Genomic DNA, 58,188 nt, shown 5'->3' with positions numbered 1-58,188 from the left:
TATAATTTGCAATGTTATACGTGCTCTCGGGGTGCTATAATTATAACTGCTAAAACTAGCGGCGAAAAAACTGCCTACGCTCGCAAGCTCTTTAATGCGAGGGCTCTGGGACGGTGAACTTGTATGGCGTGCGAGCCCTCGCGCGCCCTCGCAAATCGCTGTCAATTGCATGGCGGGTCGAGCTAACAAGTACATTGTTTGCGTATAGTAAAACCAACGCTGTAACGCGTATGCCATGCATAACATTGAGAGATTTTCGCGCCAAATTTTCAAATCCCGCTCGAAAGCTTTGCCAAGAAGCTTTCATAGCTCTCATTAGCTTTTAGAGCTTTTAAGCGTTTCAAGTGGCATGTAAGCTCTGCGTGAAGCGTTTTCTATCCAGAAGAAATATTTTATTTGGAAATAGTAATCAACTCCAATTTTTGTTCCTTTATTTGGATTTTACCTATATTATGTCATTTATTAAAATTCTTTTAAATATGAAGAGCAACTCAATAACTATGCCAAGATAAGTATCACGATTTAAGAATAAAAAGCTACCACGTGTGAATATAATAGGATTTCGATTTTTGAGCATTCAAAATATTGATAATCGTTAACAAATATTCGTTGTATAACAATTATACTTAACATTATTTTTCATACTTCAATCATTATTAAAAATTAAAAAGCTTCGTGAAATACAATAGAATCGTGCTAAATCAATCTAAAATGATTCCGACTGTGAAATGAAAAACGCAAATTTAATGAAATTTATACATCTTTTATTAGAGGCAATATTATTTTCATCACACTCACACACCATTTACGTATCAATCCTATACACACACACGCGCAAAGGCAACTCTTTTACACACAATTTAATTTTCGAAGTAATGTTTTCCATCGTCTGTTACACATTTATAGCACTATGGGCCTTAACTATACTAAACCACCTGCTCTCTTCTAATCCTCACTAACACACCTATGCTATGCATTCCTACTGCACCAAAAGCATCGCCCCCATGCGAAGGTATAATAAATATTGCCGTTGACTAAATCTGCGCACTATAACACTGCCCTAAACTGTGCGAAGCGTAGCGATCGTTTGGAAGAGATGGTGAGGCCACTTTTCCACCTCATTTCTCTCATCAATTTACAGCAAGCGTGCGGATCATATTCTATGCGGATTGATGATCCACTGTGCTATGGTTACGGGCTATGTATGAGATCGTGCGATCTATGTTGTGTCCGTTGTGTTTTATTTTTAAATCATATTGCTTTCAGCTGGAACCTGTTAAGGCTAATGGAGTGAACGGTCGTCAGTCTAAATTTAACCTGCCCTTTCCGCACGCGGCCACTGGAACCGATTGAAACGAATAGTCGAGTGACATTTACGACGTTACCCGTCAGACGAAGATCTTCTCAATCACCTTCACCATGTGTTTTGAAGGAGCAAACTCGAATCGTTTCCAAAATTAGAGCACCATGAAATAGAGCTAAAAAAAAACCGATCCAAACGTGCACATTTTTCCCACTTGTATTAGGCAAAACGTTGAGACACTCCACCCTCCATAGTTAATGAATCATAATACGGACGCTCGCTTTCGCTGGGGTTTCCAATATGCCTATTTTTATCTTTCCGGCCCCTAAGGAGCGCACGCTGGGAAGTAGAAAAGCTTTAAATGCGCTGACCCTAAACACGGTTTAAAATACTCACGCAAAAATACTATCGCAAACCTATGTACAAACGCTCTATCGTAAATGTATATATGTATGACCAGCCTGAAGAATGCAGGAAAATAAACTAGCTTAACAAACAAAACTCAATACACACAACGGTAAGCAAGCGACGAACGTGCCAAGCTTTCCTTAATTAATCTATTTCCGGCTGCCGCAGTTGATCATTGTGCAAACGGATCACCCTGCAAAGCACCGGACCTAACTGACCTGTAATATACCAAGCACCCTCAGTCGTAAAAGTCTTTCCCGCGTGCGTCCCAGCCGCTGTTCCTAGTCGCCTAATGAGGTAATGCGGGGGGTAATGGAGCGAGCACTAAGGGACACACAGCCGCGGGGAGAGAACATAATACCGGTCGGGTTTGTTGCTAAACATCTTTCTTAACTAACTAACTCTTAGCAAGTACGCATGTCTGTATATATATTAAGTATGCATGTAAGTGGTTTAGCGTTCGCTTTCTTGGGTTTGACGACAACGATGTAAAGCTTGATGGTTGGTAAATCATCCCGCAGGTTCAGCACCTTCCGCTGTCCCGTTCGGGGGCCGGCTCCGCACACGATCAGATCACTAACCGGTGGATGTGGTTGGTGTCGAACACAAAGTCACCGCCGCTGTTCGCACTTCGGTTGATTGCGATGATGCTTCCGCTTCCGTTTTTGGCTTTGCGCGTTAGCTGACGCTTTGGCTGCGGGTGGGGCAAGAAATGGAAAGGAGAATGTTGAGTAAAGATGCTTGAAATTGCACTGTGCTGATTGCTTACCTGTCCATTTTTGTTGATCATCTTGCCCTGCTCGATCAGGCGCTGCGGCACCAACCACAAGCTGTCGGACATGGTGATCAGCACGTTCGTCAGGTGGCAGCACTGGGCGGCCATGCGTACCTGCGCACCGATATCGTTCTTATCGGGTGGATGTACGAATCTGTAAACGAGAAAGCGAATGAGTTACAATTTATTGGAAATTTATTGGCTTAAGGCAATAGTGCTATACTAACTAAAGCGAACAATAATTCGGGAGTAAGTAAAAGACGAAAAAGTGGAGGAAGGATAATATGATATGTAAAAGAAGCGAAGACGGGTTCGGAAGACGGGAAGGGATATGTTGAAATCGAACTAATCTAAGGCACTGTTAAAAGACGAAAGAGATCTAAAAAATGGGAGAGCAAAACGTGTACGGCATATAGGTATGTGGAGATGAAAACGATAATGTAAGGTGCGACAAGGAGAAGAGAAAGAGCATCGATGCCAGCCACAAAAGTAGCCTGAGCTACCGAGAGGCGGTGTTCCAGCTTAGCTAGGCCTAATAGAGCGCTTCTATCGTCATACTAAGGGCATTCAAGTCTTGTAAATCGTTTCTGGATCCTCTCAATCCTTTGGATCAGAGATACTTGGACTGCAGACCAGATGATACAGACATATTTCAATACGGAACGGACTCAGTAACAATAAAGAGACTTAAGGCAGAAAGGAAATAAAACGAAATGAAATGATGACATAGTCCATAGACGCAATATAAATGAGAGACTCAAATCAAATAAGATGCCAAGATCCTTAGACACACACACAGAGACTGTATACGTGAGAGATACAAGAATGAACAGACAGAACATTTTTCAGGACACAGGACTGAGCCGTTAGAAGCTCGCCATGTAGAGAATTTACAGAACCAGGATAAAAGGACAAGACAATCAGCTGTAGAGAATACAAAACCAAAAACTTTAACGTGATCCGCGCATACCAGGAAGCCGTTTACAAGAAGGATAGCAGTACAGTCATCAAGGATTTGTTTTTGTTTTGCAAGATCTTCTCAATAATCCGGTCGAACGCTGCTTACCTCGGTGGAAAGAACGAAGGCGCAATGATGGTGGCCACGTTCTGTTGCGTCATCTTGTTGAGGTCCTGCAGCTCCACCACCCGCCGGAAGAAGCTGAGCAGTTCGCGTAGTGTGTTGCGGTTTTCGTGCGGCAGCAGCTGACAGAGGACCGCCAGCGCCTTGTACTGATCATGCGGAGGTAGAACTGAAGAATAAGAAACCTTTTTAGTACAAAGTAGTTCTCACAAAACAAGATTCGTTAGATCTTACCGTTCGTTTGATAGAAAAGATGCACCAGATCGTTGGCGAGCAGTGGCTGGGGAAGCTCCCGTAGCCAGCGCTTCAGCAGCGCACTGAGATCGTGCACTCCCGCCTTCTTGATCAGTGGGTCAATCTTTTCCGGCTTGCAGTAAAAGTTGTGCTCGATCTCGTTGTACAGGGCTTCGGTCTGGAGATGATCAAAAAACCGAAAAGAAGGAATTATTAACAAATTCCTTGGAAGTCACGCCATGGGCAGGTCGTCTCACTTACCTTCTGCTTGTGGCCAGGTACCCGCAAAATGCCTTCCTCCCGGGCACCGCGTACCGCCAGCTCGGCCAGTATGGCCTGCAGCACGAGCGGCACGAGCGTCGTATCCTCGCCCGTCACCTGCTGGTCCCGGCGCACCAGCGCATTGAGCGACACGCCGAACACGTTGCCCTCCTCCTTGCGCTTTCGCTTGAACGGTTTCCGCTTGTCGAGCGTGACGTGGTTTTTGTCGAACAGTGAGGCCAGCTCGAGCCAGAGCAGCGGCTGCAGCCGCTTCTGCTCGCCCTCCGATATCTGGTCGATGTCGAGGCAGGGTTCGCGGGCCGCCTCCGGCCGCTGCTCCCACTGGTCCGCGGCCGACGGGGACGTCTGCTTGATCATGCTCTCGAAGCTGACCGGTTCGTACGACGAACGAAGCGGCGAGTTCTCGACCGAGCTGCAGAGCAGACTGTTGCGCGGCGGCGAGCTGGGCGGGCTCTGCTCCGATGATGAGTTGCCGGAGTCGTCGTTGTCCCGCCGGACCGCCACGGCCGACCCGTTGTACAGGTTCGTGTGGCTGCGCGTGCCCGAAATGTGCTGACCGGCGTGGGGTCTGGAAGGAAAGGAAGGGTGTGTTTTAGAGATGTGTTCGTTGTTTTAAGTCACTCGTTCGCTGTCTTACCCGATCGTACAGGATGGATCCGAGCCGGACCGAATCCTCGGTATGTGAATCGTTCCCAGTCTTTGGAAGTTGAGCAGCTCGATGCCTTCTGCAATTGTAAGAAAGAGAAAAACGAATGATTAGAAGAGAATTTCTATCAAACTAACTAATTTGTATCGTACCGTTGTGTATGGGGATGTCGCATCGGATGTGTGATCCACGGAACAGCTCCGCCGAACCGCGCAACGGGGCGCTCGGTGTGCGCCGCAGGTGTTGCTTGCCACGGATCGGTGTCGGACGCACCACACCATTCCCATCGAACACGGACACGAAGCTCGGTATGTGTGGATGGTGGTGGTGCCCGTTGCCCGGCGGCGTGTTCCACGCATCGTCACCCGGCAGCGAGTCCAGCGAGTCCGGTGTGGCACTGCGCGACCGCGTACCGGTGCTGGAAGAATCTTGATCCCGAAATACGTCCCGTATGTCCGGCTTCTTCGTCGATCGGTTGCGCGTGCGGCCGCGTACCGTGCGGTTGAGCGCCTTCACGCGCTGCTTGACCGCTTCCGCGTGCATACTCGAGAGACCAGAGATGACCGGAGCTAGTTCTGTCGCTGACAGCTCGCGACCCTGTGGAGGAGGAGGGAAGAAAAAGGGTAAAAGCGATTAGAGAAATGGCAAAGGATGTTGTTGTTGTGAATAAGATCAATTGAATGCAATTAAGAAATTGATGTAAATAAAGAATTCCCTGCAAACTAACGCAAAACTTCAAGAACAGGACATTGCGGGGTTTCCATGGTTTAGAGGTTGTTTCCAAAAGTTTTTTGGGTAGTTTCCATTTTTTCGATCGTTCCGACGATTCCGACTCCTCCTTTGGAGGGTTCATCCTTTGAAAAAAATCATTAGACGAATTCAACAAATTACGGGAAACAATCAAAATAAATATGGGAAACACTGTATTGAATAGACATATTGAAAGGGTGTTTATTAGCTAAAAGTAGTGTTTTTTTTTACAAATATAACATTGAGCGTAAGTAAAGAGATACAGTACCCTTTACAGATATGGTGCTTGCTGTTCGAGTTGCTGTTTAAGTTATTGAAGAAATGATAACTAATGATAAGTTTAAATGCAATAAGTGAAGCCAATGAAAATAAAGCGTATAATATCTTCGAGTGGTTTAATCGAGGCTCTAGCGAGCAATCTGTAGCCAGAAAGGTACAGACATAAAAGAGATAAAAAATAATCTTCAGATTTTTTTATTGTATTGACCAACATAAGGCTTTTCTGGTTGTAATAATCAAAACAACAACCGTCCCAACAAAGTGATCATGAGACAATTGTAGTCTTTCATAGAATAGTTAAGCGAGTTTTAACAGATGCAATCCTCAGCACGTTGCATCAGATAACTTTCATTGCTTTTTCGATGTTTTTCTTCAGTTCTATATCCACATACAAATATCTTTGAAAAGTTATTTCTTCTATCAATACTTAGTACTTATTTGATATATTTTTGACATAAGATATCCTCGATTTTGCTGTGGTTCACATTAGAAAAATAAATGTTCCCACAAGGCCAAAATTGATAATTCCTATCCTGGACACTTATTTAAGAATTCATCCGGGAAAAAAACATCAACGTTTTAGTCTTCTCTTTCAGGAGTTTTCTTCAATTCTATTATCATACATGAATTTAATTATGCCTACAAGACACGCCAACACAGTCAATGCTGTCAGTTCAAAATCAGTTCTTGACGCTTGTCTGTCCATAACTAAGGTCTGCTTACGCATCTCAAAATCACCCCAGAACAAACGTCACAGGAACGACATCTCCTATACGTCATAGCCGCTTGCTTGTCCCACTTGAGTTCCAAAGCCGGAACACCAAAACAGTCTTTTATCCAATTCCCAAGAATCAATCTTCCGAACCGGGACGCGAGTGTGCGCATTTCAATAACGTAATCAATCAAACTCAATCTTCTGTCCGCAGACTGCCGCCGACGCGGGAAAAGATTGCATTTCGGAAGCGCTTCATCCCGGCATCCCGCTCCCGCGTTGGAACAAACGCCAAAACACGCTAGTAATTAAATGTTACGGATCAATCTGCGAAAAAGAACGGGCCCCTCTGTCCCGTCCGATTGATCCGGCGTTGATTGATATCGTACGGGCGAGAGGATTTTGGAGGTGGCAGAGTATGCAGCGTAGCTCGCCGTTGCTTCCCACGAGAACGTTGGTTTAATGAAGAGCTTTTGCTGTGGCGTTTTAAGACATTAGATCAGCAAAATTTCAATTCAATTCCTGCCCTTGCGCACGATCGGGGCTGCGATGGCGATTAATTAATAACTATGAATGATGAAAATGAACTTTGCTACAGCTAAACCCATTAGGTAATGAAACCCAAACGCCGTGTAGCTGAAACCAGCCCTCTCCCCGGACATCACTTACCTCTTCGAATGCTTTGGTTAGCTGTGGAAATCCTGCCGAATTGAGCCATTCTGCTTCCAGTTCTCCATCTGCAATGGGTACGAAAGAAAACCAAAAACAAAGATTAACTTCTTGTGCCGGTAAAACCGTTTTGCTTCCATCTTAATTACGAGCATCGTTGTCCATGCCCTTTGCTTGACCTTGCGCTTGCACCTGAATGTCTCGTGCGCGCAGGGGCAACCCGAGAACCTGAGGTTGGATTTTCTCACTTCCCCATGCAACGTTGGATCTTCCGCTCGCTCTTCCACGGCTTCTGGGTGTTAATTTTCATACCTTCTTCGTACCCATCCTCCCGGGGGCGATGGAAAGAACCACTGCTCGGCGTTTGTTTTCTTTACGTTAAAGGGGGTTTTTGTTGTAGCTTTTTTGTATTAACTGAACCTTTAGCCCTCGCTTTGATGCCGCTGCTGTACAAATACGTGGCAGTTCCCGTCCGTGGCAGCAATTAGCCCGTGCACTGTACGCGGAAGTCAATCATTAGTCAACCGGTGTGTGTGTCGGTCGGTATGTGCAGTAAGCCGCCACTTCTTTTGCTTTATAGAGAGCCATTTAAACACACCGCTCTTCCTGTTTACATATCGATCCACCTATGAGACCATTTATGAGGCTCGGAGGGTCACATGCAAGAACAGCAAAAAGGAAAGGCGAACGCGAAAACGTCACTCTTGTGGCGATCTGCCTGTTGCTTTCTGCAGTGGGCGCTATTTTCGGCGCATGAAGTCGTCTCGTCGAGGTTAACCTCGGAATGAGCTCCATGATCGCGAATCGCCCACCGGTCGCACAGGGACATGGCCTTAGCAGAGTTCTAGGTTACCCGAGGGCCGACCATTGCTTTCCCCCCTTTTTTGTCTTGTCTCTTCTCTCCTCAACCCACACAGCTGGGCTGTGACCGCAAGGTGACCGAAGGACGAGCACATGAACACTGCACCAACGTTTGAGCGTGTGTGTGTTGAGCTCTGTGGTATCTCTCCCGTTTGCCAACGGTTAGACACTGCCACCAGGCTGGATAAAAAAAGGGATTCACCGGGGCTGTTGTTTAATGTTATGCAAGCAAACTGTAACCGCGCAAGGTTTGTTTGCATTTGGCCGCTTGGCAAGGGGTTGGTACCAACCGAAAAGGGTTTTGTAGTGTCCACACACAGCTTAAGCTTTTTGCTAGCCCTCGTACGCTGTGCTCCCGTGTGTCTGTGTGACGGTTTGTTTACTTTCGGTGCTTGGATGACACTCGGCTGTCCGGCCTGTCCGATAGTCCGACGACCCAACCAAGTTAGTACGAAAAAAACAGGCCATAAATGACACCAGCCAGGTTATGGGCGCTTTATGCAACAGCCATTTTCATTTCGCTGCCCTACTTGCTTGTAGCGGACGTTTCCCGCGCGCGTTTTGCGCGTAGAAATTTGTTCAAATATGATAAACTGCATGTCGTTACCGTAATCGGGGTGCAGGTATGTGTGTGTGCGCGTGTGATACAACTGCTGAACGTTGTTGATATGGAAAAACGTAGCCGCAGTGGCGATGTTGTGATGATTTAATAATTTCGTATTGCGACATCGCGCTGTTGTGTGGGGCGTTTAAATCTTTTGTTCAGTTCAATTCAATTTATTCAATACAATTTCATCAGTTCAATTAATTTGGGATGATTAAATAGTTTAAATTTTGATACTTTATTCTGTGAATGATTATTAAGCATTTCAAAGAATTATGTAAGAAAGAGTTTCAAAGAGCTATGGTAAATATTGTAATTATCATTTATTAAAAAATAGTTAAATTTGAAGGTAACAAAGATGGTCCTTTTTCCAATGAAAGTGACGTCTTCCCTTGCTCATGATCAAGATCACGATCGCCAATTACGAGCCAATATGTCAACAACAAAAAAACCGTCCACCACCCAAACACAGAAAAAAAAAACAAACCAGAACACATGTTGTGCCCCCCCTTTTTGTCGAGCGAGACCTGTTCGCACCACTAACCCATAAAAGTGGCATAGGCATAGTGCGAGCATAAATTAATAATTAATTAACAAGCGCTCCGGCGCAAGATGGTCTGAGCGAAACGTGAACGGGCCGTGAGCGTGTGATGACTTTTTCCACGCTCAGTCCATCGCAAAAAAAAAAAAACAAGAAAAAGTAGGAAAAAATATGAGGCAAAATGATCCCGCTCATTGAGTTTCCCTCATTGCTCCACGGTTGAGCGATGCGTTGCGAGGTGGCGACTGGTGTATTGTGCTTTAAATTTGGCCCAGGCTTGCGGCAGCACCCACACGATTATAATGATGATTATTTATCTTCATCTGGAATTTGCCTTTAGTTTAGTGCGAGTTTTCCGTAGTGAGATCGTAGTGAGAGTTTGTTTTTCATCCCTTGTCTGGTTGGTGCCGCTGTTTCACATCCTCTATCTGGAGTTTTGTTTTGTTTTGACATCCATAATTTACTGCACAAGCGGCTCAATAAATGCAACGAGGTTTTGTTTCTTAACGATTTCATTTCACTCTAAATTAAAAAGCCCCTGCCGAACACTATCTGGCTGAGTTTAAGTTTATATCGCGTCTCAAGCGATAGTGTATGCGTGTACGCGCACCATCCAGCGACATCAATCGCCTCACAAAAGCTCGCGTGTCAGACGAGCCAAACATTGGTACAAAACAGCTCCATCTGCTTTCCCGGCACGGGATGGGAAAGAGTGTCTAGTGTGACGTTCGCTTGCTGCACTGCTTCCGGCACGTTCGGTTACCGGGAAGGGCAAAAGATGCCATGGGAATCATATTGTCTCACAGAGGTTGTAATCAGTCGTGTGGGTAAGTGATTTGAATAATGTCATTAAACATAATATTTGCACGGGAAAGTATAGTGAATTTAATAAACGAAATAATTAATAGTGCAACCTATTACTTATGCAACTCTAATCGAATCCGGCTTGAGCGTTGCAAAATTGCATTCAAAAGGTCTGCGGCATAGCATTCCATTATTTTCAGTTGGAACGTGGCGTTTTAGCTATTCAGCACGAAGTGAAGCTAACGCCCGATAAGAGTACGCAGCGGTTTATTTGTGTAAGAATGTAACACGATGCCATGCGATGTCTTTTGTGCGTTGCATACCTCAACGGTAACGGGCACAGCGATGAGCATTTTGTAAGCTTTTTATCAATATGGCTATAAAACTTGTAAAAGCTACGATAGTTTAGGAAATAATTTTGACACACATTTAGCCCTCCGTTTCATCCCACCATTTGAGTAATTTCTGTGAGTTATGTTTACTTTTATGATAAAAGAGCATTTTAAATTTTTCTACACATGCAGCTGTGTGTGCCCGAAATCCCTTTACACCAAAAATATCCTATACGCGTGTGCCAAAATCACAGTTCCGGAACTTGTGGGAGCCCCAAACCGAAATTGATGCCGTTTGTCGGTAGTACAACGCACTCGCATCCAAGTTACACCAATCTACGGTCCATCGAGAGAGCAATGGGGTAATGTACGATGGGCTGAAATGACTTCCGAGTGAGGTAATTTAACCGGCACAATTGAACATTACCGGAGGCCCAACTACAGGGCCACGCCGGGGTGCTTAAATTTTGCCAAACTCCCCATGCGTCCATCCCCTTTCGGAAGCCTACGCACGTGTGCTTGGGTTCGGGTTAGCTCATCGAATGCCCTAGCTCTCTCTCTCTCTCTCTCTCTCTTTCTCTCTCGCTCTGTACGCACCAAAATTGAACCATCAAACGGGAACGAGTAACTGCACTGTTCCGAAATCGAAGCTAACTTCCCGAACCTATATGGCACACACACACAAGCGTGCCACGCTCGCACACCCTGCTCCAATGATCCGTGGCTGGCCGGACATGGAACCGGGTAAAGGTAAAACGGTACGCCAAGTGGGCCGCGTAGGGTGCCCGGGTGCCACGTGATATGATTTGCATTCGTAGCGATATTCGAGGCAACGGCTTTTCGAGTACGAACCCTACATCCCCTGAGCATACAACGGAGGAGGTGCAGAAATGACTTTCCCGTACGTGGTTTCAATAACAATTGCAAAATGATCTTGATTTGTGTGAAATCGATCTCACACCCACCAAACCGAATGATTTGCGTGTTTACGGGTATGAAAAACTGTAAGTTTAAGGTGTGAGAGGTTTTTTTTAGGTGTGGGTTTATATTATTTGGTTTGGTACGCACAATGTTTCAAGGCCTATGTAATTAGATGCCGAAAGGCTGTAGATGCAGAACGTAATGGACGTCATCTCAAGTGTTCTTTACTCAGTTGTTGAAGTGAACGAACGATTTATTTCCTCACAACATTCAGCAGACAACACCCAAAGGGCGGTAAGTGTAACAAAACAAATACATGATTCAATAATATTTATTAATTCAATTTTTTTGACTCTATGAATCCTGAATTTGTATTTAAAAAAAAAACTGTTCGATCATACTTAGTTAACTCCGCATTAATTTATTATTTAGCTTGTTTGATTGTTGGTGAAAAAGTATTTGAACTGATTGTCCAAACAAATCAATACAATATTGTTTTAAGGATCATATCAACCTTATGCTATGAGGTTTTTCGCAAATAGTTATGCAGTTTGTTTTTATGCAGTTTTTTCTCAGAATATCTGGTATTTATTCTGAATTCTTACGCTCCTTTGCCTTTTTAGGCACAAAACCCTAAATTAGCAGTAACATGACTGGACTCTCCATGGGTCATTTTATTGCACGTTTGAAAACTAGCAGCCGGTAGTCTTTTGATAAATACAGGGGTTTTCAGAGATAATCTTAGTTCTGGGACACTTTCATGGCTCTTTCTACGGGATATGAATTTTATATGATGGACATTAGACTCCAAAGCACCTTTTTTGGACAAATACAATAGGATTTTTCAAAGTGCCTGTCCAACAAGGACAGAAGTAAGAGTTTCCATAAGATTACCATAAGAGAGAGAGTCAAGAAAGTGTGTCATAACTATTAGAACTCCTAAAAACCCCTGTAAGGAGTTGCAAAATTTAAAATATTTGCCATAATTTACTAACCACTAGAAACTATTACAATGATATGAATAAGCAAGAGTTTTTGTTTAGCTTTGTATCAAAACAATTTTGATTAATCCACACATCATTTAGTACATTTATTAATTTGAACAAAAATGATGGATTGAAGCAATCTTCTTTAAAACACAAAGCTAATCACTACTCCACATGGCCATTTATAATTTCTATATTTAATATTTATATACTATATAAGTATAATTTTGCAATGAGAAAAGCCATTACTGCACTCAATAATATAAACCATTTCGCTTCTGGGAGGGACGAAACGGCACAACCACAGTCACCTCGACCTTAATCGTTCGCTGGGATGCCGATGGGGGTACTGGCAAGGTCGGCATTGCCTGGCCAGGCTGCCCACCCTGGTGACATTTCGCATCCGAACGATCGCAACCAGCACACACACACACACACACTTCCCTCGGCAATTCGTAATCAATTCGTAATTGTTAAGCACCGTCCCCCGCGACCCAGGCGAACGATTCATCATGGACAGCCCGTGCGGTGCGTTCATCAGCGAGTCAACAATTAGTCGATAAAAATAAATAACTGCACAAAACAAAACTGCAGCACAAGACGCGACGAGGCACTCTACTTCTCAATTGCTCCATTGCTGCCCAGATTGTCACTCACGTTTTCTCGCCTCCTTCTTGAGCGCGGCCCATGTGGTGCAACGACGCCGGCAGCGGCGGGCCACACCATCACAACCCGTTCACCTCGCAGCTGAGGCAGAGCGCAGCAGCACTAGTACCGTGCCGCCAGTACGAGCTGCTAATGATATGGGTCACCGCGAAAGGAGCATTTCAATTGTGCCAAAGGTTGAGGCAAAACTGCAGCCCGGACTCCTGTTGTTGCGCAGGACGGGGCTTCGTATGCAGGCCGTAAATCCGATAATGATGGCCAGGATTTGGCGTTTCGGGGAGGGCGCTATTTGCCGCGCAATTATCGTCGTGCTTCAGGCGCCCGCTCGACTCGGCGACAAAAATGATGACAACCACTTCATTTATGGGCCGTGCCGACAATTGTTATGTTGTCTTTTTGGACATTTTAACGACCCGAAAGTGCAATGCTGCCTTGTAGGTCAGGTCGTGGTGGATTTTTATTTCGTTGCATCTTTAAAGCACCTTTTTAACAGCAGGTGATGGTAGGAGGGGGGCGGGGCAATAATTGGTGTCATAAGTGTGGGTAATAATTATTTTTGTTTTTCTTGGAATGATATTTAACCCACTGCAAGCGTTTTGATTGATTTTTTTCCTCTCCAAGTCGCGTATGTTTTTCGTCCACTGATTGCGTTTCGTAACGGCATCAAGGATTTAATTTCAAAATAATACAAAAAACGATTAAACGCTATTGGAATGATGCTTCAGGCGAGCCTAAATTCCCATTGCATTTCTGCAACAATGTTAAGGTATGGGAATGCAAAACAATTCCAACGCCTGCGCTGCTGCACACTTCTCGCCATTACCAATTTCCGATAATGACCGCTGCAACGTGGTTGACTCATTAGCCGGATCGAGTGGTGCTCTGCCTCTGGCAAAAGATTGGCATATTTATGCTTCGGCACGTACTAGGGCCCTCCGTCCGCGGTTGTGCACCGTGTCCGTGTCAAAGGACCACGCAGAGCAATCCCACTGCCACCATCGTACAGGCGCGTACCAGTGGGCTGTAACATATGTTTGTGTACGAAAACTATAACTCATTTTCTTGGCCTCCAACGCCTTTCCGCCATGCGATACAATGTGGCGGCGGCTCATTGCGCTGTGTTCGTCAGAATGGAACCTCGGGGACGGAGATGCAAACGGTCAGTGTGTGACAGCGCCGTCACTGTTCCACTTTCGGGTGCGCATGCGCTTGTGCATTATGCATTGTGAAACTCTGCCTCTGTTCGTGCGGTATGCGATCGGTGCAGAGAACATAAAATCCCAACACTAAACATACCCCGTAGTGGTAGAGAAATGCTACACAGGGTAGAACACTGGCGTGTGTGGAAAGTGTTGCGCGAGGTGCGTACTGCGTGCCACTTTTGATGCATTCCAACTGAACCCCAATCGAGGATCGGGTTGCCGGTGCAATTTAAAAGGCACTGTGCGGCAAAATTGCGCATAAAGACTCATGCTTCCCCGTCTGGGAGTCGACATCGTGGAAGCAAAACGATGCTTTATTCGAGTACATTAAGCAACAGAAAACAAAACACGCCCTGTTTTTTCGCCCGTGTGTATGTGCGTCCTCATCGGAGCACAAAAGGGACGGCTTTCTTTCAGAGAGAGAGAGAGAGAGGGAGACGCCTTTGCAAAGATAGACTAATGGGTGCACTAATGGGACGCGTGTGGTGATGGGTGCACTTTGCAAGAATAGCCTCCAGGACAGGGAGAAAAGCGGCCTTTTCTTTTGCAATCAATTGCTGTCCCGACACAAAAAAGGGGAAGTCCGGTGGTATGTGGTATGATAAGTGAGTTCTTTAATGAAGCCATTTTGTTGCTGAAGGAATTTTATCTCTTCTAAACGAAAAGAGTTATGGGCAGCCCGACGGGTAAAGAACAAAGCAGAGCCCGCCTTGCGAAGCGACGGAAGAAAGTGAAGCAATTTTGCCGATGTTATTTGAATACAATTGAAACATATACATTTTTACTGCTACAATGCAACATGCTCGCACAACATTCCATTAGCACTACGCTCCCTCTGCTCACACGACGAGCTCGCAGCAAGAACACACAATCTAAGCATCTAAGATTAATGTTTGTTAACCGGGCCCAGTGCCCAAAACCCCGTGACGGTTGAGATTACGCACGTAGCCCGTCTAGCCTGGCCGTTTGTGCGCGCGTCTCTTGGCCTTACGTGAAGTGTACACGGGCCCGACCGTACACGGTTATGAAACATGGTCACGTTCGGAATGGTCAGTTCGTCGTCTGCCGCGCTGCAGGGTGACGCCGCACGCCGCATAAGAATTAGAATTTATTTCTGTTAGCGAAATGACCGCACAGTGGAACGAACAGAGAGACAGAGAGAGAGGGAGGTCAAGCACCCGCACCGAACCGGGCATGACATTTGGCGAAACGCTGCTTTCAACACACACACACACACCCAACCGATTGTTGGAAAGAGACTTTTCAACGCCAAGTCGGTAACGGTTGATTTGAAAATATCATCACCCCGACGATCACATTTTTAACGAATTATGATTTTTGATTGGAGAGTCGCGTTGCCTTTCCCAAAACCAGGGCACTGTGGGGGGAAGTTCGTCGCCTGTGTGTTCATTCCAGAGCGGTGAGTGATTATTATTATTCGCAAGCCCACCAGCCGGCCCGAAACCCTTACGCAATGTGCAATAATTCACGAACTTGCGCGGGCGCAATAACATCCGACCCGTGCTTGCGTTCCTTCCCTTCTACCTTTTCACTACAAAAAAAGAAAGAAAAACAGTTTTCGCCGCAAAAGAATGCCCCCCTACAAAAGGCACACCTACCGATGGGTCGACGCGCCATCATCATCTTTGCGCGCGTGTCAATCAGTGCGCGCGAATCAAAAGAAATACCTTTAATGCATCGCACAAGATCGGCAGATCTGTAGCCTCTTTTCTTCTTCTTTTGCTTAGGTGCAAATTGCTGGAGGGTCAGATCTACCCGCCCGCGTCGCTCCCGACCTATCCCACCGCTTAGATAACCTCCGTTCTGGAGGTGTGTACGCTGCTGGAGTGTCCATCCAAGTGCGCGCACACAAATCGGCTGGGAATGTCGATTCGATTCGCAAGAAGAAGACCGTTGCGGCAACTGTTGCGCAACAATTAATAAGCACCGAAGGCACCACGGGCGATTCGTGAATGCTTACCTTTTTTATGGCTCAGAGGAGAGCAAAAAGACGAAAGACTCAAAGTGACGAACCCGGCGCATCGGCGATAAAAACAATGCCCAAAAAAAAAACAATTGGTGCTACTATTGATCGTACGATCCCGCATGAGGCACTAGTCCTCCGGTTTGCGAATCTCACATACGTCACCGTCCACTGCGTCGACTGATGCACGATGCACAACAACGGGGTTTTTAATGCACATACATGTGTACTTGCGTTTAATTAACGGCTCGTTTGAACAACAGACGGCCGCCTAGTTACTTCTGCTCGAAGTTTCCTCCCTCCGATTGCGCCACGACAGAACAATCGATCGCCTATTGTTGGCTGGGCACTCGTCCGTTTCGGCAGGAATCGATGCGGTAATCGTGAGCTGCAGCGCACTCTCCGATGCAGAACGGATGATGCTTTTCCGCTCGAGACGTGCTCGATGACGCGAACAGTTAGCGCGGTCTGACCTCTTCAAATGAGTTGCCCTCCTCCCGGGGTGGGTCATATGAAAAAGGGGAACGCAACATAAAGTGTGTGTGTGTGTGTGTGTGTGTGTGTGTGTGTGTATATGTGTTTGTAAATTAATATTCTTTAGGGTCAAATTAGCGAACGATTAGCCACAGCAGTTTGTACCGTGTCCCCTTACATGGAAACAACGAGCGAACTCCGGACACGTTCGTTCAGCAAGTTGTGCGATAATTTAGTGTTCCGTAGTGGAGGACGAAGACATCCACCCTCCGCCTATTTTGCCATCGCGTCCGAGATGGAGTCATTTGAGGCGCGCGAAGAAGGGAATGAGGAAATTGAGTTTGTTTATTCTGCTTCACCGCCGTCTGATTGCATACATTGCGCGTACCGGGGGTTTGTACAGATTGTTTGCGCAACTGGCTGTCCAGCGGAAACTTCAGCATATCTTTTGCAACAAGCAAAAGGTGTGGCCCGCGCGTAAGGGTTTCTCTGTATGATTATTCCCACTTTGTTCCCACTTCGTGTCCCTTTCTCTCTCGCCCGTTTTCTCGCGCGGGATGGATGATTCCCTCGGGTCGTAAGATTCGAGAAGATTTGTGGTTTTGTTTCTCTTTCTTGCTTACTTACTTCCCTCTTATCCGAGCGGAATCGATGTATCTCGTAGACTCGATGTCTGTGATAGCCTGGTAAACAGTCGATCGGGAGAGAAAAAAAACGGGGAAATATGAACAAAAAAACAAAACGCCACCCGTGTCTCGATCGACGCGTCGATTGCGTCAGTGAGCTTCCAACCTATCCAAGAGTGGTCGCGCGCAGAGGGTCTTTCATATTTGAACGGTTGCGCCCGTTGCATCGATCGTGAAGAAGATCGTGGTCACACACGGTCGATCGACAACGCGGAGGACACGGGCGACACATATTTGCCCGCTTGCCACCAATTGACCGGCTCGACGCGGCTCGACGCTCGATGATGTAACGGATGCATTAAAATTTTAACCTCAAAAGCCTTCAAACCGAGCCGATCATCCTGCCGATCGGCGACCGCACGGAGCAGCGTGCAGTGCGGTAGGTTAGCAGGTTATTTAGCCCAAAGCCGGCGACCCAACCGGGCCATCATCGGATGCAGTGGAATGGCGTGCATGTGTGTTGCCGCCGGTGGCGCGATGGCCTCGTTTAATCATCGACCCATCGAATCGCGTTCGAGTGGCTCGTTTATCCCTTTTAGCGCTGTGTGAAGAGGCGCTGTGCCGCTGTTGGGACGGTGCTGAAGATGATCCACCGGTGTTGTCGTGGCCGTTTGGTCGCATCTTAATAAATCGCACGGTTTAGCCAGGCGAGTGGGCTGGTGCGAAATGCCGCACGAGGGCTTCTGCTGCTGGTGCTGCTGGTGCCTTGGGGCTATAAATTGATCGCACGGATTTAACTCAATTTGTGCGCGCTGTTGTTGGGAAGGTGATTGGGCCCCTTCTTAGCCTTGAAGGCGTCGAGTGTGGCTGAACTTTCGAGCGTGGCTTTCTTTTTTCTCGCTGTTCTTGTGAAATTCGATCGGGCCGCAATCGGGGATTAGGAAATGCTTAGATTGATGGCCGAGCGAGTTAGGGTGCATAATGAATCGAACGAATAAATGTTTGATTGGTCAATGACTTAAATCTCGCTGCTTTAGGTGTACAGATGTTATTCAACTTGTTTTTATTGTCTTTGCGGGGCTTATTATCAGCATTAATATAGCTCAAAATTCTTCAAATGAAATCAAATCAGCTCACAAAGGCGTACCATAATTTATCATCAATTTCTCTCATTAATATCATAATTTCCAATCACAACATATGACTGCCAATCGAGCTACTCTCCCGTGCCTTACGAAACCACATAATTGCATGTATGTTTCATCATGTTCCAAGCACACGACACTCTACTTTCTACGGTTTGTTTGCCCCCATCGTACGATTGTTCGGGAGTTCCTTACCCTCGCCGGTCATGCATCCAAAACCACACGGCCACACTAATTGTCGCCATGGCGCGTATCGATTTCAACAGCGATCATTAGCCAAATGAATTGGCGGTAGGAAAATTGTAGTGCTTGTGCACGGCGCAACGACGCCTAATGACAATTCCTTACCGGCTCGGGGCTAGCTACCGACAACAGCAACCACCCACTATCGTACCGAGCCCGAAGTAAATAGTTGAAATTAAGCTTAATGGAGGACCTTCCAGTACGCTTCACTGACTGTCACAGTACACAACCATTGAACGGAGCACAAATAGCGAAGTTCCCCTTTACTTTTGCTATTTGTTTAATTTCTACCAAAAATTACCCGCTATCGGTGCATGATTGGCTAGCTTTATGTAGAGAGAGAGAGAGCTAGAAAGAGACCAATAATTGGTGCATATTTTCTTCAAATAATTCATTTCCGGAATTGCATCTTTCCCGTGCGCCCGACGGTACGCATACATTCACCAGAACCGATTATCGTTTGACTCGCAGGCAGATATCGACGCGATCAGCGTAAGTGGAGTGCTTTTCTTCCGCGGAACCGCAATTGAACTGCGTGCACTCGAAAAATGCACCATCGGCGACGGAAAACCAGTAGGGCTGCGAGCGGTAAAACAGACAAACCACAGGGCAATGTACACTATCACCGTCATCGACGGATACGCGGCACGTGGTAAACCTCGGGTGCACTCGCTTGATGGTGCCACCGGGGGTTATGATGACGATGATGATGATGACGGCACAGTAAGCGGGCAAACAGTGGAACCACGGGTGGAAAGCCGGAGCATTTTTCTAACGACGCTGCAGTTTGTGTTTCATTTGCAGCAGCAGCAGCAGCGGCCTGCTCCGTTATGCTGCCACATTGCACGTGGTCGCGTGATTTGCAAATGCAATGCGAGCTGTCTGTATCACCACAATGCAGTTGCAGTGAAGGGTCGGTTGCTTCTGTTTTGAGTGATTTTTTTTCACCTTATCTAGCAAAAAACCAAAAATGAAAAAGAAGGCCCACTTTTTAGAACGATCGCTTTCGGGCGTTTATTGTCGTTTACCGCTCCGGGGCTTACGCGATTCCCGTTACTGAAGGGGGGAGAGAGAGACATGGAGAACTATTTTCACTAACGGTGCATCACCCGATTGTGAAAGCACTGCTTGCAGCCTATTAAGCATATTAATTGGAAGCCGTAGGTTGGTTTTGCTGCATGTGCAGTTCCCGCTTTAGGTTTGCATGGCTGCAGATTCAAAACACAATCGCTTTGTTTTGCGAAATAATATCACTCACAAATAAAGGTTTATGAAATGACTCACGAAAAATTGCTGCCGGTTGATTTGAAAAGAAGAGTAAAGCGTAAACAGAGGGAGAAGAGTGTGCATTTCTTAGCCAATTAAGCAGTACACTATATGACGCGCAATGTGAGTGAGGCTTCACAATAAAACGCATCGTCTTTGCGATGGATGAAACGATCGTATGACCGTAGATTTGTGTTGATACATAAAAATGAAAACTTCAGAAGTTAAATCCACTTCAAAGGCAGTCACGTTTTCTAGCACGCTCTATTTAACGATAAAGTAGCTGCTGAAGTGTCCATGTGTACCCAGAAGTACCCAATTTAATAAACGTGGGCAACCAACAACAATCTTAAGAACAACGCAAATAACACTAATTAAAATCGATATAGCTTCTTGTGATCGTTTACGTCGGTTGCTTTCCGAGTAAAGTATCTTATCGCTCCTTTACTTTAATCATTTCCAATTTCTCCTATCATTGCCTTAACGCATGATCGCATTTTTCGTGACCTTAGCTAGGTCGTTTAATTTAAAACCGCTGAGCCAATTGTATTCATCCAAATAAACGAGCTCGACACGCTTGATTGGCATTAGGTTCGCTAGCGTTATTGGTTATCTATATAGCAAATAAAAGTTTGTTTACACCCCCTCAACCCCCCCCCCCCCCCTCCATGTTTCCACCACGGAGGGCTCAATCGATGCCACGGAAAGACAACAATGCACAGTTGTCGCGTGGAACAACTTGTTGACAACCGAGATCGCACAAAAAGATGTCAATCAAAACACGCATCGGCAGTCGTACCATTCAACAACATGCGAACGGCGTGTGAAGATAAAGGTTATCAAAATACAGCGAAAAATGACGCGATTTCATTATCGCACCAGATGTGTTCGGCTTTTGTGGAAAGCTTAAGTATGCGCCCAGCACTGTAGCCTTGATTTGTGTGTGTGTTTAAATTAAACAAAATGCAATTACAATCGTATCACGTGGTGTAAGTGAGTTGCATTTGCGATAACCGCCTGCTTGCTTACATGTATTTGCAATGAAAACGAACCAATCTTGAGCGATTGAAATCGATAAAAAGAGTGTAAACATTTGCTTCTGCTACCATTACAACGCAAGGTCACGGAAGGAAAACAACGCCTTTTCTGTTGCTGTAGATTGCAATCCACTTACCGGCATAATGGGCGATGGGTTCGGTCGGTGCCTGCAGCTTGTACTCGGAAAGATACTCGTCCAGATCGTCCACCTCCTGGGGCACCACGCCCCGGTGATGGCTGCCGGCCGGTGGCGACGGGGGAGCCGACGAAGGCTGCTGGCCCTGGTGACCGGCGCCGCCGCCGGTTCCGATGCGCGATAGCATTATCAGCGGGTTCGTTTCGTTTCACTTGACCCCTCTTCCCACTCTTCACTCGCTGTCACTCCTTTCCTCACTACCCTTTATCACTCGCACTCACTCACGATACACACAATTCAGTGATGTGCACTTCACGGTGTTAAACTGAAACATACACTTCCCTTCATCGGCCACTGTGATCAGCTGCAAAGATTTGCAAGGATGGGTTCGGGCCCGCTACACCATCCGGGTGCCGGTTGAGGGACGGCCACTCAACTGCACTTTACTGCACGCTGCAGGTGAAACAGATCACAGCACCACATCGACACCTTTCGGGGCGCGATATCGACACTTCCTGATTTCGGTTGATTGATTACTTTTACTGCTGCTGTTGCTGTGGGGTATTTGTTTTGCTATAAAGAAACCGTGAAACACAAACGCTATTAAAAGAAACAATTAACACTTCACGCTGGAGATGGTGGAGGTGGTAAACATGGGAAAATTACTAGCAAAAGAATCAATGTTTTGCAAAACCGAACACCACGGGAGAAAAGCTACAAAAAAGGCAACAACCCCCCAACTGTCCTTATGTCTTGTTGGCCTTTTTTTCCTCTCTTCTCTATCTTCATAAGACATTTCGTAACAAATCTTTACGAATGGACACATGTATCAACAGTCGCACATTAATATCTCTCACTCGGCACGCTTGTGGCTGTGTTTGATTTGTTTACATCTGCCTCTGTTTTCCCTCCTGTTTCTCGCTCTCGTACACTCTTTTTCACTATTAATTTTCACTTCGCTTCCTGTTCCGGCATCGGGCCACTCTCGGTGTGTGTTAGAAACGAAACAGAGGGGAAAAAATACAAGAGGGAAATGATCCATCTCCGACAGAGGTGGAAAATCGTTTGCTACTGGTGCGGCCGCTCTCACGGGACGGAGCTGATGCTCTGTGTGCTCACGATGGTGGTGATTTGTCGGAAATGGTTATATCGCAGCTAATTGCCCCAGGGCCCACCGCTATCGGCCAACAACAGGCCTCGCTTTGGGACCACCGGTGACCATGTGAAGTGCCTTCGGGCTGGTGATTATGGCACCGCGAGTGTCGGCAGACAGCGTGGTGGTGAGGGAACGAGACGGTGGTTCGTTTGGAGCATGCTGCAAATGAGAAAGAGAACACAATTTTGTGATTAATTAAAAGCTTTTTCATCGAAGAGTAATAAAAATTATGTAAAGTCGTTTTGAACATACATTATTGTTAAAAGACTGTTAATGCATTAAACATATTTAATTCCTAATTACCTCAAAATTGAGTTTTAGTGCTCTAATTTTGATTGATAAAAATAGATTTTTGGTAAGACATTCCTACAAATACTATCTTTTCATTCAATGAAAGAGGTTAATATGCTCTTCTCAAAATAACGATCAACAAGACAAAGGCATTAACGCTAACCGAACGGGATACTTTCCACCGAAAAAACGAATCGTCCCTCTATCGTATGATTTACGCTCGTTTGCTGGGAGCAAAACTCAAGAGACTCGCCCAATGTAAGTTCCACGAAACTAAGAAATAATCCCATCATCAATCATTCCGCACACGTTGACGATTAACGTTTTGCTAGAGAAAAGCACTGTTGTTCTAGAGGGCATCGAGGGTTAGTAAAGATGCCGACGGTCTTACCCAGCAAAGCCTAGATTCCTAGATCTACTTTCCAGGAACGGACTTCCACCCGCGGCGGCTGCGCTCGGAACAAATGATAATTATCCCGACAGACGGGAAGCCCTCCCCCACCCCTCGCGAAAGGATCCGTTCGTGACTGTGTGATTAGACGAGAAGCGGAACAACACAATCACTCACTCGTGGCCGCGCTGCCCTTGGATCTTCTTCCACGGCAAGTGCGCGCACGAAAGAGGAAGAAAATAGTTCAAAAAATTAACCGTCATTCCCGTTTTTGGGACTGGGTGTGGCTGTGGATACACATTTCGTGGGTGATCCATTGGAGAAGGGAAGCAACAGAAAAAACGACCAACCGACCGCTCCCATCGCATTCAAACCGCGAGCCGTTCGTTCGCAATTATATAATTTACTCGTAAAGCTGAGCGCTCGCGCCCGCGATCGGTGGCCGTCCGGACAGTGAGATGATGCTTGCGTCATGTGGTGTTGTTGATTTGCCTAATTTCATGACGAATTTTCTCAAATGGGGGTGAAAGGTGCCCGAACGAAAAGGGTGATGGTTGTCTCTGTTGCTGATCAGTTACCAATTGCACGGGCCAAAGGGTTTTTATTCCGTTTTGTGCGAGCTTCAAAGAGACTTCATGACTGGAGAGTTTGTGCGGTTTAACGGAACAACATGACTTTGGGAAATGTCAGTTACTATTAAACAGAGAGTGACACCTTGCTTTTGTTCAATTTTATTTATTATCTTTATCCATTGAATCAGTCTCATTTGCTTAATCGATTACGCTTTGCGTTTATACACTCCAGCGGACGCGTGTTTTGAAGCGCAAACGATCGCAACGTGCGCCATCATCCGACAAACGTACAATAAGAAACGCTGCTCTGCGATACGCAAACAAATCGTTAGGGCGAACTCGCGGACGACCTGTCAGCAGGATAAATATCCCTAAAGTGGAACTCCCTTCGTTTCCTTCGCTTCATAAACACACACACGCACGCTTGACTCAATGTCAGTGATTCAGCGGAAAAGTGCGCAATTTCCTGCGGAACACCCTCGACGTCGAGGCAAAGTTCTTCCCCAAACTCGTTCTCGCCGGCCCGCTCGTAAATCAAAGCCTAACACCGTAGCACTCGAGCAAGAAAGTAGAATAACAAAGCGAAACGCTGCACCGACAGCACCATTGCCTCAGCCAAAAGCCGTGCCAGAAATTACGCCGCCATTACGGCAACCACCAAGCGCACAGGCGTATTGAGGTTGAGGTTCTTGCTTGCTCTTGACAAGTGTTTCCATCCACTTGATGGGCAAATGGTCAGTTTGCCCAAAAACATTTGTCCCCCGGGGTGGCGCGTGTAGGAAACGCGAAACTTGGGCTTGGTGGTTTTGCGTGAAAATTTCAATTAAACGCCCTCGAATGTCGTGCAAGGGTGGACTAGGTGGTACACCTTTGGCCAGAATTCGAACGCACAGCGATCTTGAGCGGTCAACGGTGAAGGTTACGGGCAACAATGGCAGTGTGCGGTTCATGCGGCTCAATTGAGACCCTTTCCAGGGCTCAGAAACGCGCGGTGAAGCGCTTGCAATACCGCCCACTGGCACTTTACGCTGTGCGCGATCACTCGATCACTGTCCCGCGCGATCGAACGCGATTGATTGCCGTGCAATCCGTATCCGCCTGCGACGCGTCTCCGTCACAATTACCAGGCACAATTATTGTGCCCCGTTCTTGCGCTTTATCGAATGTCGATTGTGGCCCGAAGATCTTTGGAGTAGGATGCATGCAACGTGCAGGTGTGGAAGGAAAGAAGCCGCCGTTCCCAATTGACGACAATCCAGGAAGATTGTGCTGGACACTATCTCGGATTAAAAACATCGTCAACAACGGTGGTTGAGTTCTTGAACGGTCGGAATCCATTTGCCACCTCTTAAAGGTCTGCAAGTTGCACAATCATGCCTTTTGATTGAATGACAGGTGATGGTGGGTAATAGCCAAAGAGAAATCATACGCTATAACAAAAATACAGCAAACCGCTTCGAATCATTACACAAAGATTGTATTGGATCTGAAGCTGAGATGTTGTTATGTCCGATGGTCACTTTGTGCCTTTTGCCATGCGAGCAAATCGATCAGATAATGAACCAATAATGTAACGGATACTGCTACCTCATGATGGCAAGCAACAGCGAAATGATGCCATTTGTTGTAACAATGTCCTTGTTAATCGAACCTTACTGTGTATAGAATACAGTTTACACAGTACAGAAGTTGTTGGAAAGCATTTAAACAGTAAATTTACTGCCATTCAATACCCAAACCGTATTCTAGCGGCTTTCAAGTACAGCCACACACACTCACACACACAGGGTTCATTAAAAAGGCAACAGCTATCATTTGTCGAAGAAATTGCGAAACCGAAACCACTTCAGTAGCTAAGCGTTACGGTGGTGAAATGCCACCGTACAGGACACACGGTAGGAAATCCATTTCATTAGCCAGATGGGTAGTGCGCAACAACATCACCTTACAGTCGCATGCCGTCCGATGGTCGGAACGGGCATGCACACCGGGTCGGAAAGATATGTGCCACGGTACATGTGCGCCTCTCCCGCCCATTGGTACATGTATCTATTAAACTATTATTACATTCACTCCCGCTAGCGGCGACCGCTTATGACAACGCTCAGCGTGTCGAAACCGACCGCATCGTGCGCTTGGGTAAACCGAAACCACACAGAACCACACAAAACCGACACAAACCCGGTCCGCAGGAACTTTGAGCCACCCGAGGAACACGGATCGAATTATGCAGCTGAGAGGAAAACGGTCTTGACAGCGTACGGTCAGGTACAGTGTGTGGTCAGGCGAAGGTGATAGCTTGCAGACCTGCTCGGGCTCGCTTTAAATGACCAATGCAAGACGCCCCCTCGGACGTTAATAGAGTCCGATTCCGGTTTGAGTTGTTGAAGGCGGCTTGTGTGCAGCAGTGTTTGACATCTCCCCGAAGACACCGCACACCGGAAATTATGGCCACGCGTTTTTAGAAGCCAATATATTCCCGCATTTTGCTTCCAAAACCACTCTGAAGTCTCCCAGGCTTCACTAGGGGCAACCAACAAGTCGTTAACCCGGAGGGCTACTGTTGGGTGACTTCTCTCTATCCACCACTAGATTTATTGTTATATTCTACCGCATGAAAAGGTTCGAAGCAACTGTGTGCTGGCAGTGAAAGTGATTGTGACAAGTTTCTCCCCCAATGGTGTGAGGGTGTGAGCAAGACCAGACCACACCAGCCGAACAGGAAGCACTATTGAACACCAAGCCATGGTTTACACACAGGATTACAGGTTTGCGGCAGCAAAACAACGCATCAAAACACTCGTTCGCCAACCAGGTACGGGTTGCGCATCTTCGCATTGTAGAAAGCAAAAGTGAACCCACGAGTTGACCTCTGGACACGGCTCCTTCGCCGCATGCCCGGTTAATGCGCAGTATCTGCTGACGGAAAGACCAGATGGTGAGGACGCTTTCCAGGCGCGCACAGGTCTGCGCACAGTGCGCCATTAATTTCTCTTAGATTCCGGCCCGCGGCCCCGAGGGAACCAACGCCAACCCAGGCTCTGCGCTGTCGAGATCGGTGATTAAATTCTCGTTTTGGATCGAACAGGTTGACCTCCAGGACAAGGCGCAGTCGCGGTGCGCTCTGTCGCAGGAAAGGGAAAGATATCGGCAGCGACGGCATGATCGGTGGAAAGAAAGAGACACCCTCTTGGTATGGGCGACCTCGCGAGCCTACGCCTAAAGATGGCTTATACAAACCGCTCCAAGACTTCCAAGTGATATCTCCTCGATGACGGTGAATACTTCATTATTGAACCGTCTCCCCCCTCACAGCTTGGACCACCACCCTCTACAACCTGGCATGCGAACAGGTTTCTCACTCTTTGGGGCGGGTTCGACTTCTCTGCTGAAGTCACGAACAGACAGTGTGCCGGGTGGAGTAGTAGCAGGCGGCACTTTGCAAAACTGGAGAGCAACTACTCTCTGGCGCTCACAATCATACACACACACACACACACACACACACACACACACACACACACACACACATACGCTTCAAGACCTTGCCAACGCGCCCGGCAAAGAAGTGTGGTAACAATTTTGAATTACAACCTCGGCATGCCCGAGGGCAAGTTCGTTGGGAATAGGCTGATACGTCCAATTTCTCGAGGACGCTGCGCCCCAAGCGTGGTCTGGATGATGAGCGGCAGCAGCAGCGGGAGGTCAGGAATTCCAACGCAGCAAAGGGTCGTGGCCGTTGTTCCGTTGCCGATTTTGTCGCTTGCTTCATTTCGGTGCAGAGGTGGGGAGGGGATGCATGATTTCGCGTGAGAAAGAAAGTGAAACTCCTCCCTTCTTCCCTGACGTCAGCGAAGATGTGTGCCATGTGTCCTCCGCCTCGAAGGGTGTAACTCAACTTTCGCTGGAATGTTGGTTCGGTGCGCTTATCGGGCAGCTTGTTAAAGGTGCTCACGGCGTACCGAAGCCGTCGTTGCAAATCATTTTCAAATATGTCCAGGTCAGAATTCTCGATACCAGAGCTGTCTCTCAATTCTCGCAACAAAACTCTTCCTTCTCTCGCAAAAAAGGGAAATAAGACAAAATTAAAACCAAAATGATCACCATAATTCCAATAAAATAAGATATATGTTGTTGCTGCTGCCGTAATCGAACATCGTTTGGTGGGGACAAAACAACTACTATCAACAAGCCACCGAGAAATGTGGTCCACCAGCAGCACGACCAGGTTCGGAAACTAGATTTTATTCAAATCACAACCACCCTTGGTTAAGATATTCACAAGTTATGAATATTCAGCGATCGCCCGATCTTGAGGCCTGAATATTCTACAAAACGATCTCTTGGAACTCCATCGAGTCTCGATCGCCAAATCGACGTTTCTGTGACTTTGATTCAGAGTCACGGCGACACAGGTTCGTAGGCAGCTAAAATGCGCTACAGAACAACCCAAAAAAAAGAAACGACACAATCAATCGCCCCGTGCTACCAAATCGACAGGTTTGAAGGGTTTGACATTGGTGATAGAAGATTAACAGTTAGAGTAAATTAAGACCTAATTTTGTGCCACTTTAATTCCGAGAAGTGAGAAGCCTTTTCGGACAAAAGAACGCGGCCCGTTCGGTTTTGTTTTGGGAAGCGGTGGGAAGCGCGAACGCGAGTGTTTTAGATATAGAAACGGATCCATGGGATCGAAGAAAACGGTTTCCGTTTTTTTACGATCGCTAGGGTGTCGACGGTGCAGCTTTTTTTAGTGGCTTTTAATAAGAAGACTTTAATGATCAAGAACACTCAGTTCCAGTTGTAGCGGTAATTGGAAAACAATGTCCCGTGTTGAGGATCACCTGTGCCGTCGATCGGAACACCATTAATCTTAATTTGGGTCAGTAGAATTCGTGAAGGTTTTAGCTTGAAATGGTTGCATTCTAAATGCTCTCAAACATACCAGTCATACAAGACATACATTGGTTTAAGACACACACTAAGACATCGATGTTAGTTGCGCATGTGTATTATTTCCTTATCTTAAGAGCATCTTTCATTAGGCTCTCAGTTTCTACAGCAAAACACCTACATAAAAGCGCAAACACAAAGCGAAGATGTTCACACACGATTCCACTAAACTAATGGCATATTCCATTTATAGAAGACTTCAAACGCTGGAATGATGCAATGACTCTATCTCCAACGATCGTTATCCACCATTATTGGTCAGATTCTCGTAGTGGAGAGCCGAGAATGGCTTGATGGTTGATGCAAGTAGCTTTAATCTCCAGAATTAGATAGGTTAATGCATTGACTCGTTCATTTCTGGTAAAGCCAGTTCGGACGCGGAGGCATTAAAACGTGCCCACATCACATCAAGTGTAGTTGATATAATAAAATAACAAAACGTCACTAATCCTTGTACCGCACAAATAATGGCGCGATAAAAAATCATTAAGACATTTTAAGATTGCTTCGAATCTTTACGGCCGGAAATGACAAATATCCGACATAAGGTTGTTGTTCATTACACTGCAGGCTCCAACAATCACAGGCGTTTTAGATTTCGCTGTGCACGAGCTGGAAATAATTTCCAGCTCATAAATTTCCTATTCTGCGGAAGTCTTGCAAGGTCGACACGCGATAAGAGGCGGTGTAAAGCGTTCGAAAAAAAAGAACCTATAATCATCCTAACTCAGCCTCATAAAGTGATCTATTTCATGGCACACATATGATGCGGTTCGCGGCACTCACTGAACTATACACTGTGTGTCCTTGGAATTACAAAATCCTCCAATGGCTGTGATTTTTAGGAACAACAACTTAAAAACGTCAAATGGAGTTTCTAGAAAACGCTTCTTCATTTCCGTCCCTTTTTGAATGTTTTAGCCGACAACAAGTTGCATACATTTATTCCACATGCTTTGAGCATACGACAGCTCATGTCTTAAACATGACCCAAACTACTGGTTTTAAAGTTATCCAACTGAAACCGAGTGGCTTATTGTGCTGGAAGCTTTTCTTATTTGCGTTCTCCTCAACTTATCACACACAGTGTTCCTTGATTCCGCTCAGTTTCGTCTTAATTATGCCCACATCGCCACAAACCACACCAGAAGTACCTGTAATCGGTCGTAGGAATTTTCCTACCACCTTCCCCCAACCACACATTCTACGCGTTAGAAACCCATTAATACCAAAGCGGTATCTTGTCACCTTAAATTGGCATCATTAACGCGCACCACTGCGGCGGCTGTCCACAGGGTTTGCTTCCACTTTGTTCCTTCGCAAAATCTAGAACCTTTAGCGACGGAACGTCGTCCTTCCAGCAGTACCAATGACGTGAGGTGAGCATTAAAGCTACCCCCATTTTTTGTGGCGCGTGTTTTGCATCAGTGGTTGAAAGTCCTCACCACATCAAACGAAACCGAGCGAACGGTTTGCACTCTCAATTGCCTGACAAACAGTGGTTAGCCGGGGTTTTTTTTCTCCCCGCTATCGTAAATGCCACACATCGCTTCCGATTAGGATTATAAACGGTGTAATAAAAAAACACACACAACTGTCCCCACCATGTGAGGTGTGTGAGTGGCCAGGATGGAGGGTCGCTGGAGAACAAAAATGGCGTACGCGTAATTACGCGGCAGAATCGACTCCCCGCGTGGATGGCATTGGCCATTCCATTTGCGTATCGCGTACCTGCCGCGATGCCGAAGGGAACAGAACACACACTGCCGGTGGGCTTGTTCGGTTAGAATCGTCGCATTCACAAGTGCCTTCTCAAGTACTCCAGGGGTTTAGGGGGGTCTCAAGCTGTCCCGCGGCCACCGGTTGCCGTGAGGTGCGAATGGTTTAAGAGGCAACCGGTGTTTATCTAGAGGGCCACGTGAGCGAATCGAGCCTCGTTTGCCGGTGGAATGATACGGCAAAAGCATTGGTCGTATGTACCCTATAATTGTGAGCGATTCTGTGAAGGCGTTCAAGGTATTTTTGGGAATCCATCTTTTTTTTACAGGATTCAATTAAAGTGCGAAGATTACATCTCGAGTATGGGCTCTAGAAAATCACAACAATGTCTAAAAGAGTTCTTTGTAGTGTCTGTTACGTCGCAATGTCTTCTAGTTGTAATTGTCTTCAGGGCAGAAGCCGACATTACCTTCTTTGAACTATTGCGTAAAACGAATTGATGAATAATGATTACAGAAACACAATGAAACACACTGAAACATTGACTACTACTCCAAGCAAAACGCAAAACGATCGTTGGAGTTGTTTTCCGTTACGCCTTTTTTATTATTAAAGTTGTGTTCAGGCTTAACAACGCTCCAAAGCGTCCTAAAGGTGGAACGAGTTTCTTGTATTAGCAACAACAACACCAACAACCACAACAAATAAACAAAAACCCACGAGCTGTTACATGGAGGCGATTCAGTAACGAACAAGCGAACCGAAGTGTGTGTATACCCACTGTTAAACCATGCATTTGCATTCATTTATTTATTTTTTGCACTAGCGAGCTTAATTTAACAACCGACTAGGCGGTGACGGCCGCCCTGGTGCGTTACGGTCGTGAAATCGCCATACACGTCGTGCAAGCCAACGCGCGCAAAAAAAAAGACAACAACACGCTAACCGAAGTAATTCGATCGACCACGTTTTCGCTATTTTTGGACAGCTAACCTTGACTCCGGCGGTAGAAGTCTCTACACCTTCCCGCGGAGGTGGTTGCACTCTTACCCATCCGTCCCCGCCGTTACAGTGTGGCCTTCGGAAATAGCTAAAGATGACCAGCTAGTAAGTCCTCTTCTACATCGAACGATGCCATACGCAACAATGTTGCCGGCTATGAAAATCGATCCCAGTGAAAACCAATAATCAACGAAGCGCTTAAAGACGGACGCTTACGATCTGACGGCGGATCGGATCCATCCGATATAGGTTCCTCAAGGTCAGTCGGTTCGTGCGATCCGAAAACCAACAATCAACCGCAAAACCTCCCCTCGAAACCCAAGGCAGCGATGGCAACTATCCTCCAGGAATTACATTCTGATCATCTCTCAGGCCGCTCGTGATGATGCGTGAAGAAGCTGCAACAGAAGACGCCCGCAGACGACTGCTGCCGCTGACGGGCTTGAAGGACGATCTTGTTCGGCGTGAAACCTATTCACCCCTGTCGATAGGCACAGCTCACATTCTAAGGAGAGACTGTAATTTCGGTAGTAATGTTTAATGAAACGCATCACCCGTCAATCGGCTTTTTTGACGCCTCAAGGCGATCGATCGTTGCAAGCACCGCACTGTGGACGAAAACAAGGCAACCTTGTGAGCTAGAAAGAAATCGTATAATTTATCCATCACATAGCAAATGAGACGACCCAACAGGTACATTATTAGGTTTTGTTGTTGTTGTAAAGATGATGTTTTGATGCAAATCATAACTCAACTCACTCTCACTTTCTTGACCGCGGCAAGACTCACTTGTTAATCAAAGATCAGCACTGCTGACGCTGCAGTCAACTTCTTAAAGTGAGCCGACAAAGATATTTCATGAAAATTGAAACCTTGGACCATTCATCTATTTTACCTTCGAAGCATGACATTAAATTATTAAATAAAATTGTGGATTTTAATTTAAAATTTAATATCTGATTTGATGTTTATTGCAAGAAAATCACCTATTAACGCACCTGCTTGTCCCTATCACCGTCAATGTTCATCCACTTATGGTGCTCTCCTGTCTGGTCGCATGTCTCGGTGCATTTTAATTGGGTGCAATTTTGTTCAATCCTCCTTACTAGGTCGCTCCATGATTGGTCACTACGGTCAAACATCCTGGCGCCTAACGAAAACTTTCCACATGATGCCTCTCTCGTGCGATTCGCGTGCCGGCAGGGAAGATTATTAAAGGAAAAACACCCATTTCCCTCAACCTGACTGTGCCAAAGACCTGACGAGCTCTTGTTCATTTGCCTCCGAGCGGCGATCGCGTTTTGAGCGACATAATGATTAGACATGATTGGAGGCAAATCGATGTCGAGTTTGTAAACGAGCAAACGACGAGCAAGTTTAGTCGTTTACTGTACCATGGCAGATCTCCTGCAGTAGTCCCCCGTGTAACGGAAATCATAGATCCATCCACGCGAAGGTGACGGAAAGAAACTGAAACTCCCTTTCCTTACACGGTGTAACGGATCGATTAGATTGCGTTTCCGGACGGCGGGGGACCTTTTTATGTCACTGTTGTAAAGGGTAACAATAACCGAACCATGTAAGTGCATCAGAAACCTTTGGCCGTGAACAATGCAAAGGGCGCACGGCGGTGGGATGGGAACGTAAAGCGTAACGCGATCGATTCACCTCACCTGTGTCTGTTTGTACTTGATCACTTCCGAAAGCGTTTGTTGTGTTTGAGTGCGCCGCGTGCCCGCGAACACCCAAAACTGTCCATTTGGTGGTCTGACCTTCTCTCAGGTGTGTCCGGTGGAGCGTTAAAGAACCGTAGGGTTGACTTTCGGAATCGCCAATTCAGTTTGCGTGTGTGTGTGCGTCAGTTAAAATACAACTGTCGCCTATTTATGCTTGCACCATTCGAAATCACGCGCCACCACGAAGGACACTGGGTGGTTTTTGGGCCTGCTCCGGATGGTTTGGTTTCATTAGATTGAGGGCTGTTTTTGTGGCTGTTGTATCGATTGAGGGTTTTTTACTGCTAATTTTGCAACATTTAGATGAAGTTGTAGATATTCACAGAGCGTAACATTAAATGTCGCAAGGTGGTAAAGAAGGTGAACGAAAAAAAAACACACACACACACAATCAACCCTAACTAACGTCGCTGATCGAGCGGACAACCAGAACGATCAACTTTTGGACAAACGTGAACCTGTGACAACGGCGCTGCTGCCAAAACTCGTTCCACACGGAAGGGAAGGGAAGCAATTAATTACCGAAAAAAAGCAAGAAAAAACCTTTGCCACTTTACCTAATGTTGGACGAAAAATCTGACGCTACCAGAGCCCGTTAGAGCATGAAATATAGTCGACATTACATTGGTTTCCGTCGCTAGCGGAGTCCCGGGCGCCCACCTGCAGTCCGGAACATGTGCGCGTGCGTGTATGTGCGTCTTGTTCGGCACATGTCTCTTAGTGTGTCTTAGTGTTGGAGCTAGCTGATCAATGACTGTGGGTATTTGAACAAACAAGCAAAAAAAAGCAACACCATGACGGGAACGAATTTATCGCCCGATAGATCGCGGCTTCGAACAAGTAATCATACAACCATTTGTAAATCGGGTCCTCCTCTTCTCGAGCGGCCCACAATCCGTCTCCGAACATCAAGCGTCAAGCTGAATGACTGATGGTCTCTCGGCAGGTTCGGTTACGTCCCGTTCCCTTGCTACAGGGTTGCGAAAATGACGCGGGCTACAGCACTTTCAATCCTGCGAGGACTGCGAAGGTCGGCCAGCCGACAACTGCTGACCGCACGACCGCTATAGCAGTTTGATAATTTCGCGCCAGCTTACCGTAAACGAGCGTAACCGATTCGGGTTCGGAACTATTGGTGTGCATGGTTGCGCGAACGGGGCTTCGGCAGTTTTGGATGTTTTTATTTTGACGGAGGATTTATTCTCTGTACAGCTGACACTGAATAACGGAATATTTTCAGCTTTTGCAATGTTTCAATAACTGAGCTCTAAATATAATGATAAATATCTCGTTTAGAGCTAATGAAGCTACAGCCAACAATATAACATTCCCAAGGAATCATGATAAAACTTCTTAAAAACATGACCCAAGAAATACACGTTCTTTTAAATGAATCTGTCGGAGTTGAATGCTGAATTCATCCAACCAACATGCTGACTCTAGGTCAAGCAGAACTAACACTACTTAAGCTATATTTCTATTTAATTCTAAATTGAAACATATGAGAGAACTGCATAAAGAAGAATCATTGAAATTCTCTAAGCGAAGCTCTTCGTAATGTTGTGTTAATGAAATGATTTGCAAAATGTTTTATTCTTCTTTTTTTACCCACAATAATAACCAATGACGCCTTTTTGAAAGACAATATTTGTTCTTCTGGACGGGAATCTAACCATGTCTTTTGTTATAGAAGCCTAGCGTTCATACCATTAGACTATAGCACCGCTACCATCTACTGGCGTTGGGTTTCAATATGAAAAGATCTACATCGCTTCTTTTTACCACTCGAATATAGTATCTTGAGTTAGCATTTCGAAACGAAAGTTTCATAATTTCTAAGAAGAATGCTCTCATTCCAAGTGTGATTACCCCACTTCAAGCACATCTCATGAATCTTGAGCTGAGATAAAATCTTAACCAGACGCAATAAAAAGTAAACGATCTGCAACCGAAACAAAGCTCCCCCGTCCCCTTCAAAAGACACGAGCATCGATCGTATATGAGTATGAGATCAATTGCTTCGATTTGTTTCGAGAAAAAAACTGGCTTCTCCGTGAGCTCCACTTAAAGCGATCGATTTGTCTTTCTTTCGTTGCGTTCGTTTTTTTTCTCTTTTTTGCTTATTTCGAAACATCTGTGCACAGTTTCTCTTCCTACTCCGGTGCCGGTTTCGGTTTGGATATGTTTACCTATGCTTTGCTTATGCTCACTTTTTCTCCTTCTTGGGAGGCATTTCGTTTCCTCGCTTCCATTCACATCGCAGCGTGCGCAATCGATGCACATTGCCCCCGTGACTGCTACGGATGGTGTTCGTCTACCAGAGAATGCATCAATGTGTGCGTAGTGCTTGGTGTATGCGGTTTTGATTGCAGCTCCGGAATCGATGTTTATTTACGGATCGTTTTACCACTTAGCCCCCTCACACATACGCACGCACACACGATCACCACATGGCGGCACGTTTTCTCGCACCATTGCACACACACGATCAGTTTTCCCGCCACACCGGTACCCGATCGGATCGGTTTTGAGACACGCTTTTCCGCCCAGTGCCTTTCCTGTTCGCTTCCGATTTAGCGCGCATGCTTAGTATCGGTCCCGCAAACGGTGCGCGGCTGTTCACCTTTTTATTTGATTTATGAATTAAACGAAGAAAGTGCCGGCATTATGCCGGGCGAAGATCAGACCGCCCAGGCGGAGATGAGATCGAAAGTGAAGCACGCCACCGCTGACGATCCGGTGCCGGATCGGAAGACCGTTTTAGGCCGATCGACACATCCATCAATGGGTGAAGAGAAAATTGGCTGTTGCAAAATCAACACGGGGCGCGTTGATGACGATTGAACTTTGCATTAAAAAGGCGGGATGAGGGGAAGGTTGGAGCTGTGGGAGGTTGAATAAAATTATGATCAAATGTCGATACCGAAGATGATTTCTCCGCTCTTTCAGACGAAGGTTAAGCCAAATGCCAACAATGTCCGGTGAGGTCAACGAACCGCTGAGCGGCAGTCCAAGAAAGAGCTCAAGTTTGAACTATGTTTGTCTTTGGCACTCATTAAATAATGTTTATTATCATTTCGTTAAAGAGGAAAGTGATTATTGCACTGTCCAAGCGGTCACACCAAAGCGTCTTCCTGTCTTGTTCATCAACACGGAAAATAAAAGCAAAAACCATCGTCATCGTCGTTAAATTCTCATCAATCGTAGGAAAATGCTACGGTTATATCACACAAACTGAAACCACTCTCCAACTCCAATTTAAACCTCTCTATCCCACGCTTTGCAACTAAATCTGCAAACATCCAATTACCAGGGCCGGGCGCTCAATCGTTTAATCGATTAGAAATCTGCGCCTTTAAACGAAGCACCACAACAAAGCAGCTCAACCAACCCACGAGATGCATTTCTGCTACACCATTGCTACATTAAATACTTTCTTCCCATGACAACAATTTGCACAGGAGGGAGAGAAAAAAAAACCGGGTAAAACCGTCACGAAAATAAATTGACAGAAATTCGCAATTCAATTCGTTGCACCTCCCCACAACTCTCATCGTAAATCGAGTAATTGTTGTCAGTAACTTTCCAACTTATCATTGAATTAACTGCCCCGAAACAATGTGCTACACAAAACGTACCCAAGAGGAAGAAAAACGCTGAGTTTAGCGTGTTAGGAACCGATCAGCGTAGGAATGATAAGATGCCACTTCCGTTGGGAAGCTTGAGAGCGATAGACGAGACGAGACACGATCACATACTTCAAATTTGTAAGTATGACAACCATCAGGAATTTTTGCCGCATACTTAAGAAAGAGCGTAAAGCTCCCAGTTTCCGCCTCGAACAAAAAATTACACGATCGATCGAGTGGTCTCAGGCACGTTTTTTTGCCCTCCCAACAATAGATACTGTCCAACGAAAGTCCAACTGAAGCATAAATAAAAACACACCATAAGAGAAGACCAAAAAAAGTGACAATCACTTATCTTCCCAAGCGATCAGGGTTGATTGGGATCCTGTGTTTTTTGTTTCAAGCGTAAAAAATGGACACATTGCGTACGCGGCTTATGTGGAAGTGGAGGGCAAAAATGTTCCGAAAATTCCATACCTGCCTCCCCCCACCGTGACGTGTAACGAAAAATGGTCGTTTGCAATTTTTTCATTTCTGTGTCAATGGGTTACGTGCCGGTGGAGTGGCATTGTGGCCATCGCCTCTTCACTGTCTGTCGCTGTGCTTCTGCATGCCGGCACACGGGTACTCCCTTTATGACACTTACGCGTTGTGAGCGTACTGTGAACGAGGGAAGGAGGGTAACAAAAAATGCCGATCCGAAGAGAAATGAAGCTTGAAGCTTCAAATCGATGACAAGGTCTTGAATTTGCAACGAAGTTGGGGACAAGCAAAACGTCCTTCAAAAGGCAAGGTGATAAATTATGCGCAATTCAAAAGTTGCTGTCGTGGATTTGACGAATTCCTCGTTGTGAGATGGTCTTCTGTAGAATTCCTCAATCTTTATAATCATATCCAAATCTGCGCTTCTCTTAAATCGTCTCCTCCTAACGCACATCCAAGCCATAAACCAATCAACAAAAGCGACATTAACTTACCTTTTCATCGTCTCGATCTAGGACACAGCACGCCCATCATCTGCAAAAAAAAACACAACACAAAAACAAAGGAAATTAATCCAAACGGTTTAGATTTCGCTTTCTCGCGCACCGGACGATGGCGTTCCAGAACGCACCAACAACCTACAGCCAACTACAACTCCTACACGTACACAATCCCACCTCATCTGCTCTACCTTCCTTCCCCTTCCCCAAGGTCCAAAATTCGCTTAGAGCTTTAGATTTACCCTTCCCTTCCCGCACCGAGCGGGTCTGCACGCGACCAGCCGGGACAACAAAAACACAACGCTAATTGACGTAGAAAGTTTTGTGGTCTACGAATTTGGTGATGGTGCACACACAGGGGTAAACGAAAGTGTACCACTCACCCGGTGACACTAATTTGCGAGCGCGCACGGGCGTGTGTAGTGTGTTGAACCGTTTGAGCGATCTCGGAGAGTGATTTATGTGATGAATATCATCACGGCGAAATGATGCTCGGGCCCGCTGTGCCGAGGGGCGGGTGTATTATTTGCGTGGCGTGGGATGTACCACCGATGGCAGATACATTGAATTACCCTTCATTAGGGTAATTTAGTTGTTTCCTGTGCTGAATTTTAATTTGAGTTATTAATTACTTTTGCATACTTTTTAAGCAATTTTTTAGTTCTTATTTAATATTTATCTATTTATTTGTTGATTTATTGATTTATTTATTTTTATTGTTAGTTTAAGTTTATTTAATTTCTTATTCTTCTTATTGAGTGTACTCAATAGTGTAATGCAATGCAATGTTTCTTCTGTTTTATATTTTACTTTTTTATGTTTAAGCTATTTAGTCCATTTATTTTTCTCATTCATTAATTAATATGTATGCTAACAATTGCTCTTTTGAGTTTATATTTAAAAATTTCCTACATTTCCATTTTTTGTAATATTTTTGACAGCCTTACTACACAAAAGCAAATTTAGCAAAAACTCAACGACCTCTTACGCATTAACTACATCAACCAAAACGGTGCCACACACACACACACGTACGCGTGCATCCCCTTCTTTTCTCATCCCGCTCTACGAATTACTACGATTCGTCGTACACACATTAGAGCAATGTGGAATCAATTAACGTTACTCTCGTGCAGCCCCATCCATCCGGGGAGGGTGCCGGCAACCATTTGATGAATGAAAGTAGTACCCGTACCACCCGATACGACTCCCCACCAGCACCACATGTTGTTGGTAGTGTTTTTTTTCTGAGTCTCACGCGATCTGAAGTGCATCAAATCACATCAGGTGCAACCCCGCCCTGCTCTTCCACATGTGGCTCGCCCAAGCCCTCGTGCCTTATTGAGCCACAAATCTCATTCTCTTCGCCCCGTCGTCGTTACCCCTCCCCATCGCTGCCCCGTCGCCACATTGCATGATCGATCGATCGATTTCTAACGCGCCAAGGAAAACGAAATGGAAACGCCTTGTACGGAACAAAATGGAGTGCACGGGCGGGCGCTGGCGTGTGCGCGCGCGAGATGCTGTGTCATTATCGATTTTCCGACTTCGATTTCACCCAGTTCGGGGTGTCGCTCTCCTTCTCTCGGCTTCTTAGCGATCCGGTTCCGATTCCGGATCGAATTCCGGCCAGGTAGGGGAGGGGTGATGTGCGGGGTTTGAGGGTTGCCAATGGACCTGGCCTGGCCCCGATCAGTCACCTCCAAATTGATCGCCGCAATATACGGCATGGCCAGCGAAAGTGTGATGGGAACGATCGATTGTGTTGTCGCTGCTTGACGTACGCAAGGGTTTACGCATTTGGTTGCTGTTGTACGCGTTAGGGCGCTGGTCCTATCTACCGCGCTAAGGGTGAGGTGGTTCAGTAGTTATGGTGTCATGGGGCCGATGGCCCATTCATGGCTTCGAGACAGGTGAATTTATTGTGACAGCGTGGAAGAATTCGGAACATCAATCGGTCTTCGATTCACGCAAGAATAGATGCCAGACAGCACAAAAATGCAATAGGTTAGGGTGGCATACGGGCAGCATAGCAAGAGTTATGAGCAAATTTGTTGCAACATTTCTTGAATATTGTATTTGGTCATCTACAATAGTGCAATAAAGTCCATAGTACACTATCAACAACTACTACAGCATACATTTATGTATTCCACTCACAACAACCCAATACACTTCTGCCAACTTTCCTTCCTTCCAAACTGGAAATCTTTTTTTTCCAAGCAGCACTTTGTTTCCCATCTTATCGTCACGAACCACTGCATCAACCGCAGCACCTTAAATGGCCACCTCTGCCATGAACCAGCGCCGCGCAAACGGTACACTGTGTAGCACCATTGGCCGATTGATTCACGCCACCAGCCGGGGTGAGCAACACGCAATTTCCGAGAAATTTGTCTCCCCGTCGCCCCATTGACAGTGGCGGCTCGTACGCGTTGCGATGGGTTGCGTTCGTTCACTTTTCATTCATAAAACCCGCGGCCCCATGGCCAGCGCCTCGGAAGGGCCAGCTCTCGGGGAGAAACTGCGTGCGCCCATGTGCCGGCTGGGTCATCTTCCCCACTGGTACCGGTTTTGCGCACAGAAGGAGAGCATTGCACAGAGCAGAGCACTTACACACGCACACACAGCGTAAGTTGCCCTTTCCCGGACCCGGACAAAAGAGGAATCGGCCACCTAGCGGATCTTGGGCACGGATCTGAGGAGCTTTCTTACGCGTCACGGGTTGCACATGAATGGCAACGCATTGACTCATCGGGTGCGCGCGCGAGCGACAGACACGTTTTAATGGCGCCTTGAGGAGGTTGGAGTTAAGATGGATGTAGAAAAAATACACCCTGGAATGAAACAAATAGCCGCAGGGGTTGCCCACCGTCGGGCCAGAGCTATGTGTCAGCGTCGTGGCCTCTGGAAACTCCTACATGGCACTACCGGTGCCGATGACACTTGTACCGTGTCGTGGCTGTACGGAAATGAGCCAAATTGCTCAGCACCCTGGTAGCCCACGAACGGAACAATGAACGCCCACTGTTTGCCAGCTTGAGGGTGCTTTATTAGAAATGGTTTGGGGGACGTGAGTTTGTTGAGTGCCCTCGGAAGGTAAAGACGAGACGAAAATTAGAACTTGTCAAACAATAAGCAAGCAAACTGAAGAGCTCTGCTGGAATATGATCGTGTTTAAATGGGGTTCTTTGATGATCACTTCAAGATGTTAAGCTTTTGGTGTTGGTTTCAGACTGAATGGTTGATACTAAAAAGCCTACTCTGCGTAGGTTTGGACATTGGATGAAAGTTGTGTTTTCACCTCTTTTGTCTCTTTTAAGGCCGTTTCCTTGAAGTATGATCAGTTCTACAACATGAGGAATTTCGAACTCATCACCCTGTAGCTATTATTTTTCAAAAATCTCTAAATTTAATCAGCATGAGGAGCGGAACATCTTTGACAAACAACCCTAAGGTCTACCTCATTCGCATAGGTCACCAACCTATTCGATATTGAACTTGCAAATGAGCCCCAAACCACCAAGACCAATAAAATCAACAAAACATCTCAGAACCAACCACACAACCGCCGCACGTTTGCCAAACATTTCGTTTCCACTTTCTTTCAATCGGGAGCATCCGGGGCCGATGCCACCCGATGGGATGAGCGTTGCGCGGTTCCAAAAATAAGCTCATTTACCATTCATTCCCCCAAAACCGATTCCACAAAGGAAACGGCGGTTACGTCGTTCGTAGTCAAGGCTGCGTAGTGAAGCCAAGTTCCGCACCGCAGCACGAGCGAAAGTTAAGTCAACTTCCGTCCCGGGCATTGCTTGCCCCCTGTTTCTTTGCCGGGCGAGATTTATGGAATCGCTTAGCCGTTTAACGATGATTACACATTTTCGCAATTTAGATGAAGTCCGAACACGCACACACGAAACTGCGGACCGCGGTGAGAAATCGAGCTGGACGCATGCAAATATGCGCATGTGATCATCATTCACGTGTCCGCTTCCTGGTTCAAATAGTTAACAGCTACGACCACACACACACGCGAGGCACGCACGCCAGCTGTACCCTCCCTGTGGTATTGTTTTTCGATCAAATCCAGGCCATCCAGGTGCTGCTGTGCTACAGTTTTACCGTATATCATGCACAGGCATCATGGCGCTTGCCAATTGCTGCAGTAGGTTGGAAAATCTCGATACCCAAACGCTGATTGACGACCCCGATATACGCGGGTCCAACGCCGGCGCGCGGGCGCTAAAAGCCTGAGCATTGAGAGTTGCAAATCACCCGCCAGGTATTTCGCTCCCTCCCCACGAAGATACGACCACAAGTGTTCCACGGGCCGGCGCTGCTGATGCGATTGTTGCCCCAGCACCCGATAAGCGGCATACAAAAACCGGTCCCAGAATCTGGAAGCGGAAGTGCGATGCGGTCACTACACGTCAAACCAGCAGCCAGACGTAACGGTGCCCACACGGTGTTGTGTTGCACTGCATACTTCATCCCCTAGTCGTCGTCGTGGTTGTTGGGTATCAGAATCAGAAGCGTCAGAGCAGAGCACATTTCTTGCAGCTAGGCGAGCAGTACCGACTACACATCGGACGTCGGAACCTACATTGCCGCTGCTGTAACGTCTACCCCAGCCCGACTCTCCTACGGGTTCGCCCACCATCTGTCCATTCTTCGTAACGCCATGGAAACTGGATTGGCTAACCGCGTGCCGTTGTCGACGTCTCGGCAGCTCAAAATATTCAGATGAATACAGGCGAAATGAAATGCCTACTACTTCAGACCAGACTCACAGAGGACGGTCATAAAATAGGCTTTTTATAGCAACTTTTATCATCCTGCGGCAAAGACAAACAGATCGAACTTGTGAAACAGATTAATGGCTGCAGCTCGTTTGTGGGATGGACAGACATCAGTGGTGGGTAAGTGGATGCGAGCGAGTTGTACTGCCTCCCCGGACGGCTTGGCAGTATCAGGTGACCATGACACACGAACTACTTACATACGGGCAGGTTGGTGACGTAAGCAGCTCTAGCAGCAGTATCTTGTCGATTGGGGTTTGGCAAGAACACCTCCAGGCTGCAAGTGAATTAAAATATCTCCCCACATCCCTGAGCAGTCACCACTATCTGGTGTTCCAGTTCTTTCCCACTAACCTTTTCCAGAATTATTCAAAATTGAACTCGGCACTGGTAAATTCTTGGAGTTAGAGCGTGCTCTGCCAGTTCTATTACCATCGGTGAGTCTAAGACAAGCGTTTGAAAGAACTCGCACACAGACGCAAACGAGTTTGACCAGTTGATCGAGAGCTCTAGCTCGAGAGATCGAGTTGTTTGTTCGACAGTTTGTGTCCGTGGGGGTTGGGGATTAGGCCCGCAGCATGAGAGGCAGCAGCAATGTGGGAAGTTGATTAAAATACGCTCGTGTGCACTTGTGTGCAGCGCCGTTCATGGTTCGTGGTGTGCCTACTGCACACTCCACAGCGCGCCTGTCCAACCACCACCTGCACACGTGCCAGTTCTGTGTCACATTATCCACCAAACAAAAGGGCCCGCGCTCGCGAGCGCGCGCACAAGTCTGTGTTATAATGTCTGTATTCTCTCGGTACACCTCGGACACCGCGGGCACCACACAACACACCTGCACCGACACACACCGAACAACAAGGTCCTCTATTTGATCGAGCGTGCCCCCGCGGGCATTAAGCGTTAAACTAAGCGGATGGTAATTATCTCTCTTGCTGGTTCCGCCGTTTCGCTCAAGCGCGGCATCTACACGGCAGAGCGCGGACACGATACGGGCAATCTTCTGGATGCTCCAAGAGAGGATTATAGCGTGGTGACTTTGTTGAAACCATCGCTACAAGATGCCGTTTGCCACCACAAACAGCAGTAGCAGTGCGATGGCCGATGCAGCAAACAGAACACCGGCAACAGCACCGTAGATCCGCAGTGGCATCTGTTGTGTTGCGGCTGTACACTGTGTGGCGGTAATAGCCGACAATCCCTATGACAATCCAGATGCCACTGCAGAGTTCGTGACCATTTGACCTGCCGAGCAATTACGGCGAAGGAAAACAGGCGGCGTTCGGTGCATGGAAGCAGCAGAGTCTATAATTTTCTTGAAAGTAAAGAGCTCTCCCGACCGCCAGGCTCTTTAGCGAGAACGTTTCCTGTACCACGTTCTGCATCGGCTTCATCGCTCATTATCTAGAGTTCTTTTTTGGGCCTGCAAACAACAGGATCTTCTGGCTCGTTTACAATCCGTTTGCTGTCGGTAGCGATAAGTAGTGGGGCAGCATACACGGAAGCTTCTTATTAAAATCAAACATCCAATAAGAGTTTGCGCAGAGCTGGGTTTTTGAACTGCAAAGCTTCAGAGAACCCACAACCGCAGTTGGGGTCAATAAAAGAGTGATTCATAAATACTTCCGCCATACGAAGCTGACGGGGTTTTCCTGCTGCAAACGTCAGGTCAAACATCTTTAGATCTTTGATTGCTGATTCAGACCCCGCCGAGCTATCGCATGGTATCAGAACCCCATAAAGAACCAATCGATGACTAATGAAACTTCAACGACGGTGGCTTATCAGTAGTTTCGCCGAAGGCACTCGCTTTCAACAGCTAGAAGCCGATTAGCAGTAGCTTGGTAATGAAAAATATATTTTAACATCAATCTTCCACATCGGAAGCATACAAATAGCTAGGAGGCATATATTTTATCAACAGTCTAGCCATAAAATGTATCTGGTATGCCAAACTTTGTCTCGTAAATTCTACCATTTCATTGACAGATACGTCAGCGGGGCCTGGCTGTCGTCACAGGACAAACAGCACACAGCGTTTTGGATTTCTCATCGTGTGCAAAGGCGTCTTCAGTTTTTGGCGTAGCCCTCCGCTTTGCCTCCCCTGGTTTGGTGCGAAATGTGTATTTGTATTTACCTTAATATTTCTTCCCCCTCCATCGCCTTCAGAGCCTCTCACCCTGCAAGGTGACAGAATAGCGCGAATGTAAATGAGTAGCGCACCCCCCTCCGAAACACTGTCGAGTGCAAAGTGGGTGAAACGCAAGACACCGGGGGGGGATTGGGAACGTGACAAACAAACAGGCAATGTCGCCGTGGTTGTCGTCTTCTGATTGGAATGTGTCACATTTGCATACCGGTTTTCTGCTGTATCGATCGTCAGCTCGAAATGAAACGAACAAAAAAGACAACATACAGACACACCGATCGTACACCGCCAACAGAACCCACCTTCGAAGCGGATCGAAGACGGTCACTCGAAACGGATCACGATCGGTCCATCGTCCAGAGTCGCAGCGTGAGGTGAATCTCATTAATTTCTTCCACCACCCGTCGTCGTCTCAACTGGCTCGTCTCCACTCCACGCGACTAGGCCGGCAGGAAGGTCAGCCAGTTCGTAAAACAAAACCCCCAAAAATCGTTACTCTGACGATCGTCATCACGCGAGATTGGAAATTGAAACCAGCCGCCGGGACCCGGTGGCGGGACCTGCTGCTGATTTGCCACGAACGCACGGCATGGAAATCGATCGAGTTAGCTACTACCGGTCTGGAATGGTTCCAAAAATAACTTCTCTCTATCTCTATTCCAACGTCGTCCAAAACGCATGTCGCGCGATGTGCCCTTGGTAGGAGGGACTTTTAAAATCCAGAAATTCCAACCGCCACTCCAGACCAGACCAGGTTTGCAGGATATTAACACCGTGCAAACAGCAGCGCAAACCGAGCATCATCTTTGGAGGCCGGATCTTGAAGACAACGCTTGGACATACACGCTCCTTTTCAAGCTCACGACCCGGGCGGGCCTGCCCGGTGCGATTTGCGTTATGAATATTCATCTCACTAAAAAGGTACATACAGGCCAGGTGATTTTGTCATGTACCATTCTCATCAGCACCAGCGCGGTGTGCGTCCTAGGCAAGATCCCTATCGACGGTACAGCGCAACGCACGAATTGGCCAAACGAAACACGTACGCAAGCTGCACAAAGTAGCGTCTGCCGTCCTTTTATTGTAAGTATTCTGAACAAAGTCGCGCATCGTCTCTAGATAGAAGAAGTCCATATCGTAGCCGCTGCAGAGAAGAGCAGAGAAGAGCAGAATTCAAAACACGCCAGAGACTGCGGCAATCAATCTTATCTTTGCGCTTCACTTTATGAAGTGTACATTAGGAATATTAATATTAATGCCGTACAAAATATGCAAACGTGCGTCACATTGTTTTTGCTGCAAGATTCTTTCCACTCGCATCGGTTTAGCTTAGAATGTTTAGCATTATTAGAATGTATGCATTATTGAAAGCATCGTCAATAATTCAACAAGCATTTTTGCATATTTTGCATACGAAATAATAATGCTACACCTGTTTGCGGTACCTTTTGCCCGAAAAAACAAAGTATGGCTGAGGAGACTTTACTACGCACATTAGACAGCGCAGATTCCCCATCCACTGCGCTGCGCAATTCCGAATGATAAATCGTTTCACATTAGAAACCAATAAGGCCCATTTAGGCGGAAGATGAAATGGTGATTTTCCTTCCCTCATACTGTTGATCAACACGAGACCTTGAGCAATAAGACGACAGCAGAAACAGGTGCCTCGCGCATCAACCGTAAGACACGCGGGAAACGTTTGTGGTGTGAGCAGCGGCAGGAAGACAGCAAAATCGATTGATCGATCATTTATCGAGTGAACAAGGGACCGAGAACGTCACGGACCGTCAAAGGCAAATAAATCTTCCACATGATCCGATGCCGACGCTTTGCGAGCCCTCTGCAACTTCCTGATTACACGAGCCTCTCACCCTTAGGAAAACACTTCGCTCCGTTTTAGCGAGTTGGAATTCGGTCGGTTGTTTATTCTAGCGTGCGCAGGAATTCGATACGGACACACGTTCATCCGGCCTTCAGAATTATGATGGTGATGATGATGATGATGGGAAGCACCAATCAAAATATTTACGGCCGCAACCAGTTGAACTGAAGCCGATGATTATCACTTCAGCAGTTATCGGCTTTTCTTGAAGGTTACTACCACGTTTAAGCGACGGGGCGAAAAAAGGGGGCGATAAATCAACTGTTGAGTGTATTTTTAGTGAATGATCTTTATATCTCTTTTTTGTAAGATTGTTACATTGAACCTGGGGAGGGAAAAATAGTACACAGCATATCTTAAACGTAAACATAGCTAAGATAAGACGTGTTGCTCGACCTTGCGCTCGCAGATCCCCCCACAGCAGGCGATAAACGATAACCTACTTTTCATCGGTACAGCACAATCTCATCTCGGGTGTTGAATGTGTGGAATGTTTCGTTCACTGTTTCTAGATTTGTTGACAAAACAACTAGTGATGTCATCGGTGACTGAAGCTACTTCAAGTAAAGAGCTACTGGCCTGGAGCTAATAGTTGCTCCCTTGACAAGATGAATGATTTATATTTAGCAGTGCCATCTAAACAAAAAGAGAAATTTCAAACAATTTTCTGAAGAATGCTTTTAATTTAATAGCCAAAAATGTTTAAACACCTACCAAATATTCGAAAGGCGTCGCAATAAAAACCGCAAACCAACGACAAGCAGCAAACCTTTCCTCATTCCTCCCTCTCAGATCTTAAAGAAGCAATTCGGCTATAAAAACGATCGCATAATTGCCCGAATTTTAGCACCGACCACCGAAACAAATCTCAGATCAACCTGTTTGATTTCACTTTCACCCCACAACTTTCCTCGCAGCTAATCAGCCCGATGATGATCAGGATGAGCTACGGAGTCCAAAAAAACAACAAATCCAACCGGCCCAGTTACACCCACACTGATGAGCAACGGAGATGAAAACTCAAAAAAAGCGATGAAAATTAATGAAAATCAAGGCCATAGAGAGTCACCGTAGTCAAATGATGAGGAAGGAAAAACTCCATGCCACTCCATTATCACCTCACAGATGAACTTTGCGATGGTCGGATATGCGCTTTTGGTTGAAATTTTCTCCAAACCGGCGTAGACCTCCCCACCAGGCGATACAGATCGCACGATCTTTTCTGGAAATCATTTAAAGCTGAAAGAAAAATTCATTGCTCACGCCCGGACCAAATTCAGCACTATCCGCCAACACCAATGTCCGGACGATTTTTGGAGCGTGAAAGAAAAACCACGCTTTTCCAGCACCACTGAGCACGTTGAGGAGAAATTGCCAAACATTGTTTACGGGTGGCATTTTGGTGGCGACCAGGTTAAAATGTTTGGATGGAAAGAGAAACCTTCTCCTCGTATCGGATCATCATCATCATCATTGCCCGTGGAAAAGGTCAACCCCCGAATTGACCACGGGCCTCGGCGATGGTTACCCACCGTGGAGAGAGAGATGTAGCGAGCACGAGATCGTCAAGATCAAGTCCGGTCGCGAAGATGCTGCCAGGCTTGGTCGAATTATCATAACATTGAATAATTCATACCGACCCGGCGATCGCGAACGGTTAAGGGCGCTTCGCGCGTTGCTCAAATGGAAGTTACCGCACCAGCCGCCTTCGGTGAGGAGGGGTCACTTAAATTCAATTTCGCTTTTCGCTTTTGTCTAACGCAGGGCTGCCGGCACAGGGTGGAGGCGAGGGTGTTGTTTTAATCTCTCGCATGTAAGTTTATTCCGAAATTCAACACGAGCGGGCAGGTTCGGCGTTGATTTTCGTTGCGCTTGCCCGGCAACCACTTCCGGTGCCGTTAGGTTGTGAAATGAAAACATTTTCATTTTCAACGCCATGCGGCGCGCATTCGTGCGAGCGCGCGCGTGCATGAAGGCGAGAAAACACCCCCTGGGAGCCGGTGAACGAACGGAAAAGTGCTTTTTCCCAACCGGTCGGTGCATCATCGTGTCGTGTACTTTAGTTTGTTTTGCACGTTACTTTCGGGTGGAAGTCGTTTTTGCTTTAAATACTGACACTTAACTTCCAATTCACTTTCGCGTGTCTAGAAGTCTGCTCGAGCTTTCTGTGTTTGAGTGTGTTCGGCGAGCGTTCAATTAGCTTTTTGGGTGCGGGGAAAAGCAGGTAACGCAGCAAAAATTGCTTGGGAAAATTTTAATGCCCACCGAAATGGGGAGGAAGCTTTTCTGCGCGATGGCAATCTTAATTTTGGACACGCAGAACATTCACAATTAAGCTGTCGCTCTTTCGGTGCGGAGAATCAGTTCTAAGTCAGCGATTGAATGCGAGCAATCAGCGAACGCGCTAATGGATTCTTTCATGCTGGATCCACCTGAAAGAATCACTTTTAGCTGATTTTTACACCGTTCTTAGACATGCAAACACTTTGTCATTTTCTTATTGTCCAAAAAGTACCGTACTGAGACTAGAGTGGCTTCTTATGCTGAGAAAACTTAATGTGCAAATTGGAGCTACCGGCAATGAACAGTTCAACGACACAAGCGAATGAATAGACAGGGCATTAGATAATCAAATAAAATCAAAAAATTATAACGGTGCGAAAATCAATTCGATGCAGATTTTTCAAGGGAAATTCAAGCTCTTCAGAAATTAAAAGCCATTTTATGTAATTATGTTGTTTGTTTGGTTGGTAGTAAACATGAAAACTGTCATGCGGAACTAGTGAGTTTGTGTTTGTAGTAAAGAATGCACAAGCACAACAGTACACCGTTTATAAAAAATAGTAAAAAAGAGTAAAACTTAAAACAAGTTATTGGAAACGACCTGTTTCAAAGTAAACATCCGTGTTTGGTTTTCAAAATGAGTACTAAATTTCGGTCACACTGGTACTAAAACCAGAGCAAATCCATTTTCTATTAAGTACACATGCACCCGCGCCGATCTTAATGTTTAATGTGTGTGTTTGTGCTTTTGTTTTGCTAAATCCATAAACGATCAAGCTAAATGTGCGCCATCTGCGCCAAAAGCGCACCGCGCGCTCTCTCGGGCACGCACGCACGTGACTTCGATTTTAGTTTTGCCTGCCGACCACCACCGCCGAGCCAAGCTTTCGCCTAAAAAACTTTCACACATTTTGGCGCACGGTGCACGCGTACGAAAACTAAATTATAACCGCCACCGCCAACCCAGCGCTGCATCGACATATGCGCGAGCGCGTTGTACCAACAAAAAAAAACGCACACACAACACACACAAAAAACCGAAAAATACGCGCGAGCATCATTTATATTCAGTTACACTTTCTCCTTCCACACCCGCAGTATTGCAAACACACACACACAAAACGCCCGCTAAGGAGGTTCACGGCGCTTCCGCTGTGCCAGGCGACCAGGATATGGTTGAAAGCGCGCGGCTGACCGCGTTCGAGTTTATTTTCTGCATCGGCAAATCGGGATCGTGCGTACCTCCCACAACCCGCAAAGGGTTACCCATCGAAGGGGGTTGTGGATTTACTTAGTGTGCTGGGTGACCGAAAATACGCTAGGAATACTAAGTGAACCCGAGTGTCTGCTGGTTGCTGTTTTGAGGATTGTTTTCGCAGCACCACGGTGGAAGTGGGCTTCGATGCCATATCGGAAATCGGTCCGAACGTGTCAACTGAAACAGACAAAAAACAGTGCTGGCCTCATTGCTGATTCCACTGCAGGTCGTTAGAGCACCGCATCAAATCCAATGAAAGATCGATCAAATGGCCACGTGAGTTGTATGGCTGATTCGTTTGCTTATTTTCTCTCTCTCGAAAAAAAGCTCAGCAATATTGTTTTACGTAGAAGCAGCTTCTTCAGAGAGTTATTCAAGGCATTGCCAAGCTTATTTCCCTTGAGTCCCTGAACGTAATGTGTTATATTGCAATATCAAGGAGCACTTTTCAGAAGGTCCAATGTTAAGTATTTACCTTTCATGCCAAATTTCGTTCCTTTAAATCGTCAAAAATTGGATAAATGGACCAGCTTTGGCTAACCACATTAACTATTACGAAGAAGAGCTCATCACTTTCTGTTAATTTATTCATTTTGGCCCGATAATTGTAAGATTGTTACAACAGTATTAGTGGAGAAACTATGAACAATAAGGATTTTTCATTAAAAAAAATGTCATAATTTGGTATAAATAGTAAAGATAGGTAAAAACCATGACTGCTGCAATATCTTTGAATTACCAGCAAATTAATGGAGAATTATGGATTACAAACTGCCAATTGATAACTTAAAACTATCAACATACCCTCGAATTCTTCAAACTTGAACTTATTTTTTGAGAAAGTTTTATTTAACTGATCAGATCAAAATTAAACATTCAATGAATCATAAGTAGTAGAAGTCATCAAAATGTCGAAGTATATATGATAGAACATAACAAGGGCTTCTTCTTCTCCTTCTTTTAGCAGAACAACCATTGTCAGTCAAGGCCTGCCTGTAATCCACTTGTGAAGTGGGCTTGGCTTTCAGTGACTTATTGCTACCACGGTCTATTCGAGGCTTGATCCAATGACGGGCATGTTGTTAATTCGTACAAGTTGACAAAAGTACCACCAGACCGGCCCAACTAACAATGGCATAAGGCTTATAACTACCAATACTCAACCTATTACATTAAAGCCTTTGCATACAAGCGTATCTTGAATCTTTCTACCGGCAGCACTTATTTGTATGGTTAATTGATATGCCCTCATGTATCAATTCACATGCTCCGGAAACAAACACCAAAAAAACACACAATTGAATCGGAAAGTAACCACTCAATCGGCGGAGTGAAATTGATGCCAATGAAAAGCACAACTCACACGTGTTCGCTTTTGGGGGTGAAAAGCAACCAACCAGCTAGGCCAAAAAATCCAGCCAATCAAACATCGTAATGCATTTATTCATTTACAAGCCGTCCCAGCGACTGTCATGTTTTCCCCCGAAAACAAGCACACATCCACCAACTTTCAACCTACTTGTGAACTTGCTAGATCGAGGCGTGAAATCTGCAAATAAATCCGACATCCCGGGCGGAACTGCCGGACCAGGCCAGATTACCCATCGTTCCGGTACTAATCGCCGCACGCGGTTCGGGCCGCGAAAACACCTTCGATGAGCTCTCGTTTAGTAAGTGTTTATATGGTCGTGGCAGTAAGTGCTTTCATAAATAGCATCGCCACACGCGGCCGCAGGTGAAATGTGGCAAAATTAGTTCCGCGCCGAAGAAAGCGCGGCCAAGAAATTGCGATTGCGTGTGAATGCATTACACCGGGGGAAGGGGAGCTTGTGAAGGCACATGGGTATTGTTTTATTTACCGCCTATCTTTATCACACCAACACACACACGCCCACACCTCATCGTAATGCACTAATTAATGTGCAGTGTGCGGCTTTGATGTCGCTGTGTGCCGGTTTGTTTTTTTCGTTATGTTTTGTGCCGGTGGTATGGCCGTTGGCTCGTGATGAATTTTGATTGGCACTGGTACGGCGCATTGAGGGCTTTGCGAATTATTGTACCCCACGCGGGCTCGGCCGCTAATGCCTTTTTGATTATCGAATCAGAGGCCGATAAGCCTGATGTGCTGGATAATGCAAGAGTGAAAAAAAATTAAACAAGATAGCGTATGTTTTCACCTTATGGAAGAAATGACTGGAATTTGTGAATTGTAATATATTTATACATTCCAAATTTCGTTGCTTTATTCAATACAAGGTTGTACGAGCTGCTCATAAGTTAGGTTTACTAAAAAAATATCAAAAAGGTAGATTTAAATTGTTAAAAAACCTCAAATATCAATTGAAGTTGTCTCTTCCCACACGACGACCCTGAGCAGAAGTTTGCCAATTTGCCATGAAATACAACACATACACACACAAAAAAGCTTTCCAAGCCCTGACCACACCCAGGCGCGACATTTTTTCGTGTGTAATAAATTGCAGAAATTAGTTTCCCGCGATCGCCCGCGCAAACATTGGAGCGTCGCTGTTTGCTCTGCACACCGCAGTACACAAAAACGAGCGCGAGCGCGCGACGTGCGATTTGCGGGCCAATTTCGTTCGATCGATCATACGGGCGCGGAACGGCGCGCCAAGAAAGATGATACGCGAAGCCAATTAGAATAAAGTAAGAACACACGAAAAGTCGTCACTGTGAGACGACGCTGTGAGAAAGGAAAACATCACCACGGCAAGGTTATCTCTGCCCCGCGCGCCGCCGTTGTGACCGTGGCAGTTAAGAGCTTATTGATAATCACGTCAGTAAATATGTACGAAACATTCCATTCCTGCCCATCTGTGAAGGACCAAAGTCACCATTTGTGACATTGTGGCAGCGGGACACCACACCCAGAAAAAACACGCGAGTTATGCTTAATCGATCATGCCGAGTAGTGTACCGAGTGATCGCTCAATCAAACGCTGCCATCCAACTACGATAAGCGAAATCGTGGCTCTGGTGTCTTCTATCGCGGGATGACAGAGTGGATTAGCCAATGTTTGACTCGATAGTGTCTCGATACCTGTCGATAAGCTATGCTCCTACAGTGTGCCTCACATTTGGGTTGAGATTGCGGAACAATAAATGAAAAAAAAACGTAGCCACACATGTGCTCCATTCCCTTTCCGTTGGCGACGACCTACAAACCAGCCAACGTCTCGCAAGAGACATACTGCCCTGCTGCGAGCGAGCGATCGCATGTGAGATAAAATCTTCGCGCGTTTCGAAAGAAGAGGTTTTGAAGAAAAAAATTGGTTTAAAAATTACACCCGACTCGATCAGTGACTACGAGGGTTGGACACTCTCTCGACACCCCAAAACTACCGAAGCGAAACAGGTTGTTTGACAACTAGGTATGGGAGGAGAAGCGAGGAATGGAAGGCACCATGGAACAGGTTGATCGTTGCTTTAGTTTTTTTTTTGTATGTCCTCCTCCCTTACTTTCAGCATTCATTTCTTCAAATTAAATAATCTGAGACACGGGTGAAGTTTTCTTCGCGCAGCATTAAAAAAAGTAAGGCTTAAAGAGCTCACATTCGCTGCGTCCCTGGGGAAGGGAAGGTTTCTTTATTACGATGCTGAAATCACTAGCGCAGGGGTAGGCGGTACGGAAAATCTACGTGAATTTCGGTGTTAAACATCACGCACCGTAAATTGCACCGACAGGCTGCACCGCAAGCCAGAGGGTTTACTTAAATTAATGTTGAAGGACGGGCAAACGGAATGGTGGAAGAAAAGTCTCGCGAGTGGTCAATTATTTTTAAACTTTTAAAAATAAAAATAACATCCTATCCACGTCCAATCCCGAGCGTACAAAACTGGAATAACAGCCGTCCGACAGCCCACCATTTCATTCTTCCTTTTGGGAAGGTTTTGGACAGGGCAGGAACTTAAATGCCATTTTGGAAAATTTTAATTAAAAATAATTCTGCACTGGCTAATCCGAGTCCTCGAGAAGAAAAAAACTCCCGAAACATCGTATGGGTTGCAAATAATCTCATCCCGCGGGAAAGGGGTAAGCGCATATTTTGGAGTTTTTATCAACCGACTCCTACGTAAAAGGCAAGAACAAGTTTTGCGATGAAATCATTGATAAAATATTTTGGGCATATAATGTGTGCGTTCCTGTCCATCTGCCACCTGTGTCTGGATGGTGATGCTCGATTCCTATTCTTCATCATCTTTTCTTCCAACAAAACCAGACACAGAGAGCTGACACATCCTCCACACCATCAGGTTACGCATAATTTGGTCGTGCCTCTAATCCTTTCCTCCCCATTTATCATGATTCGGTCCGCAAAACAACTCACGCATCTTCGCAAAGCAAAGGCAAAGATGACCGAAAATGGTTTGACAGTGTGGAGTGTTTCAAACGCATGGAAAAGAAGACAGCAAACATGCTGCTATGTTGAGAACCTGTCACACATAATAAAAGGCGTTACGTTTTTTCGGTCGTTTTTCTTTGGAAGAGAAGTTTGCGAAACAAAAATTAATTTTACCTTAGCCTTTATCAACTGCAATGTTCCTCTGTACTTGGCTTTATCAAAAGACGCTAGTGAACGCTTGTTTTTGCATTCCATGCTCCAAACACCCCCACGTTAAGAAGTGCCAATTATCGGGAACTCGAGAAGGCGCGAAACTTTATCACTTGGAATCTCCTTGAACGTTGGTAAAAGGTGTACGGGATTCGGTGCAGGAAACCACACTCTCCCGCATACACACAAAAAGAAACAACTTTTACCAGCGTGCGTCCTTAAATAGGGCAAAATGTGCCCCCTTCTTGGGCAGCGACGAGAGAGAGACTGAGCAACTTTGATAGCAGGAAATTATGTCACTCGGGGGAAAGGAATTAACCAATTTTGCCTGCTCAATGTCTTCAAGGGAAGTGATAATGATACAATCTTGTTTTAAGTTATCTTTAGTGCAATTTATTTATTGTTTTACTATGGCCAAAATATTGAATTATATGTGTTTATGCATGAAATTTCCATTTTTGTCTGGTCAAAATTTGTGGAACTAACATTCCCGAGATTCGATGTAAGGATAGCAACGCGATTGCAGAATTAAACATTGCCCTTGACAGATGTACTACTGAAGCATCCCATTAGAGCGTGTTTAGAATTCCATCTCATTCATAAATCCAAATCCTTTTCCCATCAAAAACAAGCTCGTTGTATGTATTTTGGTTTTAAAGTGTCGTTAGCAACACATCTTCCTGTCACTTTGCTGTAGTTCAATGATTAAACTAATCGTAAGTTAATCGCAAAGAATTACTAGCATAAAAAACGGCCATACTCGAACAAAACGGTTTAATTTATTTGCGTCACCTGAGCGTTCCCAATTTGTCACACAGTCGGAATGTGCACAGAACCGCGTGACGACGGTACTCAGCACGAAACAAACGCAAAAAACGAAAACTCCGATAAGAATTCAATTAGCAAGAGAGTTAAGATTAGACGCCGCTGGAACATGCTGGTGAGTCTTTTGTTGAAACAATTCATTTAAGACGACGGTGGGTGGACCCTTCCCCGTCGATTCCTCGCGGTTGAGCACAATCTTAAGTTATCTGATAAGGTTGTGTACGGCTAGGGTGACATACAGCCAAGGGTGACACATTGCGTACTTACCATTTTTTGGAGTGCCTCAGCCCGTTGTCTTTGGCAAAGAAAAATACATCGATGTTTTGTGTACTCCCGCTGAAGGACCATGCCATGGAGTGTTGTCTCGTGGAACACCGCACTTAGAACGCGATCACAATCCCTTTACTTGTTTCTAGCCAGCACCGAGCAAAGGCAAAGACCTTCAACCTTCTCGCGCCCAAGAGCAGCAGAACCGAACAGAATGTGAACACGACTGTGTTCATTGTTTCGAACCAGCTCTAATTTTAATTGCACTTACTGCACCATGGCTAAACACTGGACACAATCAGCACCACTACCACCATCAACAGCGGGTGCACTTTCATACAAACAATTTCAGTAAACACTTACACATTAGAACACACATATAAATAGCTCAAAACTAAAATCCCGTTTCACTGGAATGTCACTACACGGTACGGCACGGAGCAATATCCGAAAAGGGTAACCGGTGAGGGTTTTTGTCGTTTCTTTTACGACTCAAACAACAAACAACTGTCGAAATCTCTTCTTCGTTCTCGCCGTTCGCGCGCGCTTTTGCGTGTTTACCTTCCTTTTGCGCTATCAAAGCGCTATCCAGCGCGGAACCGGAAATGGCCACTTAAAACCCACTCCAACGCACTGCCGGATAGTAGCAGAAGTAGTTGTACCAAGACAAGACAGTGCTCAGTCCACAAAGAACAAAGCATACCTTTGCACAGCCTGCTGACGGGAGTACGGTACTTTCTGTGTATATGTGCACACGTTGCACATAAACAAAGGGCAACCATCCCTTTCGGTGGATGCAGCCTGTGGGCCTGTGTGACGTACCTGTTGCTACTAGCACGCTACGACACAACGCGATAAATGTCAACCAGCCAACCAGAGTCGCTAGAAGAGAGCTACTTGGATGAGCTACCCCGGTGGTTACCAACAAATCGGTCCCAAGTCGGGCGCCAAGCCGAAAGGTAAACGAATTTTGCTTAGCTCCGCCAAAGAATGCGCGCCCTTTTCCTTCGTCTAGCAAGCAAAAAAGCATTCTCCCTATCACAAAACGGCTGCTCGCAGTTGCAGCTCACTTGACGCGCTTGCTGCCTGCCGCATAAGCACGCTCTCCCACCCCTCCGAACAACGACATTCCTGTGCGTGACGGATACTTTCACAAATGGAACCCACCCCAATATAAATATCGCTTTCGGTTTTTGTTTTGTTTTCGGTTGCTGTTGCCGTTTTTTACTATACACTCCTTCGATAACCCAACGCACTACACCACCACCAACACGAAAACCGGGATGAATTCGACAGCGCGAACAAAACGGCGTGCATGCGTATGCTGCCATACGCAGCAGAGACCGTTCCTTCGAACCTGATTGTCACTGTGTCACTGCCACAGCATCCGGGACCTGGGAAAGGGTGAAATTTATGCGCTTTTCACTTTCACGTATGGCGCATAGGGTGGCGCGTGAGTGCTTTGCTTCGATTCACGCACGAACTTCCCGCCCAGCAGCACAAGATCGTTTGTAAACACTGACTCCTCTCCACCCTCAGTAGTAGGTTTATTTCTGTTCACCTTTAGCTGCTTAGCTTAGCCACAGTTCGCCGACGTTTGACATATCGCCGTTCTCGGTGGTATTAAGTGAATGGGGATGGGGATTTGGACTTTTTTTTCTAATTCTATTTTTTCCCCTCCACTTAAGCAACCGCGCAATGACATCACGATGTGCACGGTACACACGACGGATACAAAACACTCTCGTACGGCGCACACACGTACACTACTGCACTCTCGCTGCTGCACAGAAGGGCTCGTCACATGGATAACCGCAACCTGCCCGCGAACCCCCAACGCCCAACGCGAAATCATAACAAAACTGTACAAACAACACAACAGTGCGCGCACAACACGCGCAACAAACGGCGAACCTGGCGAACAAAAACAAGCACCGTACCTCTTTCGCTGTGGTTAGATGGTGAGCGGTAGAGAATGGTAGAAAAAAAAACACTCACAACAAACGTTAACACACTAACGTAAAACTGTGGCTTGAAGGGCCCCGCGTATGTGTGGCCCGCTGCTGAGCCACGTTCGAATCGGAGATGAGTGTTGGCGAGCGTGTGCGCGCGCGCGGAAAGCAAAAATTCGAGTCCGTCCTGGCGAACGTTTCGAACTCTTCTGAGAACCGCTGAGCCCGAGCGCGTACACTTGACGCACCGTGCGCACGAGAGGGCTGGCATTGCGTTTGCACGGCGGGTTGGACGGAATGGGCCTGATGGTCAAAATGAAATTGGAAGAAATAGATTGGAATCATTTTACTTTCCAGCTAGAGTAAATGTTCTGCTAATGATCTCATTGTGTTATTGCTTTCCCAGACACGAATGGCGACAGTACATCAGTTATTCATATCATTAGACAGCAATCTGGAGATGTTTTTTTTTGTTGAATATTTCAAATAAAAAATAAAGCGTTTTAGTTCTTAGTGTGCACTTTTATAGTTATATATTTTTGACGTAACGTGTTAGGGCTTAAACCGTGTCAGTTTTACATTTAGGACTACATTAAACAGGGTTTTCCTAGTCAATTTACAATTTAAACGTTGTTATTCAAGATGTTAATCCACATGAATCTGATATTTCATTTCCATCATCAAAATTTTATAATATCTTCAGCTTGATTTTCAACACGTCTCGAGCTAGATTAAGTTTGACAGTTCTTAGTGATGTGTTTAAAATCATATGTGAAAACTGAAATTTCAT

At 46.1% G+C, this 58,188-nt stretch overlaps 1 protein-coding gene across 2 annotated transcripts; it reads right to left on the bottom strand.

Moving 5' to 3' along the window:
• Window positions 1–742: 742 nt before the first annotated feature.
• On the bottom strand, window positions 743–57,626 carry LOC120955695 (rho GTPase-activating protein conundrum). 2 transcript variants are annotated; one of them, XM_049608278.1, is made up of 11 exons: window positions 55,447–57,363; window positions 37,395–37,434; window positions 20,969–22,283; window positions 7,140–7,207; window positions 4,882–5,326; window positions 4,721–4,808; window positions 4,063–4,651; window positions 3,802–3,979; window positions 3,553–3,736; window positions 2,481–2,640; window positions 743–2,405 (listed from the first exon to the last, which is right to left on the bottom strand). In XM_049608278.1, the coding sequence occupies exons 3-11, from the start codon at window positions 21,153–21,155 to the stop codon at window positions 2,280–2,282; spliced, it is 2,025 nt and encodes a 674-aa protein (XP_049464235.1). In that variant the 5' UTR covers window positions 21,156–22,283; window positions 37,395–37,434; window positions 55,447–57,363; the 3' UTR covers window positions 743–2,279. The 2 variants fall into 2 exon arrangements, with proteins under 2 accessions (XP_049464235.1, XP_040232715.2); XM_040376781.2 differs by lacking the exons at window positions 37,395–37,434; window positions 55,447–57,363 and adding an exon at window positions 57,387–57,626 and having other exon boundaries at window positions 20,969–21,541.
• Window positions 57,627–58,188: the final 562 nt, after the last annotated feature.

The sequence above is a fragment of the Anopheles coluzzii genome, chromosome 3 (genome assembly GCF_943734685.1).
Source record: "Anopheles coluzzii chromosome 3, AcolN3, whole genome shotgun sequence".
Classification (NCBI taxonomy): domain Eukaryota; kingdom Metazoa; phylum Arthropoda; class Insecta; order Diptera; family Culicidae; genus Anopheles; species Anopheles coluzzii.
This window is presented reverse-complemented; position numbering and strand designations above follow the sequence as displayed.

What these genes read in the sequence shown, in the direction of transcription:
- LOC120955695 (XM_040376781.2), bottom strand. Translation starts at nt 21,155, where the DNA reads ATGCTATCGCGCATCGGAACCGGCGGCGGCGCCGGTCACCAGGGCCAG. An exon ending in GATCCATCCTGTACGATCGG is followed by an intron (nt 4,652 to 4,720) that starts GTAAGACAGCGA and finishes CTTTCCTTCCAG; the next exon opens with ACCCCACGCCGGTCAGCACA. An exon ending in TCTTTTCTATCAAACGAACG is followed by an intron (nt 3,737 to 3,801) that starts GTAAGATCTAAC and finishes CTTATTCTTCAG; the next exon opens with TTCTACCTCCGCATGATCAG.